We start from the raw sequence: 60,415 nt of genomic DNA on the forward strand, positions 1-60,415 counted from the left end.
TAGAAATTCACAAAATTTTTATGTACTTAAAATTAGCGCACCCCATTTTCAATCCTGGATCCGCCACTGTACTTTATCTAATCATTATAGATCCAACCATTGCCAGATTGTTTATTACACCAAGTATACTGGTGACCATTAGAAGGTAAATTTATTACACCAAGTATACTAGTGACCATTAGAAGGTAAAGAAAGAAAATCACAATCATTAAGAAATTCCATAAATTGTGTCATGTACACAATAGTTCTTCTTTGTCCTCCTTTTTTCTCATTTAGATTTATGATACAATTGAAATCTCTGATCATAGCCTAAGGTTTAGAAGGTACAGGTTTAAGAGTTTTCAACTAATTCCACAAAGAAAGTTGTAATTCTTTATGAGGAAACATATAAAGAAAAGTGCATAGCCAAGAAGTATGGTTAATATGATCAGAAAAACGACAAGACCTAGAGAAAATAATATTGATACTAAAACCATCACCATTCCACAACAAAATAGGACCACCAGATTGTCCAACTGATTCTACTATTTCAGAATACTTAAAACTAAACTTAGAACACAATCATGATGCAGCTGAAGCAGACAACCTAGTATCCAGTAAGCAAAAATTTGAGAGATTTAGCAAAATACAAAGCTTAGCTAAGGAATCCATCCGTAGCACGACTCCTGTAATTCCAAGAGGCAATCCTCATAGCTAATTTGCTGAAGAATGAAGGCTAGCTAAAACGATTAATAAGAAAAGAAAAAGAAAGATAAAACACAAAGACAAGAGGACTCTGGTAATGAAAAAAATTAACATAGTGTACAATACCAAACAGCCACAAGCAACTAACTAAGCCCTTATAAGAAACCAAGATAGCTTTAGAAAGAGTAGGGCAAACCTGGATTTTGAAAGTAGAAAGGTAGACTAGATGTAGAGGTGTAGAGTGAAAATCCAGTGGTCGAGCATGAAAAAGATGTCGGAAAAGGTAGTGCAGTGGCAAGAAGGCCGGAGAAGGATATAGGAAGAGAGGAGAGTGTTCTAGAGGTTCTTCACTTCTTCTTGTAGAAGCTTTTCAGTCCATATGAGTATATCATTAATGCAAATTTCCAGCTAAATTGAGATATATATATATATAGCCGTTCGAGAGCGGACGTCCGCAACCCCGAAAAAGTGCGGACGTCGCTCCTCCGGCCTCTATCAAGCTTCGACGGCGCGGCGCGGCTTGCCGGAGGGGGGCTAGGGGTCTGAGAAGCCGGTCTGCAGTCGGGTGGAGTCACCGGCGACGAGGTTCCGGCGTTGCCCAGAACCTTGCAGTTGCAGGTCCGGTCGCTATCCAGAACGTGCAACCTCGATCGCTGCCCAGAACGGTCCGGGATGCCTCCGGCCTCCCTCCTGCAAGCCACGCGCCGTCGCCGCCTCCTGGAAGCTGCTGCTGCATCGACGTCCGCACTTTAGCGACAGCGCGGACGTCCGCCTGTGATCGGGCCTATATATATATATATATATATACGGAGCGGTTCCAAAGAGGACGTCCGCACTGTTGTTAAAGTGCGGACGTCGACGCTGCAGCTCGGCTCGGGGCGCGACGGAGCTGCGGGGCTTGCCAGACAGACTCCAGGGGTCGGACGGACTGGTCTGCAGTCGATGGAGTCGCCGGCGACGTGGTTGCAGCGCTGCCCAGAAACCTGCAGTTGCAGGTGAGGTCGCTGCCTAGAAACCTGCAACTCCGACCTCCTCCGACCTCGAACGCTGCCCAGAACTGTCCGCCAAGCCTCCGGCCTCCGGCCTCCGTCCGCCAAGCCCTGAGCTGTCGTCGCCGCCGCTGCGTTGCCGTCCGCACTTTAGCAAAGTGCGGACGTCCACTTTGGAACGGGCCTGTATATATATATATATCATCAAGGATTTGAAGAGGACGTCAGTGAAGTTGGAAAGTTACGGACGAAATACGTGTCAGTCACCGATCAACTTAATTTCCATGCGGGTCCCACCCACATCATCTTCTCTCTGTCTCTCAATCCAATTAGTCAACACTCCTCCTCTGTCCCTAACTCTTCCAGTTTTCCAAACACATGGAACTTGCTCTTGATCCTGATCCTCCTCTGTCTCTTTAATCTCCAGAAACAGAAACTTATTGATTAGAAACTGTATCTCCAATATCCAATCCTCAGTATTCATATGTCACTATAGCACTCTAGTGTTGCTGCTCATCTCTCATTCCCCAAAGAAACCCGCCAACCACCGCCGTCTCAAGCTCCACTCCAACTTCACATTCGCTCCTCCCTTCCACCATTCTCATAATCCCATCCCCTTTGACCCTCTCATCTTCTCTAATCTTTAAACATCTACAAGTATGGAATAGTGTGTTATTAGTATTGGGGTAACTGATGTAAAGCTTTCATCAAGATTTTTTTTTCTTTTTAATTGAATCACAGTCAAGCAAAACCCAGATAGTTTTATAAATCCAAACATGAATTTCGAATTAAGAGAGTTGAACCCAGAAATTGATGCCCAGAAACAAGGAAACTATGTATTTGAGAAACATATGCCCAGATAACTCCTTGATTTTGAGATAGAAGAGTGAAATTCAAAAAGATAGAAGTTCATTACCAAACTACTGACCCATAAAAAATAATAAAAAAATTTCTTCTATGTCTAGCTTCATTGGTGAGATACAACCATGGAAACGCAATGGTAGAACAGACTGAAATTTGGAGCAACTGCATACCATTTGAGATGGATCTAGTTTTTTTTTCATCGCTCCGCCTCCGGAAAAAGACCAGGAATGAACCGACCACCATGTGGGTGAAGCTATCCCTCTGGACTTGATGCAGAATTCTGAGTCGAGAAATGTTTTGAGAACCGCCGGCACAGCAACCTGGCACAAGTCGGACTCGTTCTGGATCACTTATCATTTATTAGAAAAAAAAAAAAAAAACCCTAAGCGCTTGCCGCCACCAACGCGCCGTCGTGCGCTGCCAATCATCTGCAATATGCTACAATGTAAGATTCTTACATGGAATTGCCGGGGTATTGTGAATTGTGAGACACAAAGAGCTCTGGTGAATATGGTACAAGTAAAGAACCCAAGTCTCATATTTCTAGCGGAAACCCTAGCGCAACCCGATCACATAACATCCCTCAAGGATCGATTAGGTTTTGAAGGCAGCATCTGCTATGAGGAGACTGAAGGCTCGCAGGGGGTTGCTTTACTATGGAAAGCAGACACCCGGGTCAATCTCAAATCTTGCTCCCCTCATCACATTGATGTGGAAGTAGGCAAACGTGGAACAAATGATTTATGGCGTTTCACGGGACTGTATGGCTTTGCAAGTCGCACTCAACGACAAAGAACATGGAACCTGATCTGCACTCTTGCAGCAGAACCATGTTCGCTTCCTTGGCTCATGGCTGGAGATTTTAATGAAATTTGGTGCAATCGTGACAAATCTGGAGGTCCACCGAGGGCTGCAAGACCAATGGAAGAATTTCGCAGTGCAATGAACAGCAATGGCTTATTTGACATGGGTTATTGGGGCAGCCGGTATACATGGTCAAATCGCCACACAAAGGAACGATTAGATCGAGCCTTCCAATCCATTCAGTGGAGGGAGTGCTTCCCTTTCTCCAGAGTTCTCACCCTCCCTCCATCTGAATCGGACCATTGTCCGTTGTTAATAGAAGTCGCATCTGAACGTTTGCCATGTTGGAGAGCTTCACAAAGATTTCGTTTTGAAGAACTTTGGCATCAATACCCAAAGTGTACTGAGATTATAAAACAATGGTGGGCACAACCACTAACGGGAAATGCTATGCAGCAAGTGGGAGCAAAGATTCAGTCTACTGGGAATCATTTACTTGAATGGCACAGAAAAGAAGTGTCACAAAATAAAGTAGAGATGCGAGTGTTACAAGAGAAGATGAAGGATATTATGTCACATCCCTATTCTCCTCAGCAACATGAGGAACAGCGACAATTGCATGTCAAATATAGTGCTCTTCTTGCTCAAGAAGAAACATACTGGCGGCAGAGATCAAAAACATTTTGGTTGAGGGATGGTGATAAAAATACTGCTTTCTTTCATCAAAAAGCTTCAAATAGAAGAAGCAAAAATCGAATCAAGGGTCTAAAGGATGAGAATGGCGTGTGGCAAACTGAACCTGCAGCAGTACAGCGTCTTCTAATGCAATACTTTACAGATATTTTTACCTCTACAGGAACGAATCGCAATGCCATCATAAATGTCCTAGAAGCAGTTGATGAGAAAGTGACGACTGCCATGAACCTTGAACTCATGAAACCCTATGATGACAAGGAGATCAAAGACGCTCTGTTCCAAATGCATCCTTCAAAAAGTCCGGGTCCTGATGGTATGTCACCCTTCTTCTTTCAAAAGTATTGGAATATTCTCTCTACAGATGTGTGTTTGGGAGTGAAGACGTTTTTAGAGACGGGTGAGTTGGAGTATTCTGCAAACTTCACTCACTTATGCCTCATTCCAAAAATCCCAGATGCATCAGAAGCTAATCAGTTTCGACCAATTGCCTTATGCAATGTTCTATACAGAATCAGCTCCAAAGTAATGGCAAATAGGTTGAAAAAACTAATGCCTTCCATAATCTCACCACTGCAAAGTGCATATGTACCAGGCAGGTTGATCTCAGACAATACACTCGTGGCAACTGAAGTTGCTCACTTCATGCACAAGTTACGTAGCCAAGAAGAAGGTTTCTTATCACTCAAGTTAGACATTAGCAAGGCTTATGACAGACTGGAATGGGATTTCCTAAGAGCAATGTTAACTAAGCTAGGGTTTCATGATCAGTGGATACATATCATCATGAAGTGTGTTGCATCTGTTCATTATTCTCTTCTCATCAATGGACACCCTTCTGAAGCCATTGTCCCAACCAGGGGCATTAGACAAGGTGATCCCCTCTCACCTTACTTATTTATCTTATGTGCAGAAGGCTTATCTGCTTTAATCTCCAAGGCAGTGGAAAGATCTCAATTAAAAGGTCTAACTATGTGTCCGGGAGCTCCCACCTTGCATCACTTATTTTTTGCAGATGATAGTCTAATTTTTGGAGCTGCAACTGAAGCTGAATGTCTAGTCCTGAGACAGATTCTAAATACATATGAGTTGGCTTCTGGACAAAAGGTTAATTACCAGAAGAGTAGTGTGGTGTTCAGTAGGAATGTACATCTCTCTGTTCAGGATAAATTGGCTGCTATGCTTGAGGTTCAAAGGGTGGAAGAGCATGACAGATACTTGGGCTTACCATTGAGAGTTGGCAAGTCTAAGACAAAAATCTTTGCGTATATCAAAGAGAAACTGACAAAAAAGCTCACTGGGTGGAAATCAAAAATCCTCAGTTCAGCGGGTAAGGAAATTCTTCTTAAAGCAGTAGCACAAACAATGCCTTCTTATGCTATGAATTGCTATCTACTTCCAAAATCTCTATGTGATGACATACACCAGCTATGTGCTCAATTCTTTTGGGGTGACACTGACCAAAAGAGAAAAATTCACTGGCGAAGCTGGGGTAGACTCTGCATGACAAAACAAGAAGGAGGATTGGGTTTCAAGAACTTGTATGCTTATAATCTTGCTATGCTAGCAAAACAAGCATGGAGGTTGATTTCAAACCCCCACTCATTAATAGCCAAGGTGTACAAGGCCAAATACTATCCAAATAACTCTTTTTGGGATGCAGAATTGGGAGATGCTCCGTCCTTTTCTTGGAGAAGTATATTGGCAAGCAGACCTGTTCTTGCTGCTGGTATTCAATGGAGAGTGGGAACTGGTGAACATATTGATGTATGGCAGGACGGTTGGATTCCTGCGTGCCCTAAATACCTTGTAAACAAACCACCACATGCTACCATAACCAAGGTTGCAGATTTGATTGATGATACTAATCGGACGTGGAAGCAAGATGTGTTGACTGCTAATTTTCAACCCCAAGTTGTGACAAAAATTCTGGCGATCCCTTTAAGCAGAGTTGCAGGAGAAGATCGTTATCGATGGATGCCTGAGAAAAATGGCAAGTATACAGTGAAGTCGGCTTACTGGATTGCTAGAGAGACAGTGATGGGAAATCTTCTATCTTCTACATCCTCTGGTGATCCTTATCGAGGTTTATGGAAAAAGATTTGGAACACAAAGGTCATTCAGCCAAGCCAAGTAAATATTGGACTTCACCAGTCACACAACAGCTCAAAATCAACGTTGATGGAGCTTTTATGCCTTCCAAAGATAGTGGAGGCATTGGTGGAGTGATCAGAAGAAAAGATGGTTCTTTTGTAGCTGCTTTTTCCAAAACAGTTCAACATGTTTCCTCTCCAAAACATGTTGAGCTGCTAGCTATCAGAGAAGGAATTGATTTTCTTCGTCAAATTGGTGTGCAGGAAGTTTGTCTTGAAAGTGACTGCCAGATTGCTATACAACAGATTGGAGATGCAGATTTTGAGCTCAATGAACATGCCAATCTGTTACTAGATATACATCAGAGTAAGGAATTTGTACAGGAACTGGCTTTTGTTTTTGCTCCTAGAACAGCCAATATGGCAGCGCATAGGCTTGCTGCTTTAGCTTACGAATCCAATACCTCTCAAGTTTGGATCGATCAAGCTCCAGCTCATATTCTGGATGCTTTGGCTTTTGATTGTACCCATCTTGTATAATCAATAAAGTCCTTGATGTTTTACTCAAAAAAAAAAAAAAAGTGATTCTTAAAATAACTAAAAAAAAAAAAAACAAACCCATCACTAGAAAAACACTTAATATATAAATATATATATATATATTGTACGACTGGAGAAGATCTTGCGTGGGGCACCCGCAGGGACACGTGGTGGGGAGCGCCAATTACTGCCCAGTAGGGGGTGTTTTGGGTATTTCACTTTAGAGAGCAGGGGCAGTTTCGAAAGAGATAAAAAAATTCTTTTTTTCTGATTGGGTGGCCGTAAGGCCATGTGGTGGGGAAACCCCTACCTAAGTATTTGCCGTACGACTGTTGTGTGCAGGTGATACTTATCTACATATGCGATAAGAAGAGAGAGACAAGTGGGACCATGAAGAATGTTGATATATGTAATCATCATGAGAACATGTAGAAATGTTGATATGCGAAAATACTGTTCACCCGACACATAAAAGAGAGAAGAAGGCCACGCTATACTTCGTCCTCACACAACCAAAAAAATCATCATGGTTTAGCGTAAATAAGAGCTTTTCTGCTGCAGTAAATTAAAAAAAAAAAAATTAATTTGGAACCGCCTTCTTTTATTTCCTTCCCACCAAAATGAAAAATCCCGAGCCCCTTTCCCAATCCTCGAATCACCCAAACCCCAATTCACTCCCAACCGATAAAATGGTCACCGGCGCCGGAGCAGCCACCTCCAAGAAGCGCCAACGCGCCGTGCACGCCGCCAACTTAACCGCCTCCACCACCACCTCCTCCTCCACCCGCTCCTCCTCTTCCATCGTCCTCGACAAACCCGGCCCCAACCCGATCCACAAACCCCACGACCCTTCTCTCCCTTCCTTCAACGACGTCGCTTCCGCTGACGTCATCCTCCGCCTCTCCGTCGACCCTACCCTCTCAGACCTGACCTCAGATCACTCCCCCGACGACGTCGTTCTCTACCTCCACGCCGCCTGCCTCCGCCGCTGCAAATACTTCGCCGCGCTCTTGTCCGACCGATGGCAGCCGCGGAACCAAGACGGCCGAGACGACGTCGTCTCGGCCGCGCCGTATCGGATCAGCCTGGAAGTCCCGCCGGCCCCCGGAGCCATCGAGGCCCGCATTTCCGTGCTGCGGCTTCTCTACAGCGACGACGACGATTTCGCCTCCACTATAAACACCGCGGCGGCGGCGATCGAGCTCCTCCCGGTGGCCTTGGAGCTTCTCTTCGAGGACTGCGTCCGGCGCTGCGTTCAGTTCCTCGAGGCCGTGCCGTGGACGGAGGAGGAGGAGAGTCGCGTCGTAGCTCTGGTCCCTCTTCTGAGCGAAGACGAATCGAAGGACCTCCTGGCTAGGGTTTCGGGGACGAACAATTCCAGCGAGGAAATGCTGTATGGATTGATCACCTCCGTGATTCACAATCCGAACATGGCTTACGTCAAGGCGTTTGTGGCCAAGCTGCTGAGGGAGTTCTCCGCCAGGGACTCGGCGGAGCGAGTTCTGGAGAGGGCGTTTCAGAGCACCTTCAAGGTGGTCAAGGAGTCCATGGAGGACTACACCAGGCCCGGAGTGAGGGGAGACCACAATGAGACTGAGGCTATCCAGAGGCTGAATTTGCATACGGCTATGACCAATGGGAAGCACCTGCTGTGGCTGGTGGAGAGGATGGTTGAGCTCAGGGTGGCTGATGCCGCGGTCAAGGCTTGGAGCGAGCAGCCATCGTTTACTGCAGATTTGCAGAGGGCGTTTCGTGACGATGCGTGGAGGAATATAGTGCCTGGCCTGCCTGGTGTGTTGCTCCGCTGCACTGCCAAGCTTTCGAGTGCAATTGCTTCCGGCACCATTTTGGTTGCTGCTCAGGTACACTCTATCATCTGCTCAGTTTTGTGGAAATTCATTTTCTAGGCCATTGGGGATTAATGTGATTGATAACTAGGCTGTAGTTATAATATAGGAAGTAGTTTTGTGCTTTATTTTATCCATGGATTAGTTTACATGGTAACTTGAATGAGGAATAGAAGCCACAGTTTCGATTTGTCTCAGTTAAACTTTAGCTGCCCACAGTCTTCAAACACATAGATGTTCAAGATAGGAACTTTCTGTTTTTTTCTACACAATTAATTGCTTAAAGTAATGCTACGTAATTTGCAAATTATTAGAACAGAACTGGTAGGCGGAGCTAATCTATGTTGTTGCTGGTTTTCTTTCACTATGTGTTGCAAATGTACTATCCTACATGTATCTGTTCACATGGGATGTCTTGGCTATTTTCATTTTGAGCGAACACCAATGTGAATCTTTTGGCGAAGACAGAAGCAGCAGCCACTATAAATAGCTTAACAGTATGCTTGGATTGGGAGTAATTTAAATGAGAGAAGTTTTAGATTCACTTAGCTGTATAGTTTTTGTTTTACCTGACTTGATTGCATAGTTAAATGTGGAGTGAAAAAGGAGGTCATTTGCTTTCTTTTCTTCTCTTATGTATGATTCCTTTCTCTTTGAGTTGCAAGTGCACTTGTAAGTGACTTCCTGCTGAAGGGAATGTGAATAAACTTCTTTCAAATAGGGTCGAGAACTCTAGTAGTTTCATTATTTTCCTTTCTGCATCACTTTCCACAATGCTTTGCACAAACATGTTCCAAATTTATGTCCTATTACTAATTGATATTGCTACTTGATTAGCAACCCAGTATTACAGAGTATCCTTGCTTCATTGGTGTTAGAGGTGTTAAATATGTTTCCTTGTAAGTTCCACATCAGTATATAATCTAAAAGATGGTGTTTTTATTTATTTTTCAGGTTAGGAAGAAGCTTGTAAATGATTGGCTTCCTGTTCTGATTGTATGCAAAGACAATACATCACCTCTGACGCCAAATAACAGACCCTTATACCTGGACCTGGAAGAGACATTCCTCAAAATCATCTCTACACTGCCGATGTTAGATGCAAAAGAGTTGTTGCAGCAGTGCCTTGTCTTCTCAACCCGAAATTTTGATGAATGCCCTCATTTGGTCATGGCTTTCAACACCTGGTTCCGCCGTGCTGCTCGACCCCCTCAAGGAATCTAGTGTGTGAGGGTGTTAGCCTTTTGTTAATATGAACTAGTGCTTCTTTGCACTCTTGTTCTTGTGGATATTTATAAGGCTAGATTTTTATTAGGCTGTTTCTGGCATTGTGAATATTACCCTACTGTCCTAGACAGCCAAACTTGGCACCAAGTATATAAACCTCAAACTCTGCGGCAGAAAGTGAGTCTTGCTTCATTGATGCTACCTGATAGCTTTTGAAGTGGTCAGATTTAAATGGTTTCTTGAAAAGTATATGATCTCTTAGGTAAATCTTTAATCTGTTGAAGGGAAGTTTTTGAACTGTAATGGTTAGTTGACTAAGTTCACACAGCTTGCCATTTAATAATGTGCGGATGAATTTCAGAACTTTCCACTTTAACCAGCCTAAATGATTCTTATGATGTTATCCAATTTTTATTCTTTTCATTTCCTTTGTAAGCTGTTCTATTCATCCAAATAGCAGATGTACTTTATTATTTTGAGGGGTCATTTGTTTAATCGAATTGATAAAACCTCATGTCATGTTATGATATTGAGGGTGGCAGAGACTTGGGAAGATGATGATCTCTTTCCATTAGGCTTGGGAATGGTTTGGGTCTGTCTGGAAAGAGGTGGAAGTGGAACCACAACTGACATATCCGGTGGAATGCCAACATATAAGTATGATAATTCGAAGCATAGAAACAAAAGTGAAATTCCAATTTAAGAAGTAAGAAATAGGAACACAGCATTATTCTCAAAAAAAAAAAAAAAAAAAAAGAACACAACATTGGTCTATCACAAGCTCCCATGTGTTGATAGCACTCTTCCAGGCTTCGTCTTCATTGTCTCTTCAAAGATGTATGGTTCTGCAACACAGAAATTGCAGCTAGCATGGAAATCATTGAAACTCCTCATTCTAATTAATGATGAACTTGGTGATGAAGATCCAGCTGCTTGTGACTGGGGTCTGCCCACTAGAGTTACTTATTGTGGAAATCTTTCAACAAACTTTTCTTTACATTCGATCTCTTCATTCACATAGAATTGCCTTTTGCTTCCAATCCCAAGAGATTTTCTCATTGAAGATAACATCTTTAGATATCATTACCTTCTCTAGTGCTCGGCCTTTAATTTGAGTGCTGAAGTATACATAGATGCATTTCCCACCTGAATCATCAAGTTTCTTGCTTGTTTCCTTTGGAATATAAGCATATCATATAAAAACAAACACCTTGAAGTTGACATATGGTTTTCTGCCGCTCCATGCCTCAAATTGTGTTTTGTATTCCACTTTCCTTTGTAGTACACTTGTTCATGAGATACAAAGGAGTGCACACTGCTTCTCTCCATGCTCGTGAGTTTCAGTCTATATTGACTACACCAGGATCAGCAAGTATTACCCTAACTTTTATATGGCGATCAAAGAAAGAAGTTATCACAGTAACTTTATATATGATCCTTCTGCAGATACTGATTTTAAATCCATTTCACACGTCTCTGCCTTGCGTAAAGTTTCTTGCTACTTTGGACCCAAGTCTGGGCTGATTTTTTAATTGTTTGTTTTAGTTTTATTTATTTTAGTTGGTTATTATTGTCTCGCCTTCGGCGTGTAATACTGTAATAAGTACCTACATATATTTTGTAGGGAGAGTCGGGCTACATGCCTGTGTGTGACTCTAAGTGCCTTGTCAGCCCTAGCGAGGCGACTATCTATTGTTAAGTGGTCGCAACCTCCTAGTGGCAGAATGAAACTAAGTGTCGTCGGATTTATTTTCCGGCGGCAACATAGTAGGAAAGCTGTGATTTTGGTATTTATGCTTCGTTGTAGTCGAGTTATCTTTCCGTTATGTTACCGCTTTGTCAAAGCAAATGGAGTAGCCAATAGTGCACTCTTTGCTAATTGGTGCTTGTTAGAATACATATATTTTGTAGAGTTTTCTGATATTATTTCAGGACGTGCTCTAGGTGCTTATTGTAATCAGGGGTTTAGGCTCAATATCCCCCCCTTGTATTCGGCAGTTTCATTAATCAAGGCTGGAGGGTAGCCGCACCAAGCCCTCATTTCAAAAAAAAAAAAAAAAACAATTAACTTCTAGATTCGATTGCACTAGTCAGACCTGATACATTCTGTTTGATGCTCGACATCCTTATAACAAACTAAGGGGAAATATCACCAATGGTCACTGAGTTATGACTTATTCGACACTTAACTCACTGTATTTTCAACAATATCACTTAACTCACTCAGTTTTACATCCGTCTTTCACTTAACTCACTGCCGTTAATTCTACCGTTAGAAGCCGTTAAAATTGAGGGTATATTTGTCAAAACACTAAAAATCATTTTTAACTTAAAAAAACTACATTTATTAGACTTTTTTTCAATTTTTTTAATTTCTGAAATTTCTAATAAAAAATGATTTTTTTAACTTAAATATAATTTGAAAAAAAATTGTCTTTTTTTTTTTAAAAAGTTAGAAATGCATTTTTTTAGTGTTTAGACAAATATACCCTCAATTTACATTTATTAGACTTTTTTCAATTTTTTAAATTTCTAATAAAAAATGATTTTTTTAACTTAAATATAATTTGAAAAAAAATTTGTCTTTAAAAAAAAAAAATTAGAAATGCATTTTTTTAGTGTTTAGACAAATATACCCTCAATTTTAATAGCTTTTAACGGCAGAATTAACGACAGTGAGTTAAGTGAAAGACGGATGTAAAACTGAGTGAGTTAAGTGATATTGTTGAAAATACATTGAGTTAAGTGTCGAATAAGTCATAACTCAGTGACTATTAGTGATGTTTTCCCAACAAACTAATTCTTGTTGTCAAATACAAATCCTCATTTTGAAATCACTGTATCCAAATTTTCAGCCAGCTTTGTCATGATTGTTAGGGAGAATTTCCAGACTCCAATCACACCATCCTCCAGGTAGATGGCTAGTAGATGGCTAAGTTGCCAGGTATTGCATCAGAGAATAGAAGTGAAAGCCTAACAGAAGATTGCATTAGCTGCACTATCAAGGATCTCAACTAACTAATGACTTCTGACTTCATCCCCAATGATATCAAGTTCAGGAGAGACTGGAAAAAAGAAAGCTTTTATGAATATACCTTTGGAACATATTGCAGTTTATCAATTCTAAGACACACAGGAAAATCATGGACTTTCTGCACTTCAGTGCAAATTACAAGCCTTGAGACAGAACGGTATATGTATTATATATGTCAAAAAAACCACAGTTGTTTGTCACTGGAAAGTGAGGGAGCTCCGCGGTGTTAGGGCAAAATGGAAAAATTCAGTGGAAATATGCATTACAGTAGCCGCCTTCTAAAGCTCTGAGTGGTGCCTTGGTAAGTTCGAACAAGCAAACCTACTCCGATGCCAACCCCAACGCATATGCTCAAGCCAATCCCAACACCAACTCTCACACCAGCATTAAACCATGAAAGCTCTCCATCTTCACCTTCTAAATATGTCCCAGAGTAGTACAAGTTATTTTCTCGATTTTCTGGTTTCAGGTCCAAGTATTCTGGTCCCTGTGAAGTTAAATTAAAAAAATATAAAATGCCAAAAAGTTGACAAAAGTAAATGAAAATGCAGAATGCTTGGTCAAAGTGAGTGACAATGCATGTTGTCAGGGAACTCTGATGGTTTCCTAAAGACTACCAAATATATTATGCAAATACTGTCAGGTTTGGCAGCTAAAACCAAATGAGAGCAAGCTACTGCAATCCTATCTGCAAAACTACCATCTTAATTACTATTACGTTGAGAAAATTCCTTGGTTGCTCGAGTCATAAAACTATACCTCATGTCAAGTTGTCAATTAATCAAAAAGCTATCAAATTTTGGATCTGGGAGAATCAGCTGAGAGAAAAAAAACCACACAGGAACACCATACAGTATACAACTCAAAGAAACATATGATGATAAAATTGATACTATGTAGCTTCACAACATTGTACTACAAGATTGTATATGCTCCTCAGGGCATGCAATATTGAACAACTTATTTACTTGGTTATTTAATTTTGGGTGATGATGCAAGTGTATGACAGTATGACCAGTAACAAACTCTGTATCAAGCATGAGCATGGTAAATGAAACATTGTCACAACAGAGAGCAGGACAAATCCAACTAGCAGATTACGTACAATTGAGTCTGCAACCATACTAAATAGGGAGCATATAAATACCTGAAACATGAACCTAGAAGGATTATTATTCTCGTCTTCAGTTGCATCATACTCTGGTATTGAATCCAATAACCCCTTCCTCGTATGCTTCTTCCAAGGACTGAGCTGTAAAGTCTTTGTTAGAATTATTGGAGTTCCCAAGAAGGACCCTGCAATGTATACTTCAATTGAGGGTGTTGCAGACTCTGAACCTGTAAACTGCTTTGGTTTAAAGAAGCCAGTGCTTGCAATTATATTTGTTTCACAATTCATGCTCCATCTCAGGCCATGATGATCTGTTTCCGCAATGAAACCAATATTATTACACAACTCTAAAACCCCAGATAGCACGATAACATCCTTGTCAAAAACCTCAAACTTCACACTTCCGGTCATCCTTATACTATCAGTGCTGACAAACGTAGCTTCTTCTGACTTCTTATCTAACCGGTCTCTTCGAAGAAGAGTTGTTGCCCCATCTGAATACATGCTAGTTCTAACACCATTGACTTCAAGAAGGGTATCAGCATCCAATGGAATGTGATTTACCGTGAGGAATTCTGGAGCCGAATCATCAATCTCACATTTGCTAATCCTAACATAGAAAACTCTTACATCAAGCCAAGGTAGTGACACCTTGGGTTGGTAGGTGGATTGTCTCCCAACCATGTGGCCATCACCAGTTGACCCACGACCATTTGAAATAGGTCCATGGCCATTTGAAGTAGGTGCATAGCCATTTAAAATAGGTGTGTGGCTGTTTGATGTCTCATAAGAATTTTCCATGATACACTATTCTTCAGTTTTCCTCTATGAGATTTGAAAATACTTCCACTTCAACTGAGTTCATGAAGTGATATGCTTACAGATGGAACTCCTATGAGAATAGCAAACCTACATTCACATCAATGAAATCAATTTAAACCAATCATTGCAACATCGCATGGAGATGAAAAACAGAAAGGGCAGGAAACTCGGCTGCTTGTATGCAAGGAAATGAAAGAACTTTCTATCTATTTGTAACAAAACCAGTTGGGACAAAAGAAAACCCAGTTCCTAGAGTCGAAACCATAATCAGAAGTCAGAACAAGATAAATAATAAAACAAAATAAAAGGTAAGAGAAGAAGCTTTACTTAATTAGACAGGAAACCCATCAAGGGAATGAGCTGAATAGCAGAACCGACCATGAATGCAAGTATTTTTGTAATAAATCAACTGAGAAACAAATAACTATCAAGTGCAAGGAAAGAGCAGTAGCAAAAAGAAACACCAAAACAAAGAAAAAAATAGAGAGGATAAAGTACAGGATAATATGGGAGAAAATCCAAAAATCACAAGTCCTAGCAGTTGAAACCCCAAGATTGATGGCTAAATCCCAACAAAATGATCTTTGACTTCATGCCTGGTTTAAGACCACATCAAACTGAAAACAAATCCAAAGGGTTCAACTAGAAACTTACAAGCTAGTAGCAGCAGAGGTGCAGAGCAATAAAGCTAAAGGCTTGAAGGTTTTTAACTACTGCAAATTGTTGACAGGGAATATAATTCAATATATGTATTAAACCCATATAAATTCAGCCTGCAAACGAAAACCTTCTTATTACTGATCAAAACAGGCTGAAAACGACATGGAAGCTCACAGCTGCCAACAAAATTACAGCAATAAACGACATTTTCCCCACTTCATATAAACAGACAAACAACGTGTGATGTGAGTGTGCGTGTAATCACCAACACTGATTTAAAACCCAGAAAAACTCACCACAAGTACCTCACATCCCCGACAAACCATATGATAAAGACTCCAATCCACCCAAACGAAAGCTTTTGATTGATTCCCTTCCGCACAGAAAATTTGTGGCCACGCAAGAGCAAATCCCAATTTATCAAATCAGAAAACAGAGAGGTACCCGAGTCCTATGCATTATCATGAAAAGTAAGACCAACCCAGTTCCTCAAATTTCACAAATAACAAAAGGGTTTCTCTTAATTTGGGTTTAGCAAGTAGATTCTTAATGGGATGGAGGAGAGGCATAAATTTTATTTATTAGAAGTGGGGTGTCTCATTATGTATCTGATTGGAATGTGATGAGATCTTATCCTAGAAGAAGGGATAGATGGCATGCAGTCGGCATGAGAAAGGGACGTTCTATTTTGCATCAAACGTACCAAAAAATCAGTTGATATCAAAGCAGTTCTGCCACGCAATTGCACTTGGCTGACACTGAGAGTGTGAACCAACATGGCCGGTGATGGTGATGGTGATGGTGTTAGAATACCAATCTCCCACGTCGAAAAAATAAAAGATATTTAGCACTTGAGCACTTGGCACATTTTTCTTTAAACCCCCATTTATAAGAAAAAGTTGCCAGAGATGGACGTATTAAGCATTTTCTCCAATACGGTTTTTGATACAACTCATGCTTCGTTGATGAATTACATTGAAAATTCGCCTTAGGATTAGCTCAATCTCATTACATTAGGAATAGAATTAAAATTAGATTAGATCACAAATTCGATATCTCTCCGATGTGACCAAAAAAAAAAGAATTGCATTGAAAAACCTCACATGCCATGTTACAGTGTTCCCATATAATGCAAATATATCATATCTGGGTAACGTGATTTGACATTTTAAAACTTGTTCAACCCTATTTAGTGAAATCACTCTTCAATATAAAGCCAAATAGTTCACAATTCTGCATTCCTGTGAAAAGAGACTGAAATTAATTTAGACCCTCAACAATACATTATTACCCAAAATCAGCTTTATGCCTCGGCACGTCACATGCATCCCGCATGAGCCGAACAAGTAGATACCATACTAGGCAGTATTAAGTACTAACCATACAAACAAAAGGCACAGTTCCTATATTTCTAGGTTCACAAGTTTTAGTTCTTGTGTCCAAGCATACATTATGCGCCATAACAATGGAATGGGTCTGTGTTATAGTTTAAGTAAAATGAAAATTGATGAAGGAATCGTCTAAGAAACAGCAATTTCTGCACCACAAGGAGCTCAGTACAGTGCAACTTGATCGAAGTGATGCCAGGTTGCTTGGTTAGATTTGGTTCATGTTCAGCTGGGATCGACAAGCCCTACCCAAGAATAATTTATAATTAGCTTAACAACCATACTATTTACTGAAGAAAAGAAAAAATGTAACCAGTCAAACAATTATAAGTACAAAAAATATGAAGCTGCTCAAGGTTGAACAGATTAGATTAGTTCTGCTTTAACCCATTAGCAGGCTATAGGCTACTTTATTTAAATGGACATTCCAATAAGATATCTAGTGATTCTAGTCTAACCAGTCATAAGTTTGGACAATGACCTAGTCATTAAAATGAGCGGTAGTCAAACAATTTCTCTATCACATCACAGTTATCCTTTATGACCCACATAAAGGAGATCATGCTAAGGTTAATCAGGATAGTGATGATCATCATCATTTCGGCCTAATCCCCTACGATGTCAATTTTTTCTATTGAAATTGTATACAAAACAGCCACTACTGTGGATTTAACACAGTATCTCCTCAGATACCAAGCCCTAACCATCTGTGTGTTCCCTAGGGGACCATCTAGCTTTCTCATATCAGTTACCAATTAGAAATCTGAGAACAACCTATAGGAAAACCAAAACCAAACTCTGCACAAACTCCAACCAGTTCTTTCTCCACACAAGTTTATGATTGCTTTGGCCAATTCATTGCACACAAAGTCTTTCCTATTGGTATTAAGCTAGGGGATTATCTAATGTCTCCTATCAGTGACCAATTAGAAACCAGAGAACCACCCATAGGAAAACACAACCAAATTCTGCAAAAACTCCAACTAGTTATTTCCAAACACAAGTTTATGACTGCTTTGGCCAATTCATTGCATACAAAGCCTTTTCTATTGCTATTAAGCTAGTAGTTTAACTACCCCCAAGTCCTAGACTGAAGGACAGGTAGTTCCAAGTATTTCAGAGGTTCACTGAAGCACACAAAACGTCCAAGTAAATAACTGTGTGACGAGAAGAGATCGGACGTCAACCTTAGGAATGTACTTGATAAGATTACAATGTGCATACTAAATATTCAATATTCAAGAAAAAGTGAATATATTTTAGGAAAACCAAGTAAAACTTACACAATGCAATTGCCAGAAATCAAAGGGAAAAATGAAAGGACAAAGATGGAGGAGCCACTATGCAAGCCTATTTGGTTGAAAACTTGAAATGACTTCAGCCCGGAGTTGTTGTCACCGAGGAACTGCAACGTCTAAAGACCAATTAAGAAATATAGGAGAAGATCAGTAGATGAAGAAACTCTACCGATAAAGAGAAAAAAATATTGTTTAGTTGGTGGAAAAGGGTGTGGCAAAGAACCTAATGACCCTTGGCTTTAGCACTAAAAAATCCTCAAAATCTCCCTTCCATCCAACTCGCAAACAGTCGTGCATTTTTTTTTTCTTTTGGTAACCACATGCAGTGATATAATCAAATATGCATGAGTCCTAAAAGGGGGTAAAACAAGTTTTCAAAATGACATCTTTATTATATCAATTATCAAACAAGTCAAGCCCGAACAGAAATCTAGTTCTTTCACAAACACATTAATAAAATGCTAATCATGACTGACAATGAAGAAATATTAACACCAATTAGAGTTGCAGTAAAAATAAATAATTTATTGGCATACAGCTATTTTATATTTATAAAAAACTGCAATCCATATGAATAGTCTAAGCATTAATCAACATGTACTTTGAAATCAGCAGGAGAGCAAAAATCATCCTCAAAAGAACCACCAAGCAACTCAACAGAAGTTTAATGTCAGCAACTAAATAACCAAAATAAAAAAGTTGACATCAGCTACACAAGGCAGAGTCCAAACATTCAAGACATGAAAGGTTCTTTTTTCCGTTCATAAAGTGACACAGAGGGAAAATCCTATGCACCGGTTGCCTCACATAGCCGGCGGGCCTTGTCACAATGGTGATGCAAGACCTATACCAGATGTAAAAAAGATGAGTCAGAGATAGACATCCATTGAAAAAAAGAAGACGTATTCAGTGCAATACTATGCACTAGACAAGAAACGACCAACTTATGCGCTGCTCGTTACTGAACAGTCTCAACTCTAACCACATCGGTGCTCTAACTTAGACAAGTACCCATGTTTTGGTTCTCAAAATTAATGACAGAAAACAACCATTCAAGAAAAGGTTCAAGCTTTCACTGAGATTCACTCAACTATGCAAAGGGTCTGCCAAATTAATAACTACAACTAACAACTAAACACAAAGGAAACCTCAGTTGTCAAAAGACCAGAACACTTGAAAGACACAAACACCAATCGAAAACAGAGAAGGGTATTAAGTTAAGTGGGTTACCCTGAGAAAGGCAACTCCAGCAGGTGGAATCGAAGGCAATGTTGGACTTGAGCCGAGCAGAAGCAATGGCACTGTGAAGCGGCATCATTGACTCCAAGCTTCCCAATACCGAAACAAACCTGTACATATTACAAATAACAATCATGATGAGAATTGGAAAAATTGGAAGAAGTGGGTGAGCTGGGGTTTGAGAAAGGTTGAACCTTATAGCGCTAGGCATGGCTTTGGTGGAGGAAGCAAAGGGAGACGACATGGGTTTGGGGTTTAAGGCGTTGAGGGAGCTCTGGGTGAGAGTTCTGGAGCGAGATGATATGGATCTTGAGCCAGCCATGAGAGCTGATCTGCACAACGAAGCCATTTTCTGGAGAAGAGTGACTGGAAACGAAGGGAGAGTGAGTTGAATTGGTTGAACCGGTAGAGGCAGAGACTCGCTTAAACCCTACCCGTTGCTGCTAAGGGAAAGTTGTTTGGGCCTATATTCGGCGATCTCCACTTATATTCGGTGTCAAGCCCAGTCCACAAACAAATGTGATTGAGAATTTAGGAATGGCAACCATTTACAAGGAACAAGAGATGGAGGAGTGATGGTAACGTCTTCTAGTTTATGGTAATGAATTGAAATAGCCAGATGACCTAAGCTATAAGAGCAAGCTTATCTGTTGGGTTACCGTGTCAGAATACTGTCTATTTTTTTTTTATATCTATTTTCATCTGTTGGGTCTGGGTCTGGGTCATCCAGTCATGACACTGTTCATTTAATATTATATTAATTATTTATTATAACTAAGAAATATATAATGTAAATAAATAAAGGACTAAAGTCTGTTTAGTCCATGTACTATGCATCTCTCATCGTTTCAGTCCCTGACATTCCAATTTAATCTGAAAAGTCCCTGAGGTCTCAATTTCCGTTTAGTAGGTCATTTCGCGGGAAATTAGAAATTGGCCTTGGGTGAATGTCCAATATACCCCTCAGTTATTTTTTTTTTTCCTTTTTAATTTTTTTTTTCTTTTTTTTCTTTTTCCTTTTTAATTTCTTTTTTCTTTTTCCTTTTTAATTTCATTTTTCCTTTTTTTATTTTTCTTTTTTTCCTTTTTCCATTTTAATTTCTTTTTTTTCTTTTTTCTTTTTTCTTTTTCCTTTTTAATTTCTTTTTTTCATTTTTTTTCTTTTTCTTTTTAATTTCTTTTTTCTTTTTTTTTTCATTTTTCCTTTTTTCTTTTTTCTTTTTTTCTTTTTAATTTCTTTTTTTCCTTTTTAATTTCTTTTTTGCTATTTCTTCTTTTTTTCTTGTTCCTTTTTAATTTTTTTTCCTTTTTAAGTTCTTTTTCTTTTTCGTTTTGCCTACTTTCTACTTCCTCAACCCACCAATCCCATTCCGATCAAACTCCACAACCCATCTGTTTCCCAATCAGCTCAGAAATTCACCGCTAAACCACTCCCCTCTTGTTTTCACAGCCTACTTCTCTCCCTCCCACTCAAATCCCACTTTCTCTCTCCACATCAAGCCTCAATTTGGAAACTTTTCACTGAAAACTACCATTTTTTCAAACTCTGAGGTTTTTGGGTCTTGCTCAAAATGGTGATTTGGATTTTGGGTTTGGTTGAAATGGTGGTTTTTGATGGCCAAGTTGACAAAAACCAGAAGTGAAGAAGAAGAATAGTGATGGAAAAGAAAAATGGCCGCTGGCGTGGAGAACAAGAATTGGGGTTTCGGGTCGATCTGGATTGGTTCGCCGACGTGGCGCTACTGATGCAGCAAAATACGATGGTCATTAAAAAGGAAAAAGAAAAAAGAAAAAAGAAAAAAAAAGAAAAAAGAAATTAAAAAGGAAAAAAGAAAAATAAAAAAGGAAAAAAGAAATTAAAATGGAAAAAGGAAAAAAAGAAAAATAAAAAGAAAAAGAAAAAAAATAAATTAAAAAGGAAAAAGAAAAAAGAAACAAGAAAAAAAAGAAATTAAAAAGGAAAAAGAAAAAAAATTAAAATGGAAAAAGGAAAAAAAGAAAAAAAAAGGAAAAAGAAAAAAAAGGAAAAAGAAAAAAGAAACAAGAAAAAAAAAGAAATTAAAAAGGAAAAAGAAAAAAGAAATTAAAATGGAAAAAGGAAAAAAATAAAAATAAAAAAAGGAAAAATGAAATTAAAAAGAAAAAAGAAAAAATAAAAAAAATAAATTAAAAAGGAAAAAAAAAATATAACTGAGGGGTATATTAGACATTTCACCCAAGGCTAATTCCTAATTTCCTGCGGAAATGACCTATTAGACGGAAATTGAGACCTCAGGGACTTTTCAGATTAAATTGGAATGTCAGGGACTGAAACGATGAGAGAGGCATAGTACAGGGACTAAACATACTTTAGCCCATAAATAAACTTCCAAAAACAAAAAGGGTCACCTTTCATGCTAAAGGGAATGGCTAACCCTATTCTCTCTCTAGCGGCGCCTCTCTCTAGTGCTAACCATAACGTCGTTCCCGTGTGACGGTGCCAAACACAGCTCCAGCCAACCAATCTCAAGGCGTCTCTGTCTACCTCTCTCCCTTGATCTACGTGATGGTGTTTCTGCTTCAGCAATGGTCGGACTGCCCTCTTGGGATGGTTGCTTCCCATCTGATCTTATCTAGACGGGGCTGCCTTTTGCCTTCTCTTCTAATTCTAGGCGGCTACCGTATCTTAATCTGAATCAAGGAATGCAAAATTCCTATCTCGAACTCGGCAAAGGCGATGCCACTGGGTATGGCGGTAGTGTTGATCTTGGTTCCTTGAGGTTTGATCTATTCGGACCGGAGACCAATGCGAAGGATGGAGGCGCGCCACTACAAGCATGTGACGGTGCTGTCGCGATGGGGCTGTTGATGTCAATGAAGCTGGCTGCTGGTGGCAGATTTTCATGGGCTCGAGTACATAACTGGATCTGGGTGTCCAGATCATTGTGGCAGGTGTTGTGCCGTTTTGGGGCTCCTATCCGAGCCTAGCTCTCGGTGGCTTTGACCACGGAAACTGCGGAATTACCGTCGACTATGTCAGTGTTCAGACTATGGCTGGTTAAACGGTCGACGGTGACTTTGGTGGCGGGGGAAGTATGCTGGTGGGTCCTTGGGCCGCTAGTTAGGATTGCAGCATTGAAATCAAGTTTTGGGCCGGGATCTCTTAAGCCCAAAATGAGCATTGGGTTTTTGTACTCATTTTTTAATTAGTTTTGATTTAGCTAGCCTATTACTATGCGAGATTAGTTCATAGTTATAGGCTGGCTTTAAATAAGTGAGCGATAAGTTCTAATAATGATAGACCAACTAATGTACCACTGTGGCTCCTCTACGAAGCCTTGTTCTGTCCATTGTTATGTGGCAGCGAGTGGGTACGTATGTAAGAGCATCTTTAGTAGACTCTCTATTTTGGAGAGCATGTTTAGCTTTTCATCTATTTTAGCAGCTGCACCAGACTCCTAAGTGGCTCTCTATTATAACTTTTAGCTATCTCGCTCCTAAATATAGAGAGCGAGATGAGGCTCTCTATAATTTAAAACATTCATTTTAAGTTACTTTATGTAATTTATAAATACATTTAAGCAATCTAATCTTCATTTTAAAAATAATATAAATTCAAAACTAGCTAAAATAGAGAGCATTGATGCAGACGTATTTCTAAAGTGGCTAGCTAAAGTGACTTTTTAGCTACTTTGGCTAAAATTTGACTCAAAAATGGCTAGCATTGCTAAAGATGCTCTAAAATGGCCTTTTTGGCATGCGCTATTTATCAATAAAATTATCATTAATTCAAAAATATAAGGTAAATAAATAAATATTAGTGATGAGCATTTTGAATAAATATTTTAGATGAACAATAAATTTACTAAGTGATATTAATTTTGATAATTTTTTAAGTGGCCACCAATGGTTTTTTTTTTTTTTTTTTTTAATCAAATAATTATCTTTATTGAAAGAAGCCTTAAGTCGGCTGATTACAATCTGATTGTAAAACGTCCAGAATGCATTCTGGAACCTTATCAATCCAAACTGATGTATAGTTTTCATCAAAAGCTATACTAGCTAGCCTATGAGCTACTGCATTACAAGTTTTAGGAGCAAAACAAATCTGCACTCCTGGGAAGGACGCCATAGTCATCCTTATATCATCAATAATTGCAGAATAATCAATCAGATCGTACCTTTGGTTTCCTATGTCCAAAGTAGCTTCCAGGCAATCAGACTCTATCACCACAGATTGCACCTTCAAAGATTGTAACAGTTGCAAACCTTCTTTGATTGCTAGGAGCTCTACCTGTTTGGCACTATCCACATGTTGTACTGGCTGTGTAAATGCAGCTTTGAAACCACCATCCCCATCACGCAAGATTCCTCCTAGACCACCTTTCATTTGGTTTGGTAAGAAACTACCATCATTTAGTTTCCATCGCTTTTCCGGAACAGCCTTTCATGGCCACCAATAGTTATGGAACGTACAAGGAATGATATGAAAAAAAAAAAAAAAAAAATTGAATGTAGACATTTAAATCCTATGGCTAGGAATGTTTACCTTTGCAATCCATTTTTCAAAAAGCCCGACGGGAGGCTACTCTTCTTCTCCAGCATGGCCTCGATTTCCATGTCCCATTTCAATGGAACTATGAAATAAGACCACCCATCATTCAACTCCCTGCAACAAAATTCTTTGGATGTCTGCCTTAACCCCTGGCTAATAGCACATCCAAGTAGCTGAGACGACCAGTAGATGAAGCCCTTAGCCCCCTCCATCCGGGAGGTTTTTCTAGCACTCCTGTTCGCGTAGATTATCTTCCAGCATCTGCGGATGCTCCTTAACTGCTACCTGTTACATATGCACCCATGCGATATCATGCTGACTGCTACCAAAGCAACATTTCCCAGTAGTCCACCCATGTTATCAGGGGCGGCCCTGAGGGTTGCCGCCTGAGGCAGCCGCCTCAGGCCACCGGCTCTCGGGGGCCTCCGTAGTTTCTGTAGATATGTTAAAGATAGTATAAATATTTTGTTTGCTTTTACAAACAATGGATGGCATGTTGCTCCAGCGGAACTCTAATCAGTTTGCGTCCTCCCCACCAAGGTTCGAATCCCAGATTCTCATTCTTGTTTTCACTTCTCTTTTTTTTATTTAATCTCTTAAGTCAATTTTTCTTGGACCCCGTGGCCCAGCCCACTGTTTTTTTTTTGTTCTTCTTCTTTTTCTATATAAACTTTCCTTTTTGCATATGACTAACTAATTTAATTCAGAAATTTATGTAGGGAATAAAAATTCATATACTTTTGTTTTGTTATTAATTTCATATTTACTTTTATTCAAAATACATGATTTTGTATTGTTATTTGAAGCAATATGTACTAGTTTTCTGCTCACATGCTCTGCATGTGTAAAATTTTTGTAATTATTATATTGAGAAAAAAATAAAAGTTATTTGAGAAAAAAGAAAGTGGGAAGTTATCTGAATTGTGGGTGGTTATTGCAGACATGGGTAGTTAACTATTTGAAAATTATTTATTTTATTTTTTATATGATTTTTTATTTGCTATTTACCATAGTACCACTCAATTATTTAAAATTATTTAAAATTAATATAAGGTTTAAGGGCTTTATTGTCTTTTCACACCCATTTTGGCTAACAAAGCCTCTTCTCTTAATAATAGTATATATATATATATATATATACGGGAGGCCACATTTTAATTCTTCGCCTCAAGCCATTACAATCTCAGGACCGGCCCTGCATGTTATCCAACTTAATTAAGAGTCTTCTTGGCAAAATTAACTCTCGAAACAGGAACTTCTAATGTTTGACTTCCCTTCACAGTTCGCCAAGTTGTCGCCAGGAGACTACTACTACTACTTCCACAGCCTGTGGTGGCTATCAATACTCTGTCTTCCTATCTCCCTTTGTAGAACAATTCCATCGGTAAGCCATTTCTATTTTGTAATCCTTTTCTGCAAAGGTAATGGTTGTAACATTTCATTCTTAGAAACTTTGTCAGAAGTCGAACTTGATGGTAGGAGTGTTGTGGTGGTGGAGATTATGGCAGTTGATTCTGGTATTAGCAGTGAGTGGCAGTGTACGTATGTCATTACAATAATGGCAGCGGCGACCATATTGGTGCAATGGTAATATATGGCGACCATATTTGGTGGAATGCCGACCGTGGTGGTGATCATGCTAGTGATTGTAGTAAGGGTTGCAGTAGTGGCAAAGAGGAGTTGGGATGGTACTTGTGACACTGTGATGGTGGTTGATGCGGTCCATTTAAAAGAAAGAAAAGGAAAGACATTTGAAAGCAGCAATCCCACTAATGTACAGTAAATACAACCTAAGATTTGAGGTTTGATACAAGTATTTAGTCTAGGAGCAGGTTAAAATATCTCTTTTATGTGAAGCAGTTACAGTTAAGGACCTTTGAATCAGAAGATGCCCGTTTAGGCTACAAGTGTCTACACATTGTACCTAAAGGATTAAGCACTAGGTTTACTTAATTAGGAGGCTTATATTCCCTGCCCTTTGATGCATTCACTTGTCATATTCATGTGATATCTTTTTTGGTGCAGCTTGGTCCAAAGGTTGAGGGTGTGAGGAAGCCCGTCAATCCATTTGTATTTCTTTTCCGGCTAATTCTTTGAGCAACTGCAGGAGCTTACTATATATGTGTGCAGTGTGCTAATTCCCATTTACATGATCAAAGATCAAATTGTTCCAAAGGGAAAACCCATCTGAATTGGGAGTTAAAAAATGAAAAAGGAATGTTAGCATTCTCATCCTTTTTCATGATTACAGTGACCAGTGAAGGTCTAGGCATTGTGCTGCCGATATGGAACTCTACAACATAACTTTGTTAGAATTGTGTTGTACAAGTGACTAAATTGCTCTGTAATGTCATTTTACCTTCTTGTTGTATAACATTTCATATTTTTCTTTTTCTTGCTGAGTTTCATAATAATGGGAAAGCTATTCATTGCCTACATTGGGACTTCTAAAGAATTGCCCTCCGATAACTCTTGGGGAAATGTAAACTGCATCAATAGCAAGAATAAATTTTCTGGGGTACCAGAGATGTGTAGATCTAAAATAGATTGGCTAATTGATTTATCTAAATCAACTGTAAAATTTCTTGTACTGTATAACCGCAAAAATATCGAATAAGTTGAAGGAAATGTTACAATTGTAAGTTACACTATATATATATATATATATAGAGAGAGAGAGAGAGAGAGAGAGAGAGAGAGAGAGAGGGAGAGAGGGAGATCTCTCGTACAAAGCAGAGTAGATGCCAAACAGCTAAAATTTATATGGAATATATATAGATTCTATCGTCCCACACAAGCTAAACTCTCCATGTAAGGATACATAACAACCTCACTACAAAAGAATCGACTATCTATATCAAAAAAAAGTTTTTCATTGGCCGACTCAACAACAGATGTCTTGAAGGTCTTATTCCTCAGATTATAAGATATGACCTTACCTGGCATATGCAACAAAAGATCAGCTGAAGAATCCTCCTCATTATGTTTTTCCTTCTCTTGAGAAAGGCACAAGATGACAGAATCATTCGAACTAGGAAGAGCTGTGAATAATGGATTAAGATCAACATGATACTTGACAAACCAGCCAGAGTAGTCCCTCTCCATCTCCATCACATCAAATTGGGTCTTACAATGCTTATAAGTCTCAATTAAATACAAATGGCCACCAGACTCCCCAAAATATCTTTGATCGAATGTCGGCCATTCAGTGGGAGACTTACCGGAATCCTTTAACGGAATGTTTCTGACAACCAAAGGGATAGGAGGGGTAGCAGACACGAGTCCCAGACGTTCTTGGCCTATGTCAAAGTAGTGCAGCACATCAGTTTCGTGTCTTATGAATTCATTCCTAGCATCACTGAATGACAAGTTTCCCCCTACGTTTCTCATCCAATGAACTGCGCCGTTGCAGTATACGGCGCCTTCCCTGATCCTGTTAAAGTGCAAGGGGCTTGGGAAGAAAGGAGTATCGAGATGCTTCCACTCTCCAGTCTCAGATGAATATATATCTATTTGGTGGTGCCCCCTGTCATAACAATAGAAGAAGTTACTCACGCAGATCACCTTGTAATGAGGTGATTTGCAAGGATCAAAAGCCAAAGCATAATGTGTAAAAGCAGATAAGGACATGTTTTCCCTAACCCTTGGAGAAGAAATAGCCCGGAATTGGTTGGTTGTGGGATTAAAAACGTATACGACATCATGTCTTCTTTCTTTCGTTGTCACGCAAAGGCAGAGAAGGAGGCCATTGCAGGACTGAAGAATCCTCAACTCGGATCCATCAGGGATTGAATTGTTAAGGATTTTGAGGGGATTCCAACAAGATGGGATTTGACTGTTACCAAGAGGGATGGACTCGTAGGACTCGTCTTGGAATTTACTAGGGAAGAAAGTCGAGATCTTGGGGTTCTTGACGGTGTGGAGGTCGGAGATAAGAGAGCGCCAATGCGTGGAGATGCACTTGAAACGAGCAAGTGATCGTAATGGCACCGACACAAGGATCTGAGTCAGGAGATCTTCGATATTGGCTACGGCTTCTGCTGCTCCTGAGGAATCGCTGCGAAACGATGACATTCTTCTTTCTTTTCTTTTCGGGTTACGATTTTGGTTTCTATTTCTTTCAAGTCTTCTTTAACTACTTTATCTAGCGTATGAGCGAGTACTTAATCTTGTTCCTTGTTGGCTTTGGATTCCTTACTTCGTAAGGCTTCTTGGAAAATCTAGAAGTAAAGGTTTAGGATTAAAGTGTAAAACCATAGTTACATGCTCACAACATATGCACAACAATCATAATAGGATTAAGGCTTACCTTCAGCAATAACAGTCATGGATTCCATCTTATGCAACTGCTTAACTCGATCACTGAATATAGTCTTCTGTTACTTACCAACTTGCTTCTCAATGGACAGAACTTATGCAATAGTCGTGGTAGTAATCAGGGACCAATTCATCTGTATATATATGAGACTTAAACCTCAAGAAGCTTCCCATTAAAGCATTCCTTGTCGGTTTAGGTTTCACTGTTAGATTCCTAATGTATCACAACTTGTAGCCTTTCTTGTAGACTAAGCAATGGATTACTATCCTTAATGAATTGATACACTATTCATTAAGTTACTAGTATTGATTTACTGTTTGTATCCATGTTAAACTAGGATTGATATTAAGCTAATCATCAATTACTTTATGATGATATGTGTTATGTCCATATTTGATCTTACAATCTCCCCCTTGGACTCACACATATCATGCTCGATGATTTGCACCAGAGAACATCAAAACCTACTTAACTTACTGAAGTGCGCGCCAGATAACAAACTCAAATCGAAAATCCATTCCAACATGGTCAGATCACAGTTACTTATGCAGAGCAAGAAACAGTATACATTTTAACAAAAATGCAGAGTTTCAAAACCACTAACACAAGCTTCTGCAGTCCACATATGTTCAACCAGAAGTGATACAATATATGTTAATGTGTATCAACAAGTAAACATATATTAGGTCCTACTTTATGTTTCCAAAACCAGAAACTCAAGCAAATTCACTGAACACTGATGGCTTAAAAAATATTGCTTGAACCTTAACATCATGCTTCACATGATTTAAGTCATCTGATAGCAAGTATGATATTCAAAACAAGATGATAATTTCCAAAATAAAACAATAAAGCTGCAGCAAAATCATAACTGGAAATACCTCAAAAGTTTATTGATAATAATAAAATCTGTCATTACAAACAAGTTGTGATAAATAAAGTCAAAAGACCACAACTAAAAAATACAAGAACTCAAAAACCTTAGAAATTTAAATTGCTCCAACTGGATTAACTCTCTACTGAACCTAAGCATCTAGACTAGCTAAAACTCCAATGTTGGCTGTATGCTTCTGGAATGCTGCTACTGACAATGCCTTGGTGAAGGGGTCTGCTAGCTGTGAATTCGTGTCAATGCTCAAAACAGCTATCTCACCATGCTTAACCCTTTCTCTAACACTGTAATACTTTAAATCAATATGCTTAGAATTATTTGATCTTTTACTGTTCTTGCTAAAGAAAACTGCAGCTTCATTATCGCAATAAATCACAAGTGTGTCTGCCACAATGTGACTTAACACTTTGGTCTGCATCAAGAAATTCCTGATCCAAAGTCCTTCACACACAGTTTCATATACTGCAATAAATTCAGCTTGCATGGTGGAGGTTGAAACTAGAGTTTGCTTCATGGTTTTCCAAGCAACTGCACCTCCTGCTAGCATATACACGTATCCACAAGTTGACTTCTTGGAGTCTGGATAATTCCCTGCGAAATCAGAATCTGAAAATCCAACGAGGTTCAGATCCTCCACTTGCCTATAAACTAGCATGTGACTTTTAGTTTTCTGCAGGTATCTCAACACTTTCTTCCCAGCTACCCAATGTTCATGGCTTGGATTAGACTGAAATCTTGATAAAATCCCTACTGCAAAAGACAAGTCTGGCCTAGTGCAGACTTGTGCATACATGAGACTTCCTACAAGTCTAGCATAAGGCTTTGACTCCATATTTTCTTTCACAACATCACTTTTGGAACTTTGCTTCTTGGTTAGTTTATCTCCTTTGGACATGGGGACTTCTCCAGTTGCACACTTCTCCATACCAAATCTCTTTAGAATTTTGGTAACATAATTCTGTTGAGACAAACCAAGTAGTCTCTGTGCTCTATCTCTTTTAATCTCAATGCCTAGTACATAGGATGCTTCTCCTAAGTCTTTCATGTCAAAATTCTTTGACAGAAAGCTCTTGGTGTCTTTAAGCAGTTTGATGTTACTGCTAGCCAAAAGTATATCATCGACATAGAGTACTAGGAAAATAAAATTGTTCCCAACTGTCTTCAAGTAAACACACTCATCAACAAGATTCTCTGTAAATCCAAAAGTAGAAATCACAGAATCAAATTTCTTGTACCACTGTCTAGAAGCTTGTTTAAGGCCATAAATTGATTTTCTTAACCTGCATACTAAGTTTTCACTTCCAGCTTGCACAAAACCTTCTGGCTGCTTCATATAAATCACTTCATCTAGTTCACCATTCAAAAAGGCTGTCTTAACATCCATTTGGTGTAGCTCCATATCAAAGTGAGCCACTAAAGCCATGATTATCCTAAACGAGTCTTTTGTAGAAACTGGAGAAAAAGTCTCAGTAAAATCAATGCCCTCCTTCTGTGTAAAACCCTTGGCAACTAATCTTGCTTTATGTCTCTCTACATTGCCATTTGCATCTCTTTTGGTTTTGAAAACCCATTTACAACCTATAGGTTTCTGATTAGGGTCAGGTTCAACTAATTCCCAAACTGCATTTTGGCTCATGGAATCAATTTCTGCTTCCATTGCTAGCTGCCATTGGTGAGATTCATTACTTTCAATAGCCTGGTTAAAAGTAGTTGGATCATTGTCCTCTGCACAATCTATTTCAATTTCTGCTTCTTGCAGATAAACAATGTAGTCACTATCTTCCCCCCCATAAGTTGGTTTTCTTGCTCGCTGTGATCTTCTAGGCTGAGGGTTGTCAGTTACGTGGTCAGTTACCTGACCAGTGACAGTTACTTGGTCAATTACATGGTCAGTGACATGACCAGTGACAGGTACTTGACCAGTTACTTGGTCAGTGACATGACTAGTTACAGGTACTCGACCAGTGACTTGGTCAGATACTTGACCAGTTACATGGTCAGTGACTTGTCCAGTGACATGGTCAGTTGCTTGACTAGTTATAGGTACGTGATCAGTTACTTGGTCAGTTACTCGACCAGTGACTTGATCAGTTACTTCTTGTTCTAAAGGCAATGCTACGCTTATATTCTCATCCGACACAATTTCCTCAAAATCTGAGGATAAATCCTCAAGGTTTGTATTGTGAACTTTTTCACTTAGAAACTTTACTTGATGTGTTTCAAAAATTCTAGGTGAATGATAAGCAGAATATAATTTATAGCCTTTAGATTTATCTGGATAACCTATAAAATAGCAACTAACTGTCTTAGGATCAAGTTTATTCAAGCTTGGATTATAAATCCTAGCTTCTGCATGACATCCCCAAACATGGCAGTGATGAAGACTAGGTTTTCTGCCACACCAAAGCTCAAAAGCAGTATTTTCTATGGCTTTGCTAGGTGTTCTGTTGCAAATATAATTTGCAGTTTTTAAAGCCTCACCCCACAGAAATTTAGGCAAACCTGTTGTACACATCATGCATCTAACCATGTTCAAAAGAGTCCTATTCTTTCTCTCTGCAACACCATTCTGTTGTGGGTTATAGGGTGTTGTATATTGAGCTTTAATTCCATTGTCTTGTAAAAACAAGGCAAATGGACCCTTTTGTTGGCCGGATTCAGTGTACTTGCCATAGAACTCACCTCCTCTATCTGATCTTACTGTTTTGATTTTCTTTTCTAGTTGATTTTCTACTTCAGACTTAAAGATTTGAAAGGCTTTCAATGCTTGTGCCTTTTCTGAAAGTAGATAAATATAACTGTATCTAGAAAAGTCATCAATGAATGTGATAAAATACACATTTCCACAGATAGTTTGATGCCTAAATGGTCCACATATATCAGTGTGTATGAGTTCTAATAAATTTTGGCTTCTATATGCAGTCTTCTTTCTAGTATTAGTTATTTTTCCCTTAAAGCATTCAACACAGTCTGTTAGATCAGAAAAATCAAGTTCATTTAGGATGTTGTTTTTCACCAAAATTTTCAGTCTCTCTTTTGAAACATGGCCGAGTCTTCTATGCCATAAAAATGCAGACTTTTCATTTAGTTTGGTTCTTTTAACACCTGTTAAAGTGCTAGTACTGTTAGTGTTATTTTCAACAAGTAAAATTTCTTGTTGAGCCATTGAACAATTTAACTGTAAATAATCATTCATAATAACACCAGAACCAATTTGAACAGAATTTTTAGAAATAAGAATTCCATTACTATCCATAACAAGTCTACAACCAGATTTTACTAAAAGAGAAACTGAAACCAAATTCCTTCTCATGGAAGGTACATAAAAAACATTGTCCAGAACTAATAATTTTCCTAATCCTAAATCGAGCTTTAAGGTTCCAATAGCCTTGACTGCTACTCTCATGCCATTTCCTACACACAGGTTCACTTCATCACTTTTTGGGATTCTCCTCCTTATGAATCCCTGCAAAGAATTAGTAATATGAATAGGTGAGCCTGAATCTATCCACCAAGACTGTGGTTCAACATTTATAAGATTAATTTCTAAGGAAAAAACTGTATTAGAAAAAATCTTACCCTTTTTGGCTAACCAGTTCTTATAGCCAGTGCAGTCCTTTTTCATGTGTCCTACTCTTTTGCAAAAGTAGCACTTGAACCTGAATGGCCTGTTTTCCTTGGCCACTACAGCTGTTGAACTCTTAGTTATGGCTTTGGTAGGCTTGAGCTTATTCTGGGGCTTTTTCCTTTTAGGCTTCTCAATGAGGTTAATGGTTGTAGCAGGTTCCTTTTCTTCCTTGATCCTAGATTCCTCATCCACACAGATGGATATAAGTTCATCTAGAGTCCAGTTTCCCTTTTGAGAGTTGTAACTGGTCCTAAGATGACTAAAACTGTTAGGCAAGGAATGTAGTGCATAATGCACTACTTGCTCATCCCTAACCCCCATTAAGAGTTCCCTGAGTCTGCCATTTATATTGATCATCTTCATAATATGTTCTCTAACTCCCCCTGAACCCATGTACTTCAAATCATGAAACTCCTTGGTTAGCCTAGCTGCTTCTGCTTTTTCACTTTCTTTAAACTTAGCACCTATGAGTTCCAGAAAATCTGATGCTAGCTCAGGCTCTTCTATACTTCCCCTGACAGTCTTAGACATAGATGTTCTGATGAGGTTCTTAGCCATTCTATTGGATCTATGCCACTTCTTGTAAAGGTCAGTATCTTTCTTGGTGCTCTTTTCATTTAACTCTTCAGGCTTATCCTCAGTAAAGCAGTAGTCTATGTTCTCATGCATTCCCATATAATTTTCCACAGAGTCTAGCCAAGCTCTATAGTTGGTTCCAGTTAACATCAAGACACTGTTCAAGTTCATGTAAGAGTTACCTAAGGAGCAAAACAAAAATTCGAGTGAGTTCTCAGTTTGTAAAGAAAATATATTTAAGTTTTCTGTGTTTTATTTAGCTTTAAGTAACCAAAACAAGAACATACAGAAAACCTAAACAACCATACTTGCATTCATGTCAGTCCATAACAAAAACAATATTAAGCATCACTTTTGAGCAGAAACTTAATATCCTGGAGTTCTTTATCAATATGCCATGTTCAATGAAAACAAGTTATCCAAAGAAATTTATCCACATCTTTAGACAGAAGAAAAATTTCTAAGTATCCGAATTTATTTTCATCAAGCATGCATACTGCTGTTTTGTATTCTAAAACCACACTTGACCACTTCTTTGGAAGATAAAATTGAAGCGTAGTTTTAAAACACAAAACACAATTTCAGTTTTGTTACTCGATCAGATACAGTTACTTGGTCAGTTACTTGACCAGTTACACGTACCTGATCAATGTTTTCTGCCAACATCAATGAAGGATGCTTTGTGCATCATAATCACTTGTGCCAACAGAAAACCACAAAACATATGAGCTCTTTTACTTTACATTCTATCCAGATTCATCCTTGTAAGAAAATTAAGCTCTTGTATCTGTCAACTTTAACGTGTAAACAAAATCTGGGAGATTTCTGTTCTTCATACAATTTTACACAATCACAGATACAATACCATATCATCAATCAATTCAACATGCATATTCAAGCATAACCAAAATTGATTCGATTCCAAGAAACCACAGAATAATCAAGAAATTGTAAATTTCATCCGGTCACCATCTACTCTAGCCTAACGCACGCCGGGAATGCAACTAGGGTTCTTGAGCACAATCAAAACTTAATTATCATGCTATGAATCGAAAACAATTTTCACAGAAAAACCTGTTTTTGCTTTTTCCCCAATTTGCTGCTAAAAAATCATAGCGGAAGCGTGAATTTTATAATTAACCAGATGCAGCAGTCGACTTAAGTAACTTACCTTGATCAGGTACCTGACCAGTTACTTGGTCAGTTACCTGGTCAGTTACTTACTTGGTCAGATACCTGACCAGTTACATGACCAGTGACTTGGTCAGTAACCTGATCAATTACTTGACCCGTAAAGCAAAAAACTCTTAAAAAATTTTATGTTTGTTTTTCAAAACCCTAAAACGATTTTTCATATTTGTGAGCCTATGCTCTGATACCAATTGTAAAACCATAGTTACATGCTCACAACATATGCACAACAATCATAATAGGATTAAGGCTTACCTTCAGCAATAACAGTCATGGATTCCATCTTATGCAACTGCTTAACTCGATCACTGAATATAGTCTTCTGTTACTTACCAACTTGCTTCTCAATGGACAGAACTTATGCAATAGTCGTGGTAGTAATCAGGGACCAATTCATCTGTATATATATGAGACTTAAACCTCAAGAAGCTTCCCATTAAAGCATTCCTTGTCGGTTTAGGTTTCACTGTTAGATTCCTAATGTATCACAACTTGTAGCCTTTCTTGTAGACTAAGCAATGGATTACTATCCTTAATGAATTGATACACTATTCATTAAGTTACTAGTATTGATTTACTGTTTGTATCCATGTTAAACTAGGATTGATATTAAGCTAATCATCAATTACTTTATGATGATATGTGTTATGTCCATATTTGATCTTACATAAAGATCCGATATAAGAATCTGCTTCAGGAGCTCTTCGATATCCACTACAGTTTCTGCTGCTGGCGAAGAAACAAGGAATGATGACATTTTTCTTTCTTTTCTTTTCTCATCGGGTTAGCGATTTGTTCTCCCTTCAAATCCAAATACATATATCCAGCGATTGTACGTGTGTGTGTGTATATACATAGAGAGAGAGAGAGAGAGAGAGAGAGTTAGTTTTAAATTATTTTTTGTCATGATAATAGAATATAAGTGAAAGACACTAAGAAAATATAACAAGAAATGTAGAAGGGATGCCAGGTAAATAACATTTTCTTTGTCAGCCAAATTCAAAAGTTTAAATATCAAGAAAATATATGAACATCAGTAGAATCTATACTATTATTAAGAGAAGAGTATGTCTATGTCAAAGTAGTGCAGCACATCAGTTTCGTGTCTTATGAATTCATTCCTAGCATCACTGAATGACAAGCTTCCCCCTACGTGTCTTATCCAATGAACATGCGCAGTTGCAGTATACGGTGCCTTCCCTGCTCCTGTTAAAGTGCAAGGGGCTGGGGAAGAAAGGAGTATCGAGATGCTGTAAGTAGTATTTGAGAAGGCTTAAGGAGTAGAGTATGTGATTACAGAGGCATTGCCTAAAGTGGCAAGTTTAGATTTCAGCTTTCGCTGCAGTGCTAGCTTGATCTTTAATTTGTGGGTTTTGACTTAACCATATGTTTTGCTTATTGTTACAGGAAGGACGCCGTGTACATGTCATCGAAAGAGACTTGACTGAGCCGGATAGTATTTTTGGTGAGCTGTTGCAGCCTGGTGGTTATCTCAAATTGATTGAATTGGGTCTTGAGGGTAAGCAATGGAGCTCCTTTATTGTTCTTGCAATAGTTTTCCATAGTTGCTGCTCTTATTAGTGAAGTCAGCAGACGTTGATTTTTAATCAACAATATCTATTTGTGGCTGCATATTGTGCAAATAAGGCTATTGATGCCCAGAAGGTGTTTGGTTATGCTCTTTACAAAAAGGATACTACATTCTTATCCCTTGAAAAAATATAGTTCAAATGTGGCTGGGAGGAGTTTCCACAACGGTCGTTTTATTCAGAGAATGCGTGAAAAAGCTGCAATCCTTTCAAAGTAATTCTCATTTCCCTTTAAGTTTGTTACAAGATTCTTCAGATTTGTTCTATGTGATTACTTTGGTGTCTGTTTCAAGTTTCAATCGTTTACTCATGTCCCATGGATTTCATTGCAGTGTAAAATTGGAACAAGGATCTGTGACAACACTAATCGAGGAAAAGGGCACTATCAAAAGAGTCATTTACAAGAACAAGGCTGGAGAGGACTACATGAGAACATATGCTCCACTAATAATAGTGTGTGATGGCTGCTTTTCAAATCTGCTCAAATCTCTCAGTGCACCAAAGGTAACAATGAGCTGACATCCTTGGGAATGTTAACAATTTGAACTCAATTTTATCACAGGATTGTTTGTTCTTTCATGAAACCAACTGAGTTATTTGTTTTGGCTGCAGGATGAAAGCCCCTCTTGTTTTGTTTCTTTTGATCTTGGAGAACTGTGAGCTTCCACACGCAAATCATGGACATGTAATTTTGGGAGACCCTTCACCCATCCTGTTTTTATCCTATCAGTTCCACTGAGGTATACCTGCAACAAAAGTACCTTCAATAGCTAATGGTGAAATGGTTGATTATCTAAAGACTGTAGTGGCTCCTCAGGTATGCATATGTAGTTTTCTTCAGTTTAGTTCTCACTTGATACGCATATCCATCTGAACTGAACTAAATTTGAGGACTACTTTGTATTTCAGGTTCCCCCCACAACTGTACAATGCTTTTATGGCCGCTGTCAACAAGAGAAATATCAGATCCATGCAAAACAAAAGCATGGCTGCTAATCCTCTTCCCACTCCTGGTGCAATTTTATTGGGTGATTCATTCAACATGAGACATCCTTTAACCGGAGGAGGTATGACTCTGGCTCTTTCAGACATAGTTCTTCTCCGTGATCTTCTTAGACCCCTATGTGTTCTCAATGATGCACCTGCTTTGTGTAATTACCTTGAATCATTTTATACACTGCGTAAGGTAAAGCCACATTTGAGATTCTTATGCTATTTTATGCTCCAATGTGGCATTGTTTGTGATTTCTGCTTTGCTGATATTGTGCTTGGTATTCATTGCAGCCTGTGTCATCCACCATAAACGCATTGGCAGGTGCTTTGTACAAGGTGTTTTGTGCATCACCAGACCCAGCAAGACAGGAAATGCGTGAAGCATGTTACGGCTATTTGAGCCTTGGAGGCATCTGTTCATATGGACCAAAATATCCCTTCTCTCTGGTCTTAACCCTCGTCCACTAAACTTGTTTCTCCATTTCTTTGCTGTTGCCGTCTATGGTGTTGACCGCTTAATGCTTCCATTCCCTTCACCTAAACGCATGTGGCTTGGGTTTCGATTGACCTTGGTATGTCAACAAAAATATTTCCACAACTTTGTTATCAACATGTTTGTCAATTACAAATGTCCATGTACACGTAACTGGCTGCTCATACATATTTTTCTGGTTTTTCAGAGTGCATCAGGCATCATATTCCCCCATTATAAAGGGCGAAGGATTTAGACAGATGTTTTTTCCTGCCACAGTACCAGCATATTACAGAGCTCCTCCTCTTCATTGAAGAAATGGAAACTAGTATATGACTATATCTACAGTAAAGAAAACTTTGTAGAGATTTTTTTATTTTATTGATTTGATGAACCAAAGTGTTTCAAATGAAAAAAGATCAGCAGCACTAGTTCCACCCAGAAAGTAGAGATCAAGATTGGGGATATAGAAAGCAGATTTTGTTCTTTATTCTTTTAGGATTTCTTCGAACAAAGCTAGGTTTCCCGTTATATTAATTTTGTACAAAACTATGTCATTTGATAAATATTACACTTAAATTTCGGCCACTGGCTTTGCACGAGTAAACTAAGATTTTATTCTGGAAGAGTCGTTATTCACACTCGGGAGAAAGTAATTCTAACACAGAAATTTTTTGCTGTGCCACATTCAAATACAAAGGAAATAAACTCGGAGAGAAATCGATGGAGGTGTTTGAAAAACTAGAACATAGCACCCAGTATTCCAGCCAAACCATCCCTAAAGAGGCATGACCCGAAACATTCTTCACGCATGGTGTCATTTGTAGTTTATCTAAAGGCATCCAAACAGATCGAGGAGATGCCATCAAAGCTCAACAATCCAAGGGTTGTGCCTTGGGTGTCAAGGAACGTCAAAATAGTGAATTGTTCGTCATACTCCAGAGAGAGTTATTCATGCGTCAAAGAAGGTGGGTTTGCGGTGCCTTTTTTTGGGGATTGTGGGTTGGTGCTTGCCCCAGATTAATTAGCAGTCACAGAAGAATTGCCTTTATAGAGGAGTTAATATCACATATATAATTAATCTCACAATGACTTCTAAAGAAGTTTGATTCGACAATCCCAAAGAGGTCCATGCATGACTGATCTTCTCTTGCCCAATTCACGTACTATATAAGACTTTATCGATAGGGTCTTTCTAAATGTACCCAGCAAATTTCTATGTAGACCCAGCAAATTTATTTATTTATAAATATTTTTAATTAAACCACCTAATTTCCCAAACTGCCCTTATCTTGTACCCAGCAAATAAACAAAGGCCACGTTTGGCAGCGAAGTCTTGAGGAATCCATCGGTGGCGGCCTACTACATGCACCCAATTCAACTATATTGTTATATTGTTAAATTGTCAATCAAATTAATCTAATTTATTTCATGCTACGATCAGATTTCTTGGCAATCGAAGAAGTAGGAGGTGAGAGTTGGTTTGTTCATTACAGAGTTGATGTAGTGTTTGCTGGCCATGTCCATGCATATGAAAGATCAGTATGCTTTCTTTACCCTTATTTTCCAGTCATCTCAATGTACAATCTTTTATGGGGTCAAATAATCTATTCATCTTCATAATGAATGAGATTCATGTTCTTTTGTCCTTTCCATTCTCTGCAGTATAGAATCTCAAATATACACTACAACGTAACAAGTGGTTACCAGTACCCCATACCAGACAAGTCGGCTCCTGTCTACATAACTGTTGGAGATGGAGGGAACCAAGAAGGTCTTGCTGGAAGGTAAGCTAGTTATAGTTCTTTAATTACAGTTCATGTTTGCTCTAATAAGTAAAGATGAGGCAAACTTCACCATGATTACTTACTCACTCTTTATGAAGTTCTCGTATAGCACTCTAATTCTTGTCTAATAAGTACTGTTACATGGTTTCTATAGGTTTAGAGATCCACAACCAGAATATTCTGCATTCCGAGAAGCGAGCTATGGGCATTCGACACTGGAGATTCATAACCGGACGCATGCACTTTACCACTGGAACCGCAATGATGACGGGAAGAAAATGGCAACTGACGCATTTGTATTGCATAACCAGTACTGGTGAGTGTAGTCATGCTTTTTTATTTCTGGTGCAAAAGTAGCATGAAATGCCTGTATTCTGTATCCCTACTACACCCAATTCAACTTGATGATTCGGCAATGCACAGTTTATTTGTTACACAACTTGGGCTATTTATGAAATTTAGGAGCTGATGATTATAATTTACATGACATACTTGAGTTTTGGAAATGCAGGGGTACAAATCACAGAAGGCGAAAACTGAAGAAGCATTATGCTAGGAAATATATTGATCCAGTTGCAGCTTATTGAAAGCTCAATAAGGAATCAGACACGGAGACACCACCAGTAACAATGGCTTGATATAATTTCAACGAGAGGGAGGGCAAAGACTGGGAAATATTAGATTGGATTTTTTAGTGATTTAAAAGAATTTCTTATCGTCGTCTGAACTTCGTATATATTGAATAAATATTATGATCATTAATTTTTTAGCTGGGTACAAGAAAAGGTTAGTATGGGAATTTAGGTGGTTTAATTAGAAATATTTATAAACAAATAAATTTGCTGGGTCTACATAGAAATATGCTGGGTACATTTAGAAAGACCCTTTCGATATTGTACTACCGGTATCACCGGTTTGGTGTAATGGAAGGCATGGGAAGGAAGCAAATCTCGCACCAGTCACTCTTTTTATCTTGTATTTTTTCTCTCTCTCACATCTAAAGTTGTCTCAGAAAAATGGAAGAAGGTGAAGGGTCTATTCTTTTAGTCAACAAAGGAGGAGAGCCGAAATTAAGATATCAATCAAGAAAAATATTAATACTAGGCTAAGTACTGTTTGTTATAACTTATAAGCAAGGATTGAAATATCTGCGATATTTCTGATATATTCCTCGATGTCTCCCTTTTTGGAGGGACCGATATATCATAAGGGGAAAATATCTTATCTTCCACTGTTTCTGCGGAATTTTTACGATATCGTCAAATATCTCCGATATATTAGATATGTGGGATATATCCCCGATAAAATGAAGAAATATCTGTAAAATCTGATGTAAACAACAAAAAATAATAAAAAAATTCAGTAATTCTCTAAATGCAAATTTGTGTGAAGAGAGATCTTCTCAAGGCGAATCTGGGTAAGGAAAAATCCCCTCAAGTTGAATTTGGGTGAGAAGAAACACCCTCAAGGCGATTCTGGGTGAAAAGTAATTCTCTAAATGCAAATATGTGTGAGGAGAGATCTCCTCATAATAAGTTTAGGTTACAAGTATTCCCTTTGAGGGAAATCCGAGTGAGGAGTGGAATCTAGGTGAGGAGAAATTTCCTAAAGACGAATCAGGGCAAGGAGAATTCATGATGAAGCAATTTCAAAAAATAACTCATTCACTTCAATACTATAAAGAGATTAAAAATTCCCTTATAGGAGAATCAGTCAGTAGCTCTAAAAAGATTTATGATTATTATGTTCACCACTACAATTTATACTATATGAGTCATATGTCTTGGTCTGATTATTGTACTTTCGTAAATCAGCGAGTGACTTTTCAACCACTTAGAGTCTCTTGTTGGATGTAGATGAAGTTAACATTCATATGTATTTATATGTAATTCCAATAAATTGGCTTTTTAAAAAAAATATATATTTTCCATTGGGTTTTCGATTCATTTTTTAAAGTTCCGATAGATATGTAGATACATATATTTTAATCATTCGTTATAATTTCTTATGTTGTTCAACATATACAACTACAGTTAAGCTCAAACATCAATGGACGAAATATAAAGACGTCCAAGCTCGTGCGAAAACGAATTGAATACATTGGATCCATACTCAACTCGTTTGCTCGAATAAGAAAAATTATTCACTCTTACTCATCTCACCTTATTCATCTCTGATATCAGTGGGACTTGAATTCGTGACCTTGATAGTGTTAGTTACGATAACTAACTAACAAATCACATCACATCACATCTCATCAGCCACTCGAAATCGAAAATTTTACACTAATGGAATCCCATATAAATTGCATTCTTGGAGAATAAGGTGGTTAGTCACCTAGTCTCATGTAGGGTAGGCCCTAGTGGTTGGAATGAAAAAACAAAAAGAAATCGATGAGCAGGGCAAACCGAAGCCCATACCCGCCCCATGACCCGGCCCAGTTAGCGTGAACCCTGAACCCAGGTATAAAACCCCGAATTCACAACGGATTGTGAGAGAGAGAGAACAAAGGAGAACGGAGGCGATGGCGGATTCAGACCCCAAAAGAGCGAAGGCGGAGGAGGCCGTGCTCCGATATCTAGAGAACAACTCCGATATCTCGGACTCTCATCTGTTCGCAGCCCAAGCCAAACTCAACCACGACGACATCGCCAATGCTATTAAGAGTCTCACTGGTCACAGATACGTTGACTCTCAGGTACTCTTCAACTTCCCTAACCTCCTACTCTCATGCTTCAACTCTGAATGTGAACGAAGAGTTTGATTTTCTTCAACAGAGATTTCAACTTGTTCATGTTCAATTTCTTGTGTGGCTTTAACTTCGCTACTGGATTCACAAACTTGTTAGAATTAGGCACACAGACAATGCACGATGAAATTTGGTTATAGATTAATCCAATTTCCGATTCGTCGTCGGGTTAAATGTTAGCGTTTCTGTTTTACTGAAGTAATTTAACTAATCCTGGATTGTGTAATGGTGTGTTGATTACTTCGTGCTACTTGTCGATTCGCAGGAGATTACAAAGGAGACATGGTTGCTCACCGAGGAAGGGAAGACATATGCTGTTCATGGAACGCCAGAAGTGCGGCTCTTCCTGTCCATACCGCATGAGGGCATCACGAAAGATGAATTGCAGGTAATGCTTCTATGCATTCTTCCCGTGCTTGTGGTTTTTATGTAGTGAGTGATGTGCTGGTATTTGAAGGTGGGATGTTTTAATGCAGAAAAAGTTTGATGCATCGATTTTCAAAATAGCTTGCGCCCAGGCTGCAAAGAATAAATGGGTGGACTTTGGAAAGCAACTAGTGACCAGAAAGGTAACCTCTTACTCAGAAATCTCACTGCACATTAGTATCTTTTACATTCTTTTTTGTACGGCATGTAGAGGCTATGAATTTCATGGAATTAAACCTAATCCAGTGATGTGTTTCAATTTATTAACAGAAGTTGGCCTTCTTTATATAGGATGATGGGTGATACTTTTATGTGTTTGCTTAGAAAGAATGAAGATTTTTTTTATTTTTTGACTTGGAGCTCTTGGAATATATACTTCATCCTCTAATTTCAGGAGTCCCTCATGTTGATTGATGAAGATCCACCCAAAGAACTTGGCATTAGGAAAAACAAACTAAAATCTGATATTTGCAAAATCTAATAACTGTTTCTATTTTGTATTAATTTTTCTCTCTGTTGCTGCTGAGTTTATTGTGTGGTTTCATTGGTATTTTTAATCATTCATTTTTCTTATTTTATGTTGGGTCGGCTTCATTCTCCTTCTATCTGTGTTATTTTATTTTATTTTTTGATGTTAGAGATTCTGGTGTATTTGATTCCACAAATATTGTTCAAATGTTCGGTGGCACTATCTGTTGTCATGTTTTGTTTCATTTTTGTCTTTCTATTACTTCAATTTTTTTTATCATAATATTCTCCTTGTGCTTGCTGTAGATCCAACATGTGGATAATGACAAGGTCCAAACTTTGCTTCTACGGATACAGGACGCAAAGGTACAAGATGTATACAATATTGACAATATCACATATGATGTCATTAATATGTACACGTGTGACTTATGTATATGTTAAGCTCCAAGCTTCAAAAGCCCATTATGATATTATGAGGATTGTCATGATGCCTTATCAAATAGAAAACAGCTGATTGTTATGAAAAATCAAATGGTAGTGTTTGCAGCCTTATTATATATAAATGAGCTGGTAGCATTGTGTTTTATTGTGGATAGTGTTTTTAATACAATTCTATATTTCTATTATCTGATGCACAGTTCTCGTTCTTCACACTGTGTTCCTTTTCTCATTGATTTTTCTTTCTCCCCTCATTAACTCAGGAAATTCAGGACATCAGCCAAGATGACATCAAGGCTCTCACCAAAAGAAAGCTTATTTCTCTACAGTAAGCATCAGATTCTATCCATGTCCTTTGCTTATGTATTTCCCTTGTTATTTTTTTATTTCTCTATTTCAGAGGAATTAATTCTTTGACCTTGGTAGTTAGTTTATGCAAGAAAAATTTCTTCTGCTACCTGCAAATTTGGAATCTATATTGAGAATATAACTAACGTTAAAATTTGTAAATTTGTATGCTTGGATCATAGAGTGAAGAAAGGCTTTTCAGTAAGAAGAGGTCTCAATTATGCTCCTCAGAGAAAGAAAGTTGCTACAGATTTGACTCGAGATATGCTGCAGAGGTATGTACATGCTTACACATGTGGCACTTAATATGGAAATTTAGTTCAGGTTGAGTATTATTGGTGACAACAATTAGAGGATGGGTTCAATGCTAAAGTTCTCTGAAGCATAGTAAGTTATTAATACTTAGAATCACCAACACAGGGTATGTGCTAGAGGATTTAGATATACAATTCTTGGGACATTTGGACATGATACATTGGAGTAAATGACTTTAATAACATGTTATATGCATAATTTCGTAATTGAAATTTTTGATCTTCCAGTTCAGAACAATACAGCTAAGATTGTTTGCGACTACTATTACCCGTAGTTTTATTCTAAACTTTTAAAAACAAATCATTATCTAGAATATATTTACTATCACTGGAAAAATTTACCATCAAATCCTAGTGAATAATGGCTTTGATTTTTCACCTTGCCAGTTCCCAGTTTCGAGCCCTGTCTGTAGAATGGGTTTGGGATTCTTGTTACAAAAGAAACTTGGGGCCAGTACTAAAAGCACTTTGCTTTTGTTGTTATCTCTCTCCTGGTGCATGTGTCTTCTCGTCGATGATAGTATTCTTATAATTTATACAGTTTCTTCGATGTTGATGGTGTCTACAGTATGGACTATATATGTCTGTTATCCTTTTGTGGATTCTGTGATTGTATCCATTGTGCCATTTGACTGTCTGATAGATTTAATGATTGTATCTAATGTAGCGGTGATTGGAAAGATCTGGAGTACAAAGACTTTAACTTGAACGCTAAAGGTGCGCCTACTGAACGTGGTTGTCTTCATCCACTGCTGAAGGCAAGGATATAATTTTTAGTATTTGTTTTTAGATAGATGGTTTGTATCAAGTTGCATAAATCAATATATCTGTCCTCGGAAGAAATTTCATGCATTCAAAGATCACAGAATACAAGCACATAACATAACATTATTATAGAGAAACAGTGTAATAACTAATAAAGTTAGATATGTTAGATTTATAATGACATGCAAATTTGGTGATTCTTGTCCTTTAGTTGACAACCTAATAATTCATCCCACTGTCTCCTGGTGCTGAAGTTGAGCTGTTGCTGTATACAGAAAATTTCTTTCTTAAATGAGAACTATGTTACATAATCTATATTCTATATAAGCACAGTGTTTAAAGCTATTTTTTTTTAATGGCATTGCTGAAGCTGAATCTGCCAATTTTCAGGTACGGAAGCAATTGAAGGACATTTTCCTTTAAATGGGGTAAGACTCAAATCTATGTCCTCATGTTCCCTGTTCATATTGATGACTTTTGGAGAAATCCTGTAGTCTGACATTTTTGCATCATGTTTTCTACTGACTACAGGTTTGGAGAGATGCCCACTAATAACTATGTCGAGAGCAGGTGGGTCTATCTGGTCTTTTAGCCAGCACCTCTTGTTCTATGAAATTTGAATTATTTGCTTATAGCTTTGGAAAGGTGGAGCTCCTTCTGAACATTTGATGGAAATGGTAGAATCTAGAAGTAGTTTTAGAAATTGGAAATAATGAGAGATTGATTCAGGAGCTCTATTATAGGTTTTTGCTTCCAAAGCATGAGACGTTAGATTCCTATGATCAAGAATGCAGCATTAGTCATGATGTGTGACATTAGAAAACAGGGTTATAATATTTCCTTTTCCTTCTAACACAATAGAAAATCTCCCTCGAGGAAAATGCATAACTAAATATTTTCACTTGATGTAACACTTTGAGTTCAATCTTCTTTTTTGATTTTTTCTCTCCTTATATTTGTAAAGAGTTGCTTTTTTCAGGAAACTTCAGCGCTTACAGCACATTGCATACATGATAATTAGTAAGTAATGTTGACTGTGTGAGACACTAATAATTGCTTACTTGATTATGTGTTACTGCAGCTTCTGGAACTTTGATGCTCTTTTCCAGCCGCAACAACACCCTGCTCGTGATTCACATGATACATTCTTCCTGAAAGGTCTTGTTGTCCATTTTGCTTTATCATGAATGCTACTGTATCTAGCTTCCAACTGATAATTATCTGGTACTTTTATAGTTCCTTCAACTACAAAGGACCTTCCTGAAGATTATGTTGAGAGGGTGAAGCGTATACACGAGTCTGGTGGTCATCAGTCCAGGGGGTATGACACTGAAACCAAATCGCAGTAATGTTTTAACCCCATAAGATATTAATTAATTATTTCTCTTATCTCTCTTCTTTCCTTTTTATCCTGCAGTTATGGATATGATTGGAAAAGAGAGGAAGCTGATAAGAATCTTCTGCGGACTCACACAACTGCTGTTTCCTCCAGGATGCTTTACAAGCTAGCACAGGTCTATATTTTTTCACTGTTAATGCTCTTCATATTTATATTTATTGTTCAATTGATTGCTGCTTTTTAATGAAAATTAACCTTTTACATTAGCTTCGTATCTAATCTCTGAAATCTCCTCTTCTTTCCTTGTTCTGACCTCGTGCCATAGCCTTTTTATTCATGTAATGCTGCCTTGGTTTAAATGCCTTTCTGGTGTTGGTAACTAAAGAGCATACTTATTTTGTCTGCTACCTTTATTTCAAGCATTTTTGAAGATGGAGTTTTGTCATCTATGTTGATTAGTTTGATAGTTTGTCAAGTCATTATGCCTCATCAGTATGTGCATTATGCCTTATCAGTATATTTTCAACTGTTAAGGTTTTAGTAGACATTTCTTTATTCTTTTGCCTACACTGCTTCTGATGTTGTTTGTTACTTCATTATGTGAAATTGTTTCTGTCTACACTGCCACTTATCTCAATTCCTCACACATACTCACTCCAATTTGTAAATGTATTCTTTATTAGGATTGTGCACAGAAACCTTTCTCTCCCAAGAAGTACTTTTCTATAGATCGTGTTTTCAGAAATGAAGCAGTAGATCGAACACATCTTGCAGAGTTCCACCAAATAGAAGGTATTATTAGTTTATATCTCATGATGGAGTTAGATATCTATGGACATTCACTAGGTCAATAATTCTCTTCATCTCTGGCTCTGCTATAAAAGCTGAACTAAATTAATTGAAGTGCTCATTCTTGATTTGGCCCTGAGATAATCTAGTTAGCCAAGAAACCTGGTGAAGCTCAGTTTTTCTACTACAAGGCCTCTGTCTCTGAGTTAGTTGCATTAAAAAATGTTAGTTACTTAATTGGGTAGGATCTTCAGTTCGAATATCACTTGGTCCTTGGCGACCAAAGGGTAAAGGATATGCTATAGAGCAATGTTGCATCACTTGGTCCTTAGCACCCTAAAGGGTAAAAGGATACGCTATAGAGCGATGTTGCACTGCTGTTGCTAAGTTATAGATCTCATTTATAAACACTCTTCTGCCTGAATTCTTGTTTTTGGATTTAGGTTTGATATGTGATCGAGGGCTTACTCTGGGCGACTTGATAGGAGTCCTCCAAGACTTCTTCTCACGGCTGGGTAATACACTGTCTGGCATTGTGTTATTCTCTTGGTTTTTTGCTTGTGATGTTGGAATCTGTGTATTATAATTGTGAGCCTCGTCATTTCTAATTCTTTTTTTTATATTTCAGGCATGTCCGATCTGAAATTCAAACCAGCCTATAATCCATATACTGAGCCTAGCATGGAGATTTTCGGGTGAGATATTCATGAATTTCACAATATTTTATATTTTATATTTTTATTTTTTATTTTTTATGTTGAAATGTTATTCCATGTTGGGTATTTGGTACTTTGAAGTTTGATAAGTTTTCATGCTTTCTTACAGTTATCATAAAGGCTTTGGCAAGTATGTAGAAATTGGAAACTCTGGCATGTTCCGGCCTGAAATGTTGCTTCCTATGGGACTCCCAGAAGATGTCAGTGTTATTGCATGGGGCCTCTCCCTGGAAAGGTGAGAATAACTAATAAGTTACTGTTTTTATGAGTACTATTTTATTTATGAGGATAGGCTGGAACAATCCTAACTCCCAACTATGCTTGGCACAATGAATGACACTCTTTATGGAATTTGAACCAGACCAACCATGATTCTCTATGGCATTGACAACATTCGAGATCTTTTTGGGCACAAGGTAACACTTTTTACGTTCTACATTGAACATTGTTTGTTGACTTGCCATTCATGTTGATTTGTGTGGTTTTTAAATTGCAGGTCGATCTAGGTCTCATCAAGAAAAACCCCATCTGTCGGATTGGATTAGAATCTGATTAAGAAAAGATCGATAAGTAGCCATAGCACACTGGAATTTCCATAACCATTTGAAATTTGTGTTATTGTATTATTCTCAACATACTGAATTATCCATTTAACCTGATTGAGTAATTGAGAAAGAAAAGAGCTAGATAGGGTTTGTGGTTAGGTAATGTACAAGTGATGTTATATCTGTAAGGATTTTACTCACTCTTTTCAAAAGTATTGTGAAATCGATGATGCTTGTGATCCCCTATTGGAATTAATTACTGCACTTTTTTTTTTTATCCATAATTATTGCACATTCCCTTTTCTTTCTTTCTTTATTTTTTTATTTTTTATTTTTCTAATCTTTTTTTTTTTTTTTGAGTGGAAATGTTAATGGCCCACCGCTCAAGAGATACAACACACTGTAATATATTTTTTGTTTTTTGAGATAATTTTTGTTTTTGAGTAAAATAGGTCATCCCTTTATTGAATTATAGAAAGACTACATTGCATTAGAGTCAGCTGCAACAGCAGCAGCCATAAGAAAGCCAGGTGTAGAAAAAGAAGAAACTGTCCTGCTGTAAAGTCTTGGCATGATCTGCCACCAAGTGAGCCACCGAATTGCCACCTCTCTTAGTATGAGCCATCCTCATATTTGGAGATGAAGCTATCATGTCCACAATATCGTCATAAATTCTGCCTCCAATGTAGACAGATTCGCTGCAACCGGCCTTGAAACTTGTCGCTGCACAAGTGAGGAGTCGGTCTCCAATATGACAGGAGATGTTGTGCTCCAACACAAAATGCACAAGCATGTGACAGGCTAAAGCTTCTGCATGTTCAGCTGAGAGCAGGTTTTGCAGCGGCCCAGCACCACCAGCGACCAGCGTGCCCCAAGCATCACGAACAACAAAACCCCAGCCTCCCATCTTCAAATCAGAACGGAAAGATCCATCCATGTTGAATTTGAGAACACCAACAGGAGGATATTGAGATGGATACATCTTAGTTCCATGACCAGGCACCACAGCTTTAGCATTGTGACAAACGGTATTCAGCCAAACCAGTACTTGCACGCAAGGCTACATCATCTGCATGAAGTCTTTTCTGCTCCCAAACTCTCTGATTCCTCTCTTTCCAGAGATTCCAAAGCAGATATAAAAATTCCTCAAACGCCGGCCTAGGAAGCTGCTTAGCACAGAAGCTAATCCACCCCACCACATCTAATCCATCAGTTTGCACATCAAAGCAAACTTGACTCACCTGCCTGTGAGTATGTAACACATGTTGAGCAAAAGGACAACTACGACATAGGTGAAAGGTTGATTCAATCTCACCATCAGATAACACGCAAGTTTGGGATTCCAAAATCACATGTTTAGAAGTTAATCTTTCCATCGAGGGCAGTATGTCATGGCATACCCTCCATATATGTAGCTTTGCAGAATTTGGAATTCTGCTCTTCCAAATCTTATTCCAAAACTCACCATTAACTACTAAAGTACAAGGCCTTCGAGATGTAGAGTGAACAAAGGCATGCCTATAGGCCGTCTTCACAGAAAAATCTCCATTGCGTTCCAATCTTCAAACACACTTATCATCAACAGCCCTAGAGCTCAAAGGAATGCACAGAACGGCTTCTGCTTCCTCAACAGAGAATAAAGTTCGAATCAAAGATTCATTCCAACTGAAAAAATTAGATAAAAGCTCACAGACCTTAAGAGAAAGGTTCCCACTAGCAGTATGCATGGCCGGCTTATACTCCAGAACACCTGGGATCCATGGATCACACCACACTCTCACATGCTCCCCATTACCAATCTGCCAATAATATCCTTGTGAAATTAAATCCCTAGCTGAAAGAATGTTTCTCCAAGAATAAGAGGGGGAACCATGCAACTCAGCCGTCCAAAAAGTGTCTGTTGGAAAATATTTGGCAGTATACAACCGAGCAATCAGGGATGAAGGATTTTTAATGATTCTCCAGGCGGCCAGGCCTGTTTTGCAAGCATCACTAAATTGAATTCAGCTAAACTTCTGAAACCCAAATCACCCTCCTCCTTAGTATTACATAAGGTGTCCCATGATTTCCAATGAATTTTTTGTATGTCCAGAGTACTACCCCACCAAAATCTTGCGCACATGTGGTCCAAGTCTTCACAGAAACCCTTAGTAAGCTGAAAAATGCTCATGACATAAGTAGGTAAAGCCTGTGCCACTACTCTAATAAGAATATCTTTACCGGCACCACTCAAAAGTTTACCTTGCCAATTCTCCAATTTTTTTGCCAAATTATCCTTGATGTATTGAAAAGTTGCTGTTCTTTTCCTACCTACATAAGTAAATAGGCCTAAATATTTTTCATGGGAATCAACAACCTCCACGCCCAATAAACACTTCCTCCTGCATAATAACTAGAACATTTTTACTAAAAACAACTGAGCTCTTATTAAAATTCACCAACTGACCTGATGCTCTTCCATAAGTTTCTAGCACGTCTTGAATTTGATAGCAGTCCTCCAAATCAGCATTAGCATATAACATGCTATCGTCTGCAAACAATAAATGATTAACTATAGGGGCTTCACTATAAATCTCAATGCCAGAAAGTAACCCTTCCCTCTACTTCTGTTGTAATAGAGCTGAGAAGCCTTCAGCTCCAATCAAGAACAAATAGGGAGATAAAGGATCCCCATGTCTCAGACCTCGTGAAGGAATCACAAAGCCTCTAGGCTCTAGGTTTACCACGCACCAAAAAAGAATATCGGATTGTAGTCACACACTACATTACCAAATCAATCCAAGCCTGAGCAAAGCAAAAATGATTGATCGCCCTCCTAAGGAACTCCCACTCCATACGATCGTAAGCTTTACTGAGGTCTAATTTTAAAGCCATGAATCTCTCATAACCATCTCGTTTATTGTGAACAAAATGAGCCATTTCATTAGCTACAAGAATGTTATCCGTAATTAACCTATACCCAGAATGCAAGCACTCGGAATGGTGATATCAAAGCAGGCAGCAGAAGCTTCAATCTGTTAGCAATAGCTTTTGAGCACAATTTATAAATCATGTTGCATAAAGCTATGGGTCTAAGATCAGACATATGCTCCTGATTACTCACTTTAGGGATTAGACAAATATGTGTAAAATTTATCTGTTTGAGAATTTGACCAGTATGAAGAAAACTTTGAATTGCTTCAGTAACTTCTTCACCAATAGATTCCCAATAGTGTTGAAAGAATAGTGGAGGCATGCCATCCGAACCTAGAGACTTCGTCGGATACATTTGAAATAAGGCACACTTTATCTCTTCACTAGAATATGGTGAGCAAAGCTTTGTTTTCATCTCTTGGGTCACACAAGGTTGAATGGCGGCAATAGTAGTTTTCACAGCTTCAAGATCAAGTTCAAAAGCCATAAACATTTTAGAAAAGTAGGAAGACACCACTTCAGCCATGCCTTCATCATCCTCACGCCAATTTCCTTCGTCATCATACAAACCCTGAATCAAATTCTTCCTTTTTCTATTTGCTTCCTTCATGTGAAAATAGCCCGTATTCCTATCGCTTTCTCTTAGCCATGTTACCTTTGATCGTTGCCTCCAAAAAGCTTCCTCTTTGGATAGAAGAGTCTGTAGACGACACATCAAATCCTTCTTTTCATCCTGTATGGTATCATAAACAGCAACATCCATTAATTCCTGCAACCTAGCATGCTTTGTTGCCTCGCTCGAAAGGCATTTTTTTGCCATTTATCAAGTGCCATTCTTGTGTACATAATCTTCTTTGTAACCCTAAGTAAGGGTACCCCAGTAACATCAGTACCCCAAGCTTCCTTCACCAAGGAATCTCACTCAGGATGTTGAAGCCAGAATGCTTCAAATTTAAATCTATGAAACCAAGGTTGTTTGGGTATGGGGACCTTGCTTGCACGTAACAAAATAGGAATGTGATCTGAATCACTAGGTGGTAGATGCACCAGCTTCGCATAACGAAAAATATTGAACCAAGATGGAGTGCATACTGCTCTATCAAGCCATAGTTTGGTATTAGCATTCCACCATGTTGATCGGGCTCCCTGAAACCCTAAATCCAGCAGATCTCCATAGCCAAGAGCTTCCAGAAATCCCCTCATTTGACTCTCTGCCATGGCCAGGCCATCAATTTTCTCCCCATTATTCAGTATTTCATTAAAGTCCCCGATCACTATCCAAGAAATAGAATCAAGGTCAGCAGATCCCTTAGAAGCTGCCATGATTTATCTCTGTTTTTTGAGATAATAAAATTGCATAACATTAAGCAATTGAGATAGTTACAACATATTTAAGTACATTGAAATAACCATTGAGATAGTTTACAATAGATTTATGGCTTGATTACTAATGAAATCAATTCCTATTTTTTCAAAAAAAGAAAAAAAAAAAAAAAAGATTTAACTACATTGAAATAACCATTGTGGTTTATCCTCTCTCCAAGTTTGAAATGCAGAAAATAAAAACACGATCCTAACCAAAATGTACGCTATTTGAATACACTTATATGGGTGTACGTACATATGTACATATAACTATGTAGTGGAATTTACTTTTTGATTGTGCAAGCGGCTTTGAAACTTCCAAAAAGCTTTTGATCAAGAGAATGATGGTCATTATCTTGAATATTTTCGAGGTGACAAGAATGACAAGCCAAGAGAATGGCTCTTGGTCACCTAGTGATGGTGATTGGGAGCATGCAGATGAGTTTGCTAATTTTTTGAGATCATTTTATGAAATCACAATGAACGTGTACGTGTTGTTCTAATACTCCTACCGTTCATATCATGTTTGGTGATTTACTTGCATGAAATTGTTAACCCACTTTTGTCCTCAATTACATCACCCATGCAAGAAAAATATGATAAGTATTGGGGTAGCATTGATCGTGTGAATCAATATTTCTTTATAGCTTGATCCAAGCCATAAGCTTAATGAGTTTGATGAAATGGTGCAAGCTAACTCAAAATGTGTGAATGATCTTTTGTATAACCTTTAGAACGTTTATGAGGAAGAGAACTTTGGCTACTTAACAAAGTGAGAAAAGTGATGTTAGTAGTTAATCGAATATCACATATGGGAGACTCTTCTTCAAGTAAGGGTTCTACGGAGTTAGAAAGGAGGTTCAAGGAGAAGGAGCAAAGAAGAAAAACAAGAAGAGTCGAGATTATAAACAATGATGTAGATAGATATCTAGTGAATGTTATCGAAGGAGAAGATGATGAAAAATACTCATTGAATTGTTGGAGAGTGAATGAAGTTTCCAATTTTTTTATATTGGAATACATTCTAAGGGATATATTCTAGCAATTTTAATACCAACTATTGCTTTGGAATCTTCCTTCAACTATAACTTCATAGCTCTCTAAGTCTTAAAATGGTAGAAGCTTCTACCTTGATATGTACACAAAATTGGCTAAAGAGTGAAAATGTTGCATTACATCATGTGCCAAACATTGAGGAGATGAAATTATATTTAGAAGAGGAGAAAGGTTATTGTTTTGTTTTTCTTATAATATTTGATTTGATTGATAAAGTTTTATTTTTTATTTTTGTGTTATATATGTTTTCTTTTTCTAATGTTATTTTTTAAAATATTTTTATGTGCATGTAGAAACGCTTAAGATGTCATGTCCAGCTTTAGTGAAGAATGCTATGTTGCCCCTGAAGTGTAAGTCATTCATCTGAGTTTGAGATGAACAAGAATGTTGAAGATGTGAAGATTGAAGTTTAGTAGTTTGTTAGTTGTGGAATTATTCATGAAATTTTTTATTAGATATTTTGTGATGTTTATACTTTTCAAGGACTTAATCAATTCTAGTCTGCGATGTTGAAACTTTTGATAGACTGTTTAAACTCTATATTTTTTTATTTTGTGATGAACTAATGTAGAAACATTTTCAAGGCGGTTTTTGGACTTTGAATTTTTGATATATATTTTTTTTTTGTTACAATTTATAAATGTTAGTTATCATGTTGTAAATCATTGTTGTAGGCTTGTAGAAACTCTTAAGAGATTTACTTTCATGAACAAAAACTTATTTAAAAAGACCGAGGTAATATGTAAATTCTTTATTTAGTTATAAAAAAAATGTGTGTGTGTGTGTATATGTATGTATATGTATATATAAACTGAAGTATATACCCCAAAATATGAAACGATGGTTCTTTGATGAAGTGATGATTTACATCGGAGATTTGGATGAAACAAAGATGGAAGGAGATCGAGTCGAAGCCGAACGAGTCCAAGCAGATCAAGTGGAAGAGGATCAAGTCGAGGTTGCATCCCAATCAAGCAAACTCTGCAAGAGTTTATTGAACTAGGACCCCTAACTGTTAGCCGCCCTGGTTATCGTGAAGACTGCCTCATCACTATGGATAGACTTCTCACCCACTTAGTCACTACTCATAAGAAGAAGCTTTATTATGTTTGCAAACGACTGTAAACGTGTATCACCAAAACTGGAGGACAGATCAAGGTTCACTATAAAGAAACATCACAAAACTTGTTCCTATTGTGAGAAGGAGAGGTGCACCTCTCCCATAACTCCAAATGCATAGGTGCACTACTGTCCTAACCCCTAGTAAGGTTGTTGGAAGAGCATAGATGTACATCATGAGGTTGCCACTGTGGAAGAGATGAAGTTATGATGACTTTCAGCTTAATTGTATAAGATAGAGAGATGAAAACAAAAGAAAACCATGTTATGTTAGAATGAGATATTTGGTATGGATCTATGCTACTTTTAGCATAATTGTATAGGATCAGATTTATGGTCTTAATATATATATTATATATATATATATATATATATATATATATATATATATATATATAATGAATTTTAGTTTAAAAAAAAAAATATTTGTTCAGTTTAGTTCGGTTTTGAAATTTTAAATGTAGAAAACTGAACTAAAGTTCAAGTTCGGTTCAGTTCTCGGTTTTGGCTCTAAATCAAACCATTTAAAACCGAACCCACCTTATGATAAGAAACACTAAGACTAGGCAAGTTCCTGACCCTGTCTCCCAACCTCTGTCTTGTCTTTTAAAACCTTTCTTCAATTGTCCCTCGGAGACAAGAGCGATAAGTACCATGCATGATTGCCCCATCCTTTCCTCGAAGCAAGAAGAACATATTTTTTCTGTCTGTTGAGACAATAATTGATCTCGTCGAGGAAAACATATATGAAATTCTATTTAGAAAAAAAAAAAACATACATATAAGAAAATCAAGAACTACAATTATGTTATAAATGGAACACATTTTTTTTTTTAATTTTTAATTTTTTTTGAAATAGGGCCAGTACGGCTGCCCTCAAGTCTTGACCATTAATGAAACCTCAGAATACATGGGGGGGGGGGGGGGGACATGATACCTTAACCCCAAATTACAATAAGCATAAAGAGAACATCCCGAGATAATAACAGGAGTCTCTACTAGAAATATGTATTTTAACATGCACCAATTAGCGAAGAGTGCACTTCTGGCTACTCTATTCGCTTTACAAAGGTGGTGACATATCAGAAAGATATTGTTCACGCGGAGCCATAATTTACTAATATTATCAGCTTTCCCACTATGTTGCCACATGAAAACAAATCCGGTGACACTTAGTTTCATGCTGCCACTGGGAGGTTGCGACCATTTGACGAAGCAAGGAACTCGCCGCCTAGCCAAAGCAGACAAGGCACACAAGGTGCGCAGTCCGGGACAGAACCCACGTCGCCCTACCACAAAACGGTAGTGACTTATTACCGGCATAAAGCCACTAACACTTAACAAGTAAAAATTATAATAGAATAAAACCAGAAAATAAACTATAGCCCAGTAAGGGCCTAAGGTCTTGGTCCAAGCCCATAAGTTCAACAATGAAGCAAGAAGACATCTCCAGCCCACAAACAAGGCCCAATCCAAAACCAACACCACACCACCGTCGTTCTCATCGCGCCACTCCAGTCGGACCACCACCACCATCGGACCATTCCCATAGCCACCCTACCACTGTCGCACCACCATCAAAGGCAGACGCCATTTGGCACAACCACCCTCCCCCAGCCCAGATCCAGCAAAAACAGAAGCAATGCACTTATTTCTGCCATACCTCATCCAACCATCACCATCGTCAGTCCTTGATGAAGTGCCACTAGTCAGCCTGACAGACTCGGGGACAGACCGATCAAGCAAACCTAGATACGGTATGAAACCAAATCGATCCAGCCTAAAAGCAATCTGATCCGCCAATCCAGCCATCCAAACACACCCCACCCCTTACCAGTCACTGAGAATACTCCTTCCATGACCAACGCTGAGATCTTTGTACCTGGAACCGTTGCCCATCACCAACTCGCTGATAACGGCTTCAAAAATTGGCCCGTCCGACGACCACGTCACGAGGACGAGCCGTCAGATGGAGAGAGAGATCGAGGCAAGAGTTTTGGTCGATAGCGCGTGCAGCGCGTTCCTTCTTTCTTGACTGTGGTGTTCTTTAGTCTACTCCTTAATTTAGTTGAAGTTATAAATGAAATACTTTTATAATGAGTGTGTCTTTACACACACTCAAGTTAGTAACAAAGTAAGGAAAAATTCAAGGATGGAATTAATTGTTTTTTGAGTAAAAGAGGTCATTTCATTATGTAATTTAGCAAGCAGTACATAAACGATCCTCTCCTATGGGGTCGACAGAAAGAACCATTTTGTAGAAACTACTACAAAGACACCCCTAACAAAAATAGCAAACAAAATAGTAATCTCTTGGCACACACACCTTTTAGGATTAAGCCCAGAACAAATAAAAGCAAAGCCCCGAAAAAGATTTAAAAACCCTAATGGGGACAACGAGATCTCTCTTTTCTTTGCGATCTCTCTCGCTCAATGCAAGAAAAAATAGGCTCATCATTCTTTCGTGAAAAAGGATGAGAACCTAAAACAAAATCTAAAAATAAAATCTTGCAAATCCTGTGAGCCCAAAACAACCAAGCCCACAGATTCTAATAGACACAGTTTGGATAAACCCTAACGCCTCAACCAAAACCAAGGCCAAGAAGCCCACCCAATGTAAACCCTACTAGAGAGGGCTCTCTCATCCACAACATCACAATCGCCACTAGCGCCACCTGTAGTAGCCTCAGCACCCAAGTCGAGCGTACTAGATCTGCCATGCACAAGGAGCCAAGCACAACCCAGCCAAAAAGCACCTCTGCCGCAAGCAGAAGGGTGTAAACCCAGCTTCCCACCGCCGCAATGCTCTTGTCAACCATCACCCTAGAGCTTAAACTCGAGAATCAGATCGGGATCAGCATCACCATCACATTCAATACAGATAGATCCCAAGCCTCCAAATCCAGCCAAGACAGCAGCGACCTGCAGAGGAAAATCACCATCATCCGACCAACACCCAAGTGTCATAGCATCTGTAGCAATCTTTTACCCCAATCCCGATTTCGAGTCTTGAAATCAGGTCCTGCCATAAACCAAACGATCCTCAACGGATTGAAATGCAGAGCAAAACACCGCCCTTCCCTCACCAAAATGAGACAAAAAGAAGAAGAAGAAGAAGAGGAGGAGGAGGAAGAAGAAGAAAGCCTTTGCCGCCACTGCCCATAGTCCGATCAAGAGAGCGGAGGGAACACCACTCCACCCTCATGGTCACAGGTTCACCGCTACCGGCCGTTTGGAACAAGAATTTGTCAAAGACGGCTGCTGAAGAAGAAGAAAAAGAAGAAGAAGAAGAAGAGGAAGAAGAAGAAGAAGAAGAAGAAGAAGAAGAAGAAGAAGAAGAAGAAGAAGCAGAAGAAGGAGGAGGAGGAGGAGGAGGAGGTGGAAGAAGAAGAAGAAGAAGAAGAAGAAGAAGAAGAGGAAAGCCTTTGCTGCCGCTGCCCATAGTTCGATCAAGAGAGCGGAGGGAACACCACTCCACCCTCATGGTCACAAGTTCACCGCTACCGGCCGTTTGGAACAAGAATTTACTTTTAGCCTTTTAGTGTAGGCATTTGGAATAAGTGAGCATGTAGTTCTTCAATGGATCTTACTGGCTAGGGTTTTTGTACCGATTAGGCCGAAAAGACATAGCACTATTGGTAAAGTAATATGGGCTTCACATTCAAAACCAATTGTCAATTAATAGAGTGGTCCAAATCCTTATAATTAAACCCATATTTAAGGTCCTCATATTTGTCAAAGACGGCTGCTGAAGAAGAAGAAGAACCCTCATGGTCACAGGTTCACAGCTACCAGCCGTTTGGAAGAAGAAGAAGAAGAAGAAGGAGGAGGAGGAGAAGGAGGAGGAAGAAGAAGAAGAAGAAGAAGAAGAAAGCCTTTGCCGCCGCTGCCCATAGTTCGATCAAGAGAGCGGAGGGAACACCACTCCACCCTCATGGTCACAAGTTCACCGCTACCGGCCGTTTGGAACAAGAATTTGTCAAAGACGGCTGCCGAAGAAGAAGAAGAAGAAGAAGAAGAAGAAGAAGAAGAAGAAGAAGAAGAAGAAAGCCTTTGCCGCCGCTGCCCATAGTCCGATCAAGAGAGCGGAGGGAACACCACTCCACCCTCATGGTCACAGGTTCACCGCTACCGGCTGTTTGGAAGAAGAAGAAGAAGAAGAATTAGGAAAACACGGTGGAGAAAGCCTTTGCCGCCGCTGCCCATAGTCCGATCAAGAGAGCGGAGAGAACACCACTCCACCCTCATGGTCACAGGTTCACCGCTACCGGCCATTTGGAACAAGAATTTGTCAAAGACGGCTGCCATCGGGCAAACCTAGCAGAGCTAGGTCAGAGAAAACTTATAATCAATTATATGATGGATTGAATTAATTATGATAAAGTTAAAAGAAACTGATTTTTAGCTTAAAATTTCAAATTCAAATAAATGCTATGATTAACGAAGATATTTAGTTTAACTCTTTATATATTAGAAGGGTAAATTAGACATAAAAAAAAAGAAAAAAAATATTAATTATAGACCTACACTATATATGGAAGGTTTTTACTTATATGGATTGAGTGTTTTTTTTTTTTTTTTTTTTTTCTTTCATAGGAATGAATATACATTCATACGACTTCATAGAGTCACTGGCAAAAAATTACAATCACTAGAGCCTAAGCTCCTAAAGCAATAATAGTTGTTGAGAGTATGAATTCTACATGTAAAAATGTGGACCTTGCATATCGATTTATAAGGATTTGGACCACTTAATTCAATATTAGTTAGTTTTGGATGTGAAACTCATATTACTTTATCATGATATGATTGGTATTAGAGCGAGTTATCTCATGTGTGCATGCCTCACGGCCACACAAGCTCAATGTCACCGAATATATCACATGTGTGAGGGCATGTTGAGAATATGAATCCCACATAGGAAAATGATCGAGGACCTTAAATATGGGTTTAATTATAAGGATTTGGGCCACTCTATTAATTGACAATTGGTTTTGAATGTGAAGCTCATATTACTTTACCAATAGTGCTATGTCTTTTTGGCCTAATCGGTACAAAAACCCTAGCCAGTAAGATCCATTGAAGAACTACATGCTCACTTATTCCAAATGCCTACACTAAAAGGCTAAAAGTAAAAAAGCTATAAAAAGAAAATTGACCTAACTAATGTCATATTACTCAAACAATCAAACTAGTAAATCCGCCTAAAACCGCAATTAGTGTACATCAATACTAAATTACTAACTAATAGAATGAGCTTGCTACGAACATACCTCCGTGGGCCAAGGGTAACCCAGGCCTACCCCAATCCCAAAAGCAAGAGAGAGAGAATTAGGATTTTTCCTAATACAAGCTTTAGTTTTTAAGTCTATATCTAATTTTCATTTCCTCTAAGGTGTATTACATATTAGGGTAGTTCTATCCAAACCTCATTCATTTTATCTACAATTTTTAATCCAATTTTACCCCTATAGATAATAAAAAATAAATAATAAAACATCTCCCATTACTCCCCTTCCCCCCGGGCGGGGAAATAACTACGCCACAAAATCACTATTTGATCTAAGCTTAACAAGAAAAGAAGGAAGAAATTCGTTTTGATCAAAACTTGAAAACAAAAAAGAAAAAGAAAACACCCATCTGATCTAGGATCTTGGGATTTTGAGACCTCTAGGTTAATTAATCGTGCATTTCTTGTTAGATTATGTAAATTATATTAGAATGATATTTGAAATCTTTGAATTTGAATTCTTATGCAATTTCATTGTCAATATTTGACACTAGAAAAG

At 38.4% G+C, this 60,415-nt stretch overlaps 6 protein-coding genes and 1 pseudogene across 15 annotated transcripts; 4 read left to right on the forward strand and 3 right to left on the reverse strand.

Moving 5' to 3' along the window:
- Nucleotides 1-7,176: 7,176 nt before the first annotated feature.
- Nucleotides 7,177-9,990, forward strand: LOC133738511 (BTB/POZ domain-containing protein At3g05675-like). The gene is made up of 2 exons (XM_062166066.1): nucleotides 7,177-8,529; nucleotides 9,469-9,990. Exons 1-2 carry the CDS (start codon nucleotides 7,288-7,290, stop codon nucleotides 9,736-9,738), a joined length of 1,512 nt encoding a protein of 503 aa, XP_062022050.1. The 5' UTR covers nucleotides 7,177-7,287; the 3' UTR covers nucleotides 9,739-9,990.
- Nucleotides 9,991-12,804: 2,814 nt separating this feature from the next.
- Nucleotides 12,805-15,994, reverse strand: LOC133736635 (uncharacterized protein At1g01500-like). 8 transcript variants are annotated; one of them, XM_062164199.1, is made up of 5 exons: nucleotides 15,665-15,994; nucleotides 15,363-15,421; nucleotides 15,036-15,117; nucleotides 13,923-14,795; nucleotides 12,805-13,262 (listed from the first exon to the last, which is right to left on the reverse strand). In XM_062164199.1, the coding sequence occupies exons 4-5, from the start codon at nucleotides 14,685-14,687 to the stop codon at nucleotides 13,038-13,040; spliced, it is 990 nt and encodes a 329-aa protein (XP_062020183.1). In that variant the 5' UTR covers nucleotides 14,688-14,795; nucleotides 15,036-15,117; nucleotides 15,363-15,421; nucleotides 15,665-15,994; the 3' UTR covers nucleotides 12,805-13,037. The 8 variants fall into 8 exon arrangements, with proteins under 8 accessions (XP_062020183.1, XP_062020184.1, XP_062020181.1 ...); XM_062164200.1 differs by lacking the exon at nucleotides 15,363-15,421; XM_062164197.1 differs by lacking the exon at nucleotides 15,036-15,117.
- A 585-nt stretch (nucleotides 15,995-16,579) lies between these two features.
- LOC133736636 (protein NONRESPONDING TO OXYLIPINS 2, mitochondrial) lies at nucleotides 16,580-19,740 on the reverse strand. Of its 3 annotated transcripts, XR_009859645.1 has the most exons (4): nucleotides 19,488-19,740; nucleotides 19,285-19,403; nucleotides 18,040-18,170; nucleotides 16,580-17,001 (listed from the first exon to the last, which is right to left on the reverse strand). XR_009859645.1 is itself a non-coding variant. In XM_062164203.1 (3 exons), exons 1-3 carry the CDS (start codon nucleotides 19,640-19,642, stop codon nucleotides 16,982-16,984), a joined length of 294 nt encoding a protein of 97 aa, XP_062020187.1. In that variant the 5' UTR covers nucleotides 19,643-19,738; the 3' UTR covers nucleotides 16,580-16,981. The 3 variants fall into 3 exon arrangements, 2 of the variants coding, with proteins under 2 accessions (XP_062020187.1, XP_062020188.1); XM_062164203.1 differs by lacking the exon at nucleotides 18,040-18,170 and having other exon boundaries at nucleotides 19,488-19,738; XM_062164204.1 differs by lacking the exons at nucleotides 16,580-17,001; nucleotides 18,040-18,170 and adding an exon at nucleotides 18,571-18,898 and having other exon boundaries at nucleotides 19,488-19,738.
- Nucleotides 19,741-26,586: 6,846 nt separating this feature from the next.
- Nucleotides 26,587-27,981, reverse strand: LOC133735698 (F-box protein At5g07610-like). Its single transcript, XM_062163130.1, has one exon. The coding sequence runs from the start codon at nucleotides 27,899-27,901 to the stop codon at nucleotides 26,609-26,611; it is 1,293 nt and encodes a 430-aa protein (XP_062019114.1). The 5' UTR covers nucleotides 27,902-27,981; the 3' UTR covers nucleotides 26,587-26,608.
- A 7,585-nt stretch (nucleotides 27,982-35,566) lies between these two features.
- Nucleotides 35,567-38,064, forward strand: LOC133737307 (squalene monooxygenase SE1-like; annotated as a pseudogene).
- A 233-nt stretch (nucleotides 38,065-38,297) lies between these two features.
- Nucleotides 38,298-39,883, forward strand: LOC133737308 (bifunctional purple acid phosphatase 26-like). The gene is made up of 5 exons (XM_062164897.1): nucleotides 38,298-38,454; nucleotides 38,931-39,028; nucleotides 39,152-39,273; nucleotides 39,428-39,589; nucleotides 39,785-39,883. The coding sequence occupies exons 1-5, from the start codon at nucleotides 38,298-38,300 to the stop codon at nucleotides 39,858-39,860; spliced, it is 615 nt and encodes a 204-aa protein (XP_062020881.1). The 3' UTR covers nucleotides 39,861-39,883.
- Nucleotides 39,884-41,750: 1,867 nt separating this feature from the next.
- On the forward strand, nucleotides 41,751-48,429 carry LOC133739682 (phenylalanine--tRNA ligase alpha subunit, cytoplasmic). The gene is given in 18 exon segments (XM_062167462.1): nucleotides 41,751-41,971; nucleotides 42,288-42,410; nucleotides 42,499-42,591; nucleotides 43,223-43,282; nucleotides 43,630-43,685; nucleotides 43,888-43,980; nucleotides 44,687-44,777; nucleotides 45,175-45,212; nucleotides 45,316-45,354; nucleotides 45,866-45,942; nucleotides 46,021-46,105; nucleotides 46,202-46,298; nucleotides 46,807-46,915; nucleotides 47,356-47,427; nucleotides 47,541-47,607; nucleotides 47,738-47,863; nucleotides 47,990-48,044; nucleotides 48,125-48,429. Coding segments are annotated over 18 exon segments (1,515 nt in total). The 5' UTR covers nucleotides 41,751-41,797; the 3' UTR covers nucleotides 48,185-48,429.
- Nucleotides 48,430-60,415: the final 11,986 nt, after the last annotated feature.

The sequence above is a fragment of the Rosa rugosa genome, chromosome 3 (assembly GCF_958449725.1).
Source record: "Rosa rugosa chromosome 3, drRosRugo1.1, whole genome shotgun sequence".
NCBI lineage: Eukaryota > Viridiplantae > Streptophyta > Magnoliopsida > Rosales > Rosaceae > Rosa > Rosa rugosa.

Coding starts and splice junctions, on each gene's coding strand:
- LOC133738511 (XM_062166066.1), top strand. CDS start 7,288: ATGAAAAATCCCGAGCCCCTTTCCCAATCCTCGAATCACCCAAACCCC. Junction 8,530..9,468: donor CCATTTTGGTTGCTGCTCAG/GTACACTCTATC, acceptor TTTATTTTTCAG/GTTAGGAAGAAGCTTGTAAA.
- LOC133736635 (XM_062164202.1), bottom strand. CDS start 14,687: ATGGAAAATTCTTATGAGACATCAAACAGCCACACACCTATTTTAAAT. Junction 13,263..13,922: donor CTTCTAGGTTCATGTTTCAG/GTATTTATATGC, acceptor TTAACTTCACAG/GGACCAGAATACTTGGACCT.
- LOC133736636 (XM_062164203.1), bottom strand. CDS start 19,642: ATGGCTTCGTTGTGCAGATCAGCTCTCATGGCTGGCTCAAGATCCATA. Junction 19,404..19,487: donor GCCATGCCTAGCGCTATAAG/GTTCAACCTTTC, acceptor TAATATGTACAG/GTTTGTTTCGGTATTGGGAA. Junction 17,002..19,284: donor CTGGAGTTGCCTTTCTCAGG/GTAACCCACTTA, acceptor ATTCTTGGGTAG/GGCTTGTCGATCCCAGCTGA.
- LOC133735698 (XM_062163130.1), bottom strand. CDS start 27,901: ATGTCATCGTTTCGCAGCGATTCCTCAGGAGCAGCAGAAGCCGTAGCC.
- LOC133737308 (XM_062164897.1), top strand. CDS start 38,298: ATGGTGTCATTTGTAGTTTATCTAAAGGCATCCAAACAGATCGAGGAG. Junction 38,455..38,930: donor TTATTCATGCGTCAAAGAAG/GTGGGTTTGCGG, acceptor TGCTACGATCAG/ATTTCTTGGCAATCGAAGAA. Junction 39,590..39,784: donor GTATTGCATAACCAGTACTG/GTGAGTGTAGTC, acceptor TTGGAAATGCAG/GGGTACAAATCACAGAAGGC.